Raw genomic sequence first — 72,089 nt, 5'->3', positions numbered from 1 at the left:
CGCACAACGTCCAGCCTGCCAACACCCATCTACCAATATCCATACGAGGCCAACACATGTAGGAGTTTACTCACATCTTACACAAATGCTGGCTTAAGGTATCTCACGTACCATGTGTAACTGAAGAGGTGGGCATCGAGTCGAGTCGGACCGGATTGGGTCCAACTCAACTCGGTCTGAAATTTTCAATGCACTGACCTGAACTCAATCCAATCCGCGATCGAGTCCGGGTCTTCCGACTCCATCCGATCCGTTACACTGCTGACCTGACTCAAACCGAGTTTGATTCGGTTAGGGAAACCAAGTCGGATTGGGTTGGGTATGGTTCGGATCAGATCTTCGATTTTTTTAATTTTTTTCTGAAAATTTAAAAAAAAATGATTTTCACCGTTATAAAGGCCCACCATAATGTTTATTTTCCATCAAATCTGTTAATAAGGTTACAACTACATGGATGAAGAGGAAAAACAAATTTCACATTGATCTGAAACTTCTATGACCTCTAAAAGAGTTTCAATGGTAGACGTTCAACCCCCACTGCTTTTTCCAGTGTGGTCCACTTGTTCTTTAGATCTGTCTTATTTTTCGGCTCAAGCCTTAAGACGAGCCCGCCAAATGGATGGATGGTTTGGGTATAACACATACCTCATGATGGGACCCACGAAACTTGCTGGTGTATTGTGGCCTGGTGCGTGGTACACCTGTCAATTCGCGTCCTTTAGGCTTTATCTTCTTTCTTTTATTGGGACGTGGATATCCTGCGAAAGCCTTCCGTAGGAAGTTCCTGTGTGAGGATGCTATGTGGGGCCCAATTCATTGTATATGAGAAATCCATTCCGTCCATCTGATTTGCGAGTTCAGTTTAGGATGTGCCACCAAAAACGAGATGGATACAAAACTCGACTAGGCCACACAAGAAGAAATAGTGGAAATTTAGCTAGCACCACTGAAGCATTCCTATGACCATAAAAGATTTATATCAGGCTATCTTTCTGGTTTTTTTCACTTCATCCCATCGGGAATGACCTTATAAATGGATTGGATAGCATATAAACAACAAGGTGGAGCCCGGGAAAGTTTCAACGGTAGGAATTTCTTTCCCCAATTTTCCCTCTCGTGTGACCCACTTTAGTTTTGCATCCTTCTCATTTTTGGTGGCACGTCCTTAAATGCGCTTGCAAAACAGATGGACGGAATGGATTTCTCACATACATTGAAGTGGGCCCCACATAGCATCCTTGCGCAGGAACTTGTCTTTCACAGGAAAATCACGTCCCTTTTCTTGGTCAGAGCTCAATGCTCGTTGCACCTCAAGCCGTGAGCGGGAGACTGAGAGGACAGATTGGCTACTCCCCCTGCCACCGGCCAATGGCTGGTGGTCAGTGCTTTGTGGATCCCACCATGATGTATTTATTTCATCCATGTCGTCCATATATTTTTCTAAATCATTTTATGGTATTAAATAAAAAATGAGGTATATCCCAATCTCAAGTGGACAACATTACAGGAAACAATGTTGAATGAACATTATGCGGATCGGATCGGTTCAGATTAGCTACTGATCCGAACTCAACTTAATGTACAGTTGGATCTGAGTGGGCCTACTCAATCTGACCTGATCCTGGCCTTTGGTTCGATTCGGATCGAGTCAGATTCTGCCCAGCTCTATGTAACTGCATAGCCTAGCAATGAGTGGACCACTCTAGAGCTAGCTAAACTCCTTCCACAGCCTCGACCATAGTCTAAGGAGGAGGCCCTATTAATACCAACTAGAGTTCCATTGGGAACTTTGCCTGTGAATTTAAGGGATAACTCAATCCCCGAGTTGTCTGGTGTTCTCAGAATGATATATTAAATACAATGTAGTTGGATACTTAAACAGATATTAACAAATTATAAGAGTTAAAAGCAACTGTAACCATATAATGTTATGCAATACATGCAGAAAAAATTCATCCATGATAGTGACTACCTACTTAAAACATCTATTCTTTATTCGTTCATGGATCTGATGACTGCACTCGGGTCTACGATCCATAGAAAATTTCCTTTTTTTAGTCATGGTTATAATACAAGCGTCAAGTTAATTTATTCCGTAGTGTTCGTTTTCTTAAAACAGTTGCAAAAATGAATAAGATCCTAAGATTGTTATATTAGTCCATTAAATCGGTCGATCAAGTCCCTAATGTCTTATATTTGAGTTGTAAATAGTTCATTTACCATTTACTATCTTTGTTTCAGATTAAGATCTACCTTAAAGACAATTGGATTTTTAGATCCATCCGATCCAACCATTCATTTCTTTATGTTTCACGATTTTAGTCTAATGGTCGTGATTGATCTTTGATTAGATGATCCGATCTAACATTAGATCAATTAGATTTTTAAATTTCTTAAATCTAATATCTTAATTAGTTTATTAAACCTTTGATTAACAGTTGGATTGGACCCAATCATCGATTTAATGGCCTAGATCATTATTAATATTTTTCCTAATTTTAACAATCTGGTTTATAGATTATAAGGTTCTCAATCCATATTTACACTTAATAAATAGACTTTCTAGAGGTACAATTAATTTTATGTGAGGCCCACTTCACACTAAATGTCTATAATGGATTTTCCGCTTACAGGATTATAACACTATTTAAGATATGAAAAACATAAATAATTTAATATGATAGACACGATCTTGTGGTGTGGCTAACTCTATGAGTACGATCTCTATGTGGGGTCCACCGGAGATCATGATCATGCAGAATCATCACATATACTCTAAATGTAAACATTCTAAAACATTTGTTCCAAAAATCAGGATTGAATCCATCACATCAATCATAGTTGTGTGATGGAGCCCACTTTAAAGGGTATTCTTGACATGTGCAGCCCAGCACATGATCATGTGATGATATTATATATTTCACATGAAATGTCTAAAGTTAGATTCTAAAATACATATATTCACTTTTAGGACCAATCCTGTAACGCTCCGAGTTTTCGAGGGTCGTGTAAGAACTCGGCTCTCGAATTCCCAGGTGTCATGGATGCCCTAATGGGCTTCATATTTTGATTACATTTACATGATTCATAAACAATGGAGGATTTAGTAAAGCATTAAGCATAAGTACGTCATAAAACAGTATCGATTGCTATTAAATATAAAAAATATCTAGACAATGAATTTAAAATCATCTAAATAGGGAACTAGTCCCACTCATACGTGACCCAAAGCAACTAGGGCCCTGGTCCATACCTCGCGGTAGCCCGAACTCAACTAAAAGTATCTGTTGAAAGTCTGGAAGCAGGGAACTCCTCTTCCCTATCCTTGCTCACCTCCCTTGGCTCTTCGAGCTCCACCTCACCTGTATCTAGTAAAATGTCTGGTTGGTGTTTTAAAACACCGTCTCAGAGTGGGAGTGAGTGATCAACTCAGTGGGTGCTATTAATCTTAAGTTGTAACAGGCATCAATTACATTATGAACTTAATGAAAAACAAACATTCATAAATACTTAACTAATCTTGTTAATGCAAGTGCATGATGGATGATATGATGCATGCCCTCGCCACAACACTCCCTCGAGCGACTCCATCTAACGATCGCGTATGACCAACACTCCCTCAAAGCGACCTCGACTGCCGAGTCATCACTCTAACTAGTGCAATGCAATGCGATCGTGTTAGCCGAGTTCTTAGTTAAGTTCATTCATACATCAGGTTGGGAAATCTGATACACCCCACGTATCAATGCCTTACACTGGTTGCGAGGCCAAGGCCCCCCAACGTATGAGGCCGAGACCCCGCGATCCTTGATCCCGTCGGGTTTTCTATCCCCGACTTCAAGCAGATGGGAAGTGCCAAGAAATAAAGGGATCGCTCGCGGTTACTACAGGGAGGCGCATCACCCCAGTGTAGGCCGATAGCTCGGACACAGTATCTCATTCCACCATGCTCGGCTTACGAGGCGGTGGATCAATTTCAATTTGGTTATCGATAGGCTACAACGGTTATAGGGTGTTCCAGGTTCCATACATAGGTAAACAATCAAGGTTAACAAGCAAGGTTGGTCAGTAACAGGCTATACCGCACAAGTCCAGGTAAACACGGGACAGACGACATCGGGTACAAACGACCCATGTAGTCTAACTACTGTCGTCCTTCCATACTCGCCCAAATCCATGGGTTTAGCCCAGGGTAGTCCTACCAACGGGACTACCTTCACTTTCCTCATTTTCCTAACCAACTAAAAAGGTTGATAAACGTCCATAACATGTTAAAAATCGGCATTATCAACTAGCATATGAGATGTCGTGCATGCATATTTCTCACATACAATTCAAAACTTCCACAAGCAAGCTAACAATATTATGAAACAGAGGTGCATGTGTGGTGTGTGGGTTAGTGAGGATGTTAAACATCCCATATATCTCATAAAATCAATTTGCACAAGAATTAATAAGGCACACATGCCATAGGCAATAACATATGGAGGAAACCAAACAAGACATAAATGTGAGATCATCAATTCATATCAAATCATATGAGAAGCAAGAACAACATCATATGAGAAAATCAAAAAGACGTACAATTCCATACAATTCCAAACAAACCAACAATTCGTAGGTTTTCTCTAGATTCTCCCAATACATCATCCAAGCATACAAAATCATTAAACTCCTAATGAAATTGGTGATAGTCCACCTAAGGATAATAGTCCGCACCTATGGATCGTTGAGATAAATGGGAAACGACCTAGGATTGCCATCTTACGGGTGGATTCGTAGAGACCCTGAGTCAAAGGAACTTTGTATGTTAGGATTACATGCAACATCTAGCTCAACACAAAGGATCTCAAGAAGATGGGTGCTTACCTCCCCAGTCGGTTGGAATTCAAATTTAGAGTGGTGGATGTGTGATCTCTAGAGGAAGAAGGAAGGAGTTGCAAGGATCGACTTCTCTTGGGCCCCACCTTGCCTATAGTCCACCTTCTCTCCCTTCTTCACTCACCCTTCCTCTCTTTACTCTCCTCTTTCTCTTCTCCCCTTTCTCTCTTCTCTCTCTTCTAGGGAAAAATCGTATGGGGAGAGGGGGTGCCCAAATGAGCCCCTTTTATAATGCCAGATTTGGTGGAAATGGCCCCAAGTGTTGGGTTTTTTCTATACTAACCCTATGGGAGGATTTTTCTAACCTCTAGGGCCCACTATAGGGTGTACAAGTCGATATACATCATAGGATGGTTAACCCTAATGATGATCTACGTATGGATATGATCGGCCCACCATTTGGATGTGCAAATCAACGGATATGATTATAAGTTTGTTTAACGGTCACCGATGGTCGATCGGGCCGCGGCTATACGGATATGAGTACGGAAATATCCTTAGTCCACGTGTGAAGTTTGGTTGTAAACCGACGGTCCGAAATCCTCAACTTTACATAAGAGTGGATAACCCAATTCACTTAAGTTTCACCTCCTTTCTATAGGGTACTTGCATTTCTCATGCACTCGTTCTTTGGCTCAACTTGAGCGGTTCTGGGCACTACCCAGGTCCGACTCTCGCGATGGACGTCGAGCCCAGTAAGACAGACATTACTTTATAATTTTGGGACTAGTGGCCCACCTACGAGTGGTTTAGAGCTTGTTTGGAAAATCGGGGTATTTCTGGAATGAATTAAGTATTGAGATTTCTCGTGGGTGATGATTAGGGTTTGGATTAACTATGTTCATAGTGTTACCTATTTATAACTAGTAAAAGTTGAGATTTGGTCATGATTACTTTACCGTCAGTTTTAGGCTAAAAGAGTAACGGGGTTGATTTGGTTTATTAGTCAAGATCCGGGCCTTATCTAACTTGGCCACGGTTAAATCTTTAATTTAGTCATGATTGTCTTGATTAGTTAGAGATGGGTCGGTTAAATTTAGGTCCTATGTGAGTAAATCATGGGGTTACACCTGATGTTCAAGTGATCGGGCAGATTTGGTGGCTTCCTACAGTTGATTAATCGGACTTGTGCGATTCTTTACTGGTACCACCCCTGTATAGACTAACATTGAGTGTTAATGGTCATTTAAGTGATATTATAAGTTAATTAATAAAAAAATTCAAGGATTTTTGGAAATCCAAAACAGTGAAAATCCAGGATTTTACAAATCCATGTCATACATCAAGATTGATGGTGGGGTCCACTTGATGTATGTAAGATCGTTCCGTAAAAAAAATGGTAAGGGACATATTTTAACTGTAACATCCTGGATTTTCACTGTTTTGGATTTCCAAAAATCCTTGAAATTTTTTTAATTTAATTAACTTATAACATTACTTAATAACCATTAGCATTCAATGTCAGTGTATACAGGGGTGGTACCAGTAAAGAGCCGCACCAGTCCGATTAATTAGCCGTAGGAAGCCAATGAATCCGCCCGATCACTTGAACATCAGGTGTAGTATAACGTCCCGCCCAACCAGAACAGTGTCGTGGGGCGTCCACGTAGGATTGCCACTAGACCGTTCGTTTAAGCCACTCGTAGTGAGGTATCATAAATAAATTAGACTAAGATTAGCCTAATTGAATAGATCAGACGGGTCCTGATAAAACCTGGTGCGGGCCTCCAAGCCAGATGGCCGTTAACACCTAGCGACAGCCCGTGCAGGCTATACTGCGACACGGGAAGGTCAGAAAATTATAAAAATTTAGGGGAGCATAGATCTCACTGGGCTTGGGGACCATCGCGGACCACGGACCCAGTGGACACCCAGAAGTGAAATCTGGCACTTGCCAGATGCGCCCCATCAATGCCAGAATTGGAATCTGACGCAGGTAAATAAAGCTGAGATTTCAGGCATTTCAGCTGCCGGATTTCTTCCAGATTTACGGTAAAGGTCTAATGTATTTTTCTACGCCCGCTCACAAAATCTGGGTCCCGATCGTAGCATGGTGACCGTTGATCGCGAATCAGACCCATACGACCAAACCCCATATCTGATCATCCCCAAATTTTGCATGGCCCTTCATCGGGCCATGGAGCACCTATCCTAAAGGTTTCATGGTCAGAGGGCCACCGAAACTACCCTGGTTATCCAAACAAGCTCTAGACCGCTCGTTGGTGGACCACTAGTTTCAAAACTATAGAATAATGTCCGTCTCATTGGGCTTGACGTCCATCGGGGGAATCAGACCTGGGTACGGTCCAGCGCCGGTCAACTTGAGCTGAAGGACGAGTGCATGAGAAGTGCAAATACCCTAAAGGAAGGAGTTGGAACTTAAGTGAATTGAGTCGTCCACTCTTATACAAAGTTGAGGATTTCGGACCGTCGGTTTGCGACCAAACTTTACCCGTGGAGTAAGGATATTTTCCTGCTCATATCCATATAGTCATGGCCCCGATCGACCATCGGTGACCGTTGAACAGATTTATAATCATATCTGTCGATCGGCGCATCCAAATGGCGGGCCGATCATGTCCATACGTAGATCATCATTAAGCCTAACTATTTTGCGGTGTATATCGACTTGTACACCCCATAGTGGGCCCTAGAGGCTAAAAAGACCCTCTCATAGGTCTAGTATAGTAAAAACCTAACACTTGGGGCCATTTTCATCAAACCTAGCACTATATAAAGGCCTTACTTGGGGCACCCCTCTCCCCATACGAATTTGCCCTAAGGAGAGAAAAAGAGAAAGAAGAGAAAAGAGGAGAAAGAGAGAGGGAGAGTGAAGAAGGGAGTGAAGGTGGACCCTAGATCGAGGTGGGGCCCAAAGAATCAAACCCCACAACTCCCTACCTCTTCTCCAAGAAGAATCCTTCCTCTACGACCGCCCATTCATCCCATTGATCGTCTAGGTAAGACCCATCACCCTTTTTTTTTCCTTAAAACCCTTGTGATGAGAAGGGATTTCATGAATTTCTAACATGCAAATGGTTGTTTTAGGGAATCCGGCCGTCCGACCCCAAAAGCCCTCATTCCTAGGTCGTTTCCAAGATCTCAACGATCCATAGGTGCGGACTATTACTCTTAGGTGACCTAGCACCAATTTTAATACGAGATTAATGATTTTGATTGCTTGGATGTTATTTTTGAAAGCTTAGGAAATCCTAGGAATTGTATGTTGGTTGAAATGGTATGGATTTATATGTTTGACTCTCTCTCTCATGATGTCGTTTATGTTTCTCACATGATTTGATGTATGGATGATCATATGCTCATGCCGTGTTGATTTTTATACGTTGTTGCTTCATATTTCGTATGATTTCATTACTCTTGTGTATATGATTTCTCAACATGGAGGAAGTGTTAACTTCCTCAATAACCCACACCACACACATACACTTTATTTATAATATTAATGATTTGCTTGTAGGGAAATTTGAATTGTATGTTGAGCAACATGAGAACATGGTGTTGAATATGCTTGATGTTACATTGATAGTTGGCATGCTATGAGTCACTATTCCTACCCTTAGGTTGGTCAGGAACATGAGGAGAGCGAAGGTGGTTCCGTTGGTAGGACCACTTTGAGGCTGAACCCATGGGTTTGGGCAAGTGCGTGTGGGCGACAGTAGTTAGACTACATGGGTCGCTTGTACCCGATGTCGTTCCGCCACATACTTGTCTGGGCTTGTGCGGTTTAGTCCACTGGCTGACCCACCTAGTTTGTTAACCTTGTTTGCTCACATATGTATGAAAACTGGAACACCCCACCACCGTTGTAGCTCATCGATATCGGATGGAATATTGATCTACAGTCTCGTGAGCCGGGCATGGTGGAATGGGACACTATGTCCGAGCTGTCGGCCTACGCTGGGGTGAGCGCCTCCCCGTAGTGACCGCAAGCGACCCCACATTCAGCACCCCCCATGTGCTTGAAGTCGGGGATGGGAAAAACCCGACGGGATCAAGGATCGCGGGGTCTCGGCCTCACACATTGGGGGGTCTTGCCCTCACAACTAGCTTAGGGCATTTGATACGTGGGGTGTATCAGATTCCCAAATCTGCTGGATGAATGGACTTAACTAAGAACCCGGTTAACATCATCATTGCATGGCATTAGCTAGGTTGGCGACTCGGCAGTCGAGGTCGCACTGAGGGAGTGTTGGCATTGGCGATCGTTAGATGTTGTCGCACGAGGGAGCGTTGTGGTGAGGGCATACATCATATCATCCTGCATGCATGCACATTAACAAGACTAGATAGATGTTTATGATTGATTGCTTTTCATTAAATTCTTATTATAATTGATGCTTGTTGCAACTTAAGACTAATAGCACCCACTGAGTTGATCACTCACTCCCACTCTGGGACGGTATTTTAAAACACCAACCAGACCCGTTCATAGATGCAGGTGATACAGATTTCGTGGAGCCTGGTGACGCGAGCCTCGAGGAGGAGGACGAGTTCCCTTACTTCCAGTTGATGAGCGGGACCCCGTCGGATCAGTAGATGGGTCGTTGGATCGCCGAGCAGCGGCTCAGCTTTATTCTTTTGGTCATGCCATTCTTTTTGTGATTTTGTTGGGCGTCACCTTGTGCGCCCTTTTGTACTCTTTTGGTCATGTATATATAGGTATAGTTGTTTTTTTTCCATTTCAGTAGACTTATGTGGTTGTGCTTCATATTCCAGGAAATTTTAGAATGCGCATTTAGACTAGATTAATCGCATATTAATGAAAACCGGTTATAAGTGACCCCGGGAACTCGGGAGTCGAGCGTATGCACGACCCCCGATTTTCAGGGTGTTACATTAACGCTTGAAGCAGATGGACAATGAGGATCATCGATCACACCTCTCTCTTTCTCTCCTGCTTGAGAGTGGGATGTCACTTACGTCTCCCCCTTCTCTTTTATATTATAAGGTGGGTCCCACTTTATGTTAATGCATGAGATGCATGAATTTTTATCTTCGCGCATTTTTTATTCTTTTTCTTTGCTTGAGAAAACGTAAGTGATTTTTGGATTTCATATACTTTGAAAATTATTCAAGGTTTGGTATGGACCACATATTTGATATAACATATGACCCCTCACGATTTTGAAAGTTGTATAATGTGTACCGTTGGTTCGATGATCGATTGAATAGATAAGCTGATCTATGGTAATTGCAAAAAATGAATGATGAGTGGTTGAATGATTTTGTAAATGAGAAGTGTATGGTCCACTAGGTTCCTTGACAAGTGACGAAGTTTGTGTACAGACAGTTTCATGAATAGTTTGAAGTATAAGATGTTGTTGTGTGATGTATAGGGTGAAATCATATATATAAGTGTACACACATTCTTAAAAATAAAAAATCAGAACTAACTTTTCAAGCCTTAGATCACCATTGATTTGTGGGTCTCATTGTCTTGTAAGAGATCTTTTCTCAGAATCCGACCAATAAGAGTGTTAGGTATAACAAGATCTTCATGATGAACCATTATTTTTAGTTTTTAGATTGACCACTTGAGAGTTATGATCCATATTTGCAATGGATGGTGAGATAATGGATCTAAGTGTGGAAATTAAGGGATTTTGGTTTAATTTAGATAAATAGCTCTTGGTACAAGTTCGGATATAAATGGGCATGTGCAAACAAGGTTTTAAGAATAGTTTATGTGCATGGGCATCCGTATTGAGACTCAAATATTGCATAATTTTTCCCATTTATATCTTGGTTTTTAGAGAGTTTTATAGTTTTAATTTGTTTTTCTTTACAAGCTTTTAGATATTTATTATTTATTGTTGCTTTCTTTTTCTATTTTACTTATGTTTTTATAGTTTCCTCTAGCCCAAGCTAGAAGGGAAGCACATAGGTCTAATAATTCTTTAAGTTTTGATGATTTATTCTTTTTAATGATGAGATGAATGGTGTATGCATGTCATCAATTGTTCAGGTTTAGTTTTTTTATCATTATGTGAGATACATACCATCATATGAGATCTACATTGATGGATAGGCTTACCCTGAATCAATTAGATTTCTTAGATATGAGAGGTTCTCAACCTGTTACATTTCTTTGATATTCATTATCTTATACATATGAATTCATAAAATTACTAACCTTTGAGAATATACATCAATGGTGCAAATCTATGATTTTCTAATCTTTTATATCATTTATTTAAAATGTTTAAATTATTTTATTTTCCGATTAGGCAGACCATAGTGCTCGGATCCTAGTTGTGTTATCCAAGTCATCATGATTTTGGAACATTAACCTATGTGTGTAACTTTGAAGCTTGGGTGTTGTTTTAATTCAGTTAAATTATATCTATTCAAAACTCTCAAAATCAAATCATCAGTTTAGTTTTTATTACTTAATTTGTTTTGCATTTGATTTTCTCCTTCTCGCAATTCATCTTACTGTGGGATCGACCTCGTATTCACAGGAAATTACTTACAAACCTCTGCACTTGGAGGCAAGCAATCAATCCACACCCTTGGATATTTTGGATTCATGATGGACTTCACATTTTGAAGAATTAATTTAAATGAACAAGTACCCAGGCTTTCTAAGCGCTACGTAGTGATAAACTCAGTTTTGTAATTTGGTCACCAATCATGGGTGATCTCTACCGTCAGATTTCGATAAGGACCCACTAGATGGACCTTTTTGGGAGAAAAAAAAAAGATGATTAGAAGTCTTATATAGCCATTTACAAAATGTCCAGACATTTTTCGATAGGACCTCTAGGAAGTAGTTTTTTTTTTAAAGAAAGGTTTGTACATGTGCGTATTTATACTGGGATTACTTGGACCCAAATTGATCGAGTTGTAGTTGTTAGACTCTTAATTTACTGATATGGTTTTTATAGAAAAATATAAGAATCATAATAATCATGTCATACTATTGGTTCGGGCCCCAAAAATGGGTGGATCTAATTATACGACGTTTGGTTTAGTATGACAGAGATGTCCAAAAATCCTATAGACGGAATGTAATATATATCTAGTGATTTCAAGGTAAATGTACGGTAGGTTTTACGATTGGGCAAAAAGTTTAAAAGATATATGTCATTTTTAACATATACCATTTAAATCATAATAACGGAATTTTAAGTTGGTCTTGTGATGTGTATGATCATGTTTAATGAAATCTAACCTGATAGCAATCTTAGTTATTATGAAAATTATATCATAATCAGAAAGTTAGGAATTCGGGTAAGTTGACTTATGCAATCATGGCCCTTGATTCATAAAAAAATATCTATTTAGACTTTAAGATTGGAAAAAGTAAACGGGTACTTAGGTTCCTTAAATGATAAATAAGTAAGTGTACGGGTAGTTTTTCAATTGAATGAGTGGTTAAAAGGTTATAAGGGATGTATGACAATATGATGTAGGGTTCATCCAAGGAAAGTGTTCTCCTATCATAGTTACAAGTATCAAGTTTTAATATTTATAGGAGAAGTTTTTAATTTAACAAAAAAAAAACAATGAACAACCAAAAAAATTTATACCACCAAAATTTGTTGTGTTTTTTAGAATAAAAATAAATTTCAAAAATAAAAGTTATTTTTAGAAAGTAAATAAATATATTAATTATTTAAACTTTCCATAACTAATGTGTATAGCCAGTCGGTAAGAGAAGGGATTTTTGCTTATGCAGTTCAAATCTCTTCGAGCGCATGCACGCGCGTCGCGTGGGCTGTAGGGCTACTTGGGCGCTTTATTAGGCGCACTTAGCACGTTCGCATCGTCATAAGGAGCAATAAGAGCCTTAGTCTTTTTAGCACACGGTTCAATTTTTTGGGCCATGGTACCCTGATGTTTTATTACCTTTTTCGCTAATTGAGAGTAATTGTGACATGATTGTACATGTGGCACCTATGCCATGTGTCGCTTATGTGGATACAGTTTTTCCTGTTGGATAACTGCTTCTGTCTAAATGGGTACTGAAATAACTGTCATAGGATAAAGAGTCATGTCCTTTCATGGAAGGCAATTATTTGTTGTGAATGAGTATGGATTTCTTGAAAAGGCACTTTAGCACCTCTTCAGAAAGAAATCCATAACCTTTCAATTAATATAAATCCTGGATACTATAATCCAGAAGATAATACTCTTAATCCTTGAGATTATATCATCTTCTGTGCAATTACTCCCGATCTGATCTCTTGCTGAATTTTTTCTGAACATTTTAAGGTATATCGGTGTTAAAACTAGAGATCTATTCAACACTTAAATGTGCAAATTTTCGTGTTGAAAATCGGATTGAGAGTTCATTGTATCCTAAAGACAATTTGCAGATTTCCTTCGTTTGCACTTGCTGAAAATTTCAGAAAAAGGGCAGCAAATTTGTCTTGAGAAATTGACTGTTCAAGTCGAGCCTTGAACCCGATAGATCTGATCGTTTTGTTATCGTTTTCTTCTATCCTCCGTTGTATACAAGAAACTCTTATATTTCTAAAATTCTAACATTCAAGATAAATTTATTATCTTTTCACAATGGAGGCAATTCATTCCATTCAAGTTATGAACCAAGACTTTGTACGACTAGATCGTTTCGACGGTTAATTCTTCTCAAGATGGTAGTAGAAGATGTTTTTCTTTCTGACTACTCTCAAGTTATCCTACATTCTCGATGATAATCTGTCTTCTCTACCCGAGCCAAAAGAAGACGATTCAGATTAAGTGAAGGAAGAATAGAAGAAAAGGAAGGATGATGATTTTCTAAGCAAAGGTCATATCCTAAACGCCCTCTCTATTCTATCTATAATTCGTACCGTAAAATATTCTCTGCTAAAGTTCTGTGGACAAAATTGGATCAAAAATATAAAATTGAAGAGATCAGTACTCAGAAATTTCCGATCGACAATTATGTCTACTTCAAGTTTAAATATGATCAGCCAATTCTCTCCCAAGTAACCAAACTACAGAACTTGGTTGATGAATTGAAGATTGGTGGGATAGATCTTCCTGAAGAATTCCTGGTCGGTGTAGTAATTGCAAAATTACCCTCATCATGGTTTGATTATAAAAAGAAACTGAAACATGATGAAAGGAAGTACACTCTTGAAGGGCTTCAACGACATCTTCATATAGAAGAAGAGTCCAGAAACCGAGACAAGAAAGAAAGTGCTTTGGAAAATCATTCCAAAGCAAATATAGTAGAAAATGACAAGCCAAAATCTCAAAACTCCAAATCTATTCCCCCAAAGAAAAATATAGAGTTTAAGAAAAAGGGAAAGAAAAAATGGCAAGTGTCACTTTTGCAATAAGCCTGGACACTATATAAAGAAATGTCGACACGGGAAAAAACAACTGAAAGCTCAGGCTAACATGGTAGAAGACCAACTTGTAGCAATGGTCACTGAAGCTAACACAGTAATATCCGATGGTGGATGGTGGCTAGATACTGGTGCAACCATTCATATATCGAAGGACTGAAACATCTTCAAGACCTATAAAGGTATAACAACTGGACAAGAAGTGAAGATAGGTAATAACATTCGTGCGAATGTTGTTGGAAAGGGAACATTAGAGCTTCAGTTTACATCAGGCAAAAGACTGACACTAACAAATGTATTGCATGTACCTGACATGTTTAAAAAGCTAATGTCAGGTGATCTTCTCAATAAGAGAGGATTCAAAATAGTGATTGAGTCTGATAAGTTGGTTATCACCAAGAATGGTATGTTTGTAGGCAAAGGATATTCATGTAATGGTATGATTAAACTGAATATTAATAATAATAATGATGTTTCCATTTATATAGTGGATTTTGTATCTTTATGGCATGCTAGACTAGGTCATGTTAATTATCATTCAATGAAAAGAATGATGATCCTAGAGGCCTTATACCAAATCATGAAATTCAACAAGAAGGGAAATGTGATGTGTGTGCCCATTCTAAAATAATCAGAAAATCATTTGAGAATGGCATGAGAAAATCACAACCCTTAGAGTTAATTCATTCCGATATCTGTGATTTAAATAATACCTTAAATCGTAGAGGAAAAATATATTTTATCACATTTATCGATGACTTCACTAGATTTTTCTATGTATATTTGATAAAATCTAAAGATGAAGCCTTTGAAAAGTTTAAGCTTTATAAGGCCGAAGTGGAAAATCAGTTGAATGTAAAAATTAAAGCCCTCAGAAGTGATAGAGGGGGTGAGTATTCTTCTAATGAATTCAACGACTTCTGTGAATCAAATGGTATAATCCATGAATTTACGGTACCTTACATACCTCAGTAAAATAGACTAGCGGAACGCAAAAATAGGACATTAGTTGAGATGATCAACTGTATGATATTAAATTCTGGATTGAGAAGCATTGTTAACAGCAAACCGTATTCTAAATACTATCCCACACAAAAAATTGGATATCTCTTCATATGAATTATGGAAAAAGAAGAAATCATATCTTCATTACTTCAAAGTGTGGGGAAGTATAGTAGAAGTCAAGATTATTGATTCTAAGAGAGTAAAGTTAGGTCCTAGAGGAATCAGGTGTGCGATTCATAGTCCCTTATATAGATTCCTGGTTCTAAAACAAACTTCTTTTGCTGACAAAAACATGATTATAGAGTCTATGGATGCTATATTTTTTGAAAATACAGTATACAAAGACTATATGAATAATCATATAAAAAGACAGGTTGATGAAAATATAATAGAACCAATGAACGAAGAGCCTAACAACTTTCATGATAAATCCAACACTCATCCAGAAGGAAATGAACCAAGAAAATCGAAAAGAGCAAGAAAAGAAACATTTTTTGGCCTAGATTTCTATATGTTCCTTATAAAAGGGGATATAAATGAAATACGAAAGGAAATTATTCTACCACTAACTATTGAAAGTGATCCATCAACGCTTAGTGAAGCTCTCTCATCTTCTGATGCACAGTTTTGGAGGGAAGCCATAGACGATGAAATGGATTCCATAATCTCAAATAACACTTGGTGTTTGGCCGATCTTCCACCAAGTTCAAAGCCTATAGGATATAAGTGGATTTTTAAAAGAAAGTTCAATCCTGATGGAACCATAAATAAGTTTAAAACTTGATTGGTAGCCAAAGAATTTAGACAAAAGGAAATTATCAATTTTTTCGATACATATGCTCCTGCTGCTCGTATATCTACCATTAGGACTTTAATTGCTCTTACAGCAATTCACCACCTAGTAATCCATCAAATGAATGTCAAAACGGCATTCTTAAATGGTGATCTAGATGAAGAAGTTTATATGGAACAACCTGAAGGGTTTGTTCAACCCGGGCAAGAGAAGAAAGTGTGTAAATTGGTCAAATCTCTCTATGGGCTCAAGCAAGCTCCTAAGCAATGGCATGAGAAGTTTGATCAAGTAGTACAATCTAATGATTTTAGAGTAAACCAAGCAGATAAGTCCATATATATTAAAGGTCAATTCATTATATGCATATACGTAGATGATATGCTAATATTTGGACCAAATGAGGACTATGTGAGAGAAACTAAAAAGTTTTTAAGTACCGACTTCGACATGAAGGATATAGGTAAAGCCAATGTAATATTAGGTATTAAGATTTATAATCTTAATAATGGAATAGCCTTAACACAATCTCATTACTTAGAGAAAGTGTTAAAAAAAATTTAATCATTATAACAATAAACTGGTTTCAACCCCATTTGATCCAAGTATTAAATTGGTTAAAAATACTAGTAGATGTAAAGCACAACAAGAATATATGAGTTATTGGGAGTTTAATATATATATAATGAATTGCACTAGACCCGATATAGCATTCACAGTATGAATGCTAAACAGGTATACCAGTAATCCAGGACAAGTACACTGGAATGCGATTTCGAGAATTTTAAAGTATCTAAGAGGAACCATAGACTATGGACTGTATTATAAATCATATCCCGCTGTACTTGAAGAGTACAGCGATGCAAGCTGGAATGCAGATAGCATATAATCTAAATCTATAAGTGGCTGGATATTCACTCTTGGAGGAGGAGTAATATCATGTGCATCTAAGAAACAAACGTGCATATCTCACTCTATAATGGAAAGTGAGTTTATTGCACTTGATGCTGCTTGTAAAGAATGTGAATGGCTAAGATACTTACTGTTGGAAATCTCGTATTGGCCAAAACCTACTCCTGCCATATCTATCTTTTGTGATAGTCAGGCTACTCTTTGTCGTGCTATGAGTAAGACTTATAATGGTATGTCTAGAAATGTAGGTCTAAGGCATAACTTTGTTAAAGGATAACTAAAAACCGGAGTAATCATAGTGGAATATGTTAAATCCATCCTGAACTTAGCAGATCCCTTGACAAAAGGTTTATCAAGAGATCAAATAAGAAGAACCACTAAAGGAATGAGACTAAGATCCATAAAGATGTAACTTTCACTCTTGATGGTAACCCTACCTATGTTTTGAAATATAAGCTAGGTTCAAAGGGACAAACAAGTCAAGTATGTGACTGAAATATACACTAGAAAAAGAAAATTTGAGTCTCATTCCTAAAAAGTCTAGTGTTTGGTTTCTGCATTTCATAAGAGGCTGAGTACTAACTCTTAATAGATCTATAAGCAGACTTTGCTGAGATGAAGTAGAATCATCTTTGATAGATTTATCTATATGAGTAGAGAAGTGAGACCGCTTTTAAAGAGATTGGGATCGTCTCTAGAATACTCATGAAATAAGGTTACGTACAAGGCCAGAAATGTGCGAACTTTTAGATCTCCCGTTATATATGAATAGATGTGTGTTATATGTTCGGTGAGTCATATAAGGTCCTTAGTTCAAGACTAATGAGTCACTGAGTACCTGGCATAACTTTGATACATATACACTAAAGTAAAGGTTCAAATCTAAAAGATACATTTACTTATGCACCTATTTATACTGATATGTCATTCGTTCTAGAATTTGATTTTATTTTTGAAATTGTGGGGGATTGTTGTGTTTTTTAGAATAAAAATAAATTTCAAAAATAAAAGTTATTTTTAGAAAGTAAATAAATATATTAATTATTTAAACTTTCTATAAATAGTGTGTATAGCCAGTTGGTAAGAGAAGGGGTTTTTGCTTATGCAACCAGGGTTCAAATCTCCTCGAGCACGCGCGCGCGTGGCGTGGACTGTAGGGTTGCTTGGGCGCTTTATTAGGCGTACTTAGCACGTTCACATCGTCGCAAGGAGCAATAAGAGCCTTAGTCTTTTTGGCACACGGTTCAATTTTTTGGGTCATAATACTCTGATGTTTTATTACATTTTTTGCTAATTGAGAATAATTGTGACATGATTGTACATGTGGCACCTATGCCATGTGTCGCTTATGTGGATACAGTTTTTCCTGTTGGATAATTGCTTGTCTGAATGGGTACTGAAATAACTGTCATAGGACAAAGAGTCATGTCCTTTCATGGAAGACAATTATTTGCTGTAAATGGGTATGGATTTCTTGAAGAGACACTTTAGCACCTCTTCAGGAAGAAATCCATAACCTTTCAATTAATATAAATCCTGGATACTATAATCCAGAAGATAATACTCTTAATCCTTAAGATTATATCATTTTCTGTGCAATTACTCTCGATTTGATCTCTTGCTGAATTTTTTCTGAACGTCTTAAGGCATATCGGTGTCAAAACTAGAGATCTGTTCAACACTTAAATGTACAAATTTTCGTGTTGAAAATCAGAATGAGAGTTCATTGTATCCTGAAGACAATTTGCAGATTTCCTTCGTTTGCACTTGCTGGAAATTCCAGAAAAAGGGCAGCAAACTTGTCTTGAGAAATTGACTGTTCAAGTCGAGCCTTGAACCCAATAGATCTGATCGTTTTGTTATCATTTTCTTCTATCCTCCGTTGTGTACAAGAAACTCTTATATTTCTAAAATTTTAACAAAATTTACTCAGGATATTATATTAAGATTCCGCTAATGTCCCCCAATTTCACCTAGCAATACCTCCAAACCTTTCAAATGATTTGAAAGACATGCATTCATTAACAATTGGTACTATAAGAAACCAACCATGGTGTTAGAATTATGCTGATCAGTTGAAGTGAGTTGGAACTGTAATCAAATGCATCTTGAGTTTTTGAGAACCATTTAAAGCAAGTAGTAATTTAAATGGTTCTAAAAAACTTACACAAACCTTCATTATGCATAGAACATTTATGTATTTTAGCTTATTTCTTCAATTAATGTTAATGTAAATGAACCATAACTATGCAATCCCATTACTAATAGATTAACCCCAAAAAAGCATATTCAAATTATAAGATATCTCATGAAAACCACAATTGCCAAATTTACACCTTATTCATTCTAGTACGTAAATAAATTATAAATATGAATCAAGTAATAAATGCCCTAGTTTTACTGGGGTCCCAATTCCAATAAGATCTCCATGCTACTTTGGAAAGAATACCTATGGTTGAAAAGGCAAACCCTAGACTAATGACAAGATAGCTCTAATGATCCAATCACTGAGTCAATTGATACTTGTGATAATTTTGAAATGGAAAAAAAAAAAAAATGTTTTGTAAAACAATCCGTTTTTTTTAATTATTCATTCAAGTGGTGGATCTAATCAAAGGAAAATGACCCAATTTTAACCATGTAAATAGGGTGAATTTGTTACAACCCAATGTTGTTATGAGCCATAAACCATAGATCAAATGTTTAGAATCATCTAATGAAATTGATACTTTGGAGTCATAAGAAATACAAAATGGAATCTATTAAATAGGAGTTTCAGGATGATGCTTGGACCTATTTTGTTTCTCTTAACTTGTGGTGCTGATCATAAGCAATATGAATTGGATCTATCCAATAGATGTTTCATACATTTAAGATCTGGTGTCTTCGACTAACTCAGTATGATCCAATCACTGAGTCAATTGATTCTGGTGATAATTTCTAAATAAAAAAGAGATATTTAGTAAAACAATCATTTTCTTTCATTCAAGTAATGAATCTTATCAAAGGAAAATGACCCAATTCTAACCCCGTAAATACGATGAATTTGTTACAATCATAAGTTGTTACGAGCTAAATAAGCCAATCATCGAATGGAATTGCTCCTTTAGAGTCATAAGAAACACAAAATGGAATTTATTAAATGAGAGTTTCAAGATGATGATTGGACCTATTTTGTTTTTCTTAACTTGTGGCGTAGATCACAAGTAATATGAAGATCTTCTCCAATGACAAAAACAGATGAATTGAAAATCAATAGCACCTAACCTATTGATGGAACATAGATGTATCTTCTCCCATGACAAACACAGATGAATTCAAAACAAACAAAAGCCCATCAATTCCAACCGAACCTTTATTTCTAAAATCATTTTCTCCAAAATGAGAGTAAAACCCAATTCATATTGCAAATCAGTCATGAACACAGTCACCTACATAACCTCGAGGGTGCGGGTTCTGTCAGGTCAGCGTAATACCGAGTTTGGTCAGTCTAGGACTGTGGGCCACCTCGATGTATGCAATGTATATCCAAGCCGTCTATCTGTTTTGCCGGATCATTTTCGGCATTAGCCCAAAAATGAATTATAGATCTAAATCTCAGATGTACCAGATCATTTTATGCATTAGCCCAAAAATGAAGTAGATCCAAATCTCAATTTTCCCTGCTACGGGAAGAATTAAGTGAATGAACTCCCACCGTTATAAACTTCCTAGGACCCACCTTAATATTTATTTTTACAATCTAACCGATGAAGGGAAAAAACAAATATCACTTGGATCCAAAACTTTTGTGACCCACAGGAAGTATTTAATGGCCAATCGCCACAGTTTCTTCTGGTGTGGTCCACCTGAGATTTTTATATGCGTCATTTTTTGGCATATGACCTAAAATGAGCTGGGAAAACGGATGGACGGCGTGGATATACATAAAATAATCAAGGTGGGCCCATATTTGTGGAATCCTCTCTTCAAGGAAGCCGATTGTGTCTGACTCCGCCTGAACAACAATCCATCCGACCAAGGGCTCATGTGGGTCCCACCATGATGTATCTGTTTATCCACGCCGTCCATCCATTTTCTCAGATCATTTTAAGGTACGACCTGAAAAATGAGGCAGATTCACCTATCAGTAGACCACACCAGAGATGACTCTTGCATTAATGCATTGTGCGGCTCATACATTAACATGATCTGAAAAAAAGATGGAAGGTATGTATAAACAGATACATCATGGTGGGCCCCACATGAGCCTGGTCGGATGGATTATTGTCTGGGCGGGGTCGGACGCAATCAGCTTCCTCTCTTCAAAGGACACGTGGCAGGGTGATGCATGCATCCATAGCGCCCATATATTTTCACCAGGAATGATGGCTTATGTTTTTCAAAGAAAATCCACGCGCGATCCTATTCGATGCTTTTCGTTTCTCCCGTTCATACCATTGCATACTTGACTTACGTTTTCTTCTAATCCACCGTTAATTTAGTGTCCACATATTTAATGGACAGGATTATTCAATAGTAATGATTTTTTATATATAAACCGTCCATGCTAGTAACCTACATACGGACAGACCTGATTTTTATATAACTCTTCCACGTGTCCTTTTGGCTAGATGGGTCTACCATATTACTGTTCTTCTGTCTCCACCTTATCATATAAAGCAATCTCTGACACTTTTTTCGTCGTGGGGAATTTTTTAAAAAACTACCTACCCAGCGTGAAATTTACACCCGGTATCTTTTCCAGGTTTTCAATAACCTGCTTTATTAATTTAAGTAATTATTAATAGATTAGCTTAATTAGGTTTCTTAATAGAGGTTGTGTAGAGCAAATGATCTCAGTGACTCAAGTGGGCCCCACCAAGATGTTTACGTTAAATCCATCCCAACCATCAGGTGCATCAGTACTCAATCTTAGCCTCACGGTTCAAAAATCAATCTAACTTTTTTTTTTTTTACACACACTCACGTTTGTGGAATTTCACCACCTATGGGTACTCGAACCTAGGGCTAGGCATCGGACCGGATTGGGTCCAACCCGAATTGATCTGAAATGATACTAGTCTAACCCAAACCTAATCCGATCCGGTATTGAGTCTAGGTCACCTAACCCGGACCGATTCGAAAACTTGCTGTATAGATCTGATCCGAGTCCGAATCGGTCAAGAAAACCGAGTCGGATTGGATCGGACACGATTCCGACCATTAAAAAATTTAAAAAGCTTTTAAAAATAGTAAAAAATATTTTTTAAAAAATTACTAAATATATCTGGATCAGATCGGATCAAATCCAATCGGATCGGATTACAGATCGGATCGGATCGAGTCATATCCAACCCGAACCCAATCCAAAAAGGATTCGGATTTGGATGGAACTACCCGATCCGCACCGATCCACCCCGTTGGATCGGTTCGAATCGGGTCGGATCGGATCAGACCCAATTTGCCTAGCTCTACGCGAACCCTTGACCGGGAGTTGAAACTCCTGAGAGTCTACCACCCGAGCAAGAGTAAGGACCCAAAAAAATCAACCTAATTAGTGATTCATGTGAACCACATAGGTACAAAAGGTACAAAGGATAATCCTCACCATCTAAATTATTTCACTTGGTATGGCCTACCTGAATCATAAATGGTCAATTTTGAGCCATAGGCATAAATTTTGACGTGGCATCTAATAGATGGAGTGGATTTATATAACCATTACAATGGGCTTGTGAAAATAAAGGTGGATGTCTCTCTCCGTCCTGTATCTTTTGATGTAGCGCATCTAAATTAGATATCATTTAATTTTTAGTCCTAAATCTAACATGAGATCATACATATACAAATCAAGGTAGGTCTAAAAATAAAAAAAATAAAAAATTAATCATCCCTCTCATATCTATGTTGGAAAATGAGAATATTAAGGGATGCCTACCCTTGTTTTTTAAGGGGCTCACCTTAAAGTGACACCTACTCATCACTAGATGTGTCATCTAATGTTAGGCTCAAAGGAAAAAAAAAAAAAAAAACAAAACCAAACTTACTTACAATTTAAACGGGCCACAATAATAGAAAATAATTTAGAAAGATACATCCACCTTTTTTTAGAGAGCTCGCCATGATATTTATATAAAATCCACTCAAACCATTAGATGTCACACCAAAATTTGGACCTAAGGCTTATACATCAGTCTCATTAATTATTCAGGTGGGCCACACAAAGGAAAATAGTTTAGAAGATGAAGGTTGTCATGTACATTTTCTCCAATCATGTGGTCCACCCAAATCACGGATGGTGTTGATTTTTAGACCCTGGGTTAGACATGTGGTGATGCGCTTGGTTGTCGGAGTAGATTTTATGTAAACATAATAGTAGGGCCCACCCAAGCTGCTGACTCCTTTGCTCCACGCAAAACCAACTTCAGTCTTACAGAGTTTACAAATAATAGCGTAGGTTATTGATTTTTTTTTATTTATTTATTGAAAATAGCACTGGAATGCAAATTCTAAAATAACTAGCTATTTTTTTGTAAAGTTCCTTTTATATTGCTTTTGAGAAAGGATTTCCTACTACGGCAGTGTGATGGATGATGATATGCAGGCACTTAAATATTATACACGTGGCATACTATAATTCAAATCAAACCGTCCAAATTATGTCTCATACCTTAGATGCATTATGAACCAATAACTATTCTTATTTGATTATCTGACTTTTAGATTGGTTGGAATTTTATTGGACGATTAAAAGTGAAAATATCCAACGGTCTTATTTTAAGAAGCAAGTGTCCACGAATCAAATCAGAGGTTATGATTGTTCAACCAATCTTATTTTTGACATGTAACTTAGAAAAAATCAAGTTAATAGATGCCACGTATACCATTTCCCAAGTGCCTGCGTATCAAGTGTCATCCGCAGCCAGAGTATATCAAATGACGCTCCATCTCTTTTTCTTTTTTGTCTCTTCAAATGGCCGTTCTCTCCCTTTTCCGGAATTGAGAGAATGTGAAAAAATCTTCAGAGGTAAGGATTCCCTATTCTATTGGAACTGTATATTCTTTTGTAATGGAATTTTGCATTTCCTGTTTGCAATTCCATCTCTGTTTACTGCTTTCAATTGTATCTCTGCATTTTCTCTTTCGTTGTAGAACTCTTTCTTGGATTTGCAATATCCCCAGCTTTTTTTCTTTTCTTTCTTTCTTTCTTTCTTTTTTTTTTCCTGCTTTTGTGAATTGAAATTCCAAATATTTTGTATATTTCTAGAGGTTTCTGGAATTGGGTCTTGGGAATTTCGATGCTTACATGCTTTTCGGACCAATCGGAGGTGATTACGAGCTTCTTCTCTTTTTTTTTTGTAAAATCACTTGATGGGTGCTTTCGGGTTTTGTCGATCATGTGTATGGAATCATGCAGACATCGCGCTGTTTGAATTGTTGAATTAAATCAAATTCAATTCTTTTCATGAGGGAACTGACAATTTTTCCTGGGCAAGCATTTCTTACAGGCAAGCTCCATCATTCAATGATCCACGTCGTTCATCTAGCAGGTCCTACCATTGATCGGCAATGGATCAAAAATCTCCTGCTTCGATCACGCACAGAGGAACGATCGGTGGACTTAGTTTAGCAGCATATGGACTGCTGGCTGTATATTCTTTGTAACCATCCATTTATAGGACAATTATTGTATGAATGGATTCTGTAATCAAGTGTCCATTTGTTGCATCCAATCCATGGTGTGTCCCATCAGATGAAGAGACTGGATTGTGAAGGTGGGTCCCACCTATATGGAATGCTGACCCTAATGAAAACCCAGTTGTTTTGTGCTAGAACTCTCATCATAGTTGAAAGTTGACGATGGGTGGATGAAAGGGAAAGCTATGTCATTGGCGCAGATTCTTCAAGGCAATGTTCGTTATAATGTGAACAATGTAAATGAGTTGGCTTAGCAGTGCCTGAGTAAATGAAGTTCTTGAAAAGTACACTTTGACACATGGACTCTTCCGAATTATAGAGTCAGGATGCATTTAGTAGGGTATTTTGGATTTTTTTTTTTTTTAATGAAAGGAACAATCTGATTTTCCATCAAAGCACTGATGGATGTGATTATTGGGAAAATCAAGGACCCCAATTAGTTGGGCCATAGTCAATCAGGAGTTCCATGAGATGTCCATTTCAGAGATGTGGGGAGAATGGAATGTTATTGCTGATAGTGTCCCATTTGTCTCCCATGGAAGTGAAGTTGGAAGAGTTTGGTGGTTGGGTATTGGAAGCTCAGTATTGATTGCTTGTTGAGAGGAATTCCATAGTTGTTTGGAGATGGGAATTGGATTCATTAGGGAAGTGAATGGAACGAAAACGTTCTCTGGTCCAGCTGGATGGGGGAATTCGAATGTTGTGGAGGCAATAACTGTAAAAGGAAGGCTTATGGATTTTTAATTTTATTTTTAATTCACCTTTCTAGTCATTTTATTAGCAAATGTGAGGTGAGGAACATGATTGTGTGGGCAAAAGAATTGGAGATGAAACAGAGGAAGCTCATTTTCATATTTGACAACATCTACAATATCTTTTCTCATTAAATATTCCATTTAATCATGTTTCTTTAGTGCCGGATGATAGTGTGGATGTTCTCACAAAGGAGGGTGTCTTGAGTGATTCTCTCTCATGGCCCCTGTTATGATTTCTTCTTGTTCTTCCTCATTTTCCTTCTAATATCATTCTTTAGGAGTTCTCCATCAAAGAAAAAGGATAGATTTAAGAAGTTTTGTAGAAGGATTGAAAGATTGGGAACTGGAAATGTTCCCTTGTCGGATGGGGGTTGGTGTTGGTTTACACTCTTACATTTGAACTGGAAATGTTCCCTTGTCGGATGGGGGTTGGTGTTGGTTTACACTCTTACATTTGAGTATTTTCTCATGTTCGCCTTTCCTTCTGATTAGGCAGTATGCTTATTCCCAACAACAAATGGGGGATGGGATGTGGTATCACTGCCAATCGTAGGTGCAACACCACCACACATTAAATGCTTGCCATGTTGGATGTGGTGCATTGTTTTGAACCTGCATCAACATGAAAGCCCACACTTTATCTGTTTCTTCTTGGGACTATTTGGGTGGTGATAGTTTTTTTTTTTTTTTTGAAAGGTGAGGATTTATTAGGCCTCAGCTGAAAAAAGAAAGCAGAGAAACAAGAGACAAAACACTAAAGAATAACAAAAAGAAAGAGAAACCTAGGAAAAACTAAGGTACAACAACAGAACCAGCCCCGAAGTTAGACAAAGATCCCAACCGCTGATGGAATCAAGGATCCCAGTCCTTGAAGAGCATCAGAACCCTATTAAAATCCCCAGCCACCAAGATTCTCTTGTTGCGAAAGCAATGACATTTCTCTCCCCAAATAACCCAAAGTGCAGCAAGTGGTGATAACCTCCACTTCTTCCTGCCCAAGCTTCCACCATCCGTGGCGTGCCAAGAAGAGAGAAGGCCTCTATTGATACAGGCATAACCCAAAGAGTATTGGCTAAAGAGAGGGTCCCCATCTAGATTTCCACTAAGGAGCAATGCAGGAACATGTGATCGACCATTTCAGCATCTTGCATGCACAGGAGGCATACACTGGGGAGAGACATTCCCCTTTTCAAAGGTTGTCAATCGTGAGAACCCAGCTCCTTCCTATGAGCCAAGCTAAAGTCACAACTTTAGGGGGAGCTCTGTAGAACCGAACTTCGCTCGTTGGATGACAACTTTCTAGGGGGGCTGTCTCGACAGGGAATCTATGGAAGGATCTGACAGAGAAATTTCCTGAGGAACTTGACCTCTAAAATAGATTATCTTCCGAATCTGGGGAGTGCGAAATGCCCTGCAAACAAGATAGCAACAAAGCTAAGCTAACATTCTCCCTGTTCTGCAGGTTCCTCCTAAAAGGAGCCCAAGAACCTCCCTCACCACTTATAGAGAAACAAGAAGCTACTGAGATATTGGTATCTATGCTGAGGGAAGTAAGCTCCAGAAAATCCAAGATGAAGGGGTGATCACCCATCCAGGAATCAGCCCAAAATCTGACCCTCAATCCATTACCAACAGAGAATCCCGTATTTGCAAAAAAAGGAGTTATTTTAGCTATTCCTTTCCAGATGTAGGAGGAACGATAAAGGGTAGATTTCTTTGTCCACCAGCCCATCAAAGAGGACCCATATTTAGCTGAGATTATGGACCTCCAAAGACTACCCTCTTTAGCAAAATGCCAAACCCATTTAATCAAAAGCACAGAATTAACTATATCAAGGCGTTTGATGCCCTCTCCCCCTTGAGAGTGGGGAGAACCGATCTCATCCCACTTCAAAAGAGGGAATTTCCTAGCCACATAATCCCCCTGCCACAAGAAGTTAGTCTTAGGGGAGTTGCAAACCTCAGGAGTACTCAGTGTTGAACAAATATTTTGTTTGTTTGGCATCAAGGATTGGGAATCATAAATCCTTAAATTTGTTGTTTGGTTGATAGATTCAAAAAGAAAGAGGAATAATAAAAAAATTAAAAAATTAAAAAAAATTAATTAAATAGAAACCAAAGTTGATGGGTGATGTCTTGGGGACAAGTGAAAAAACACCGGATATCAAGGAGTGCTATTTGTGGGGTGGGGTGTGTGTGTGTGTCTAGGTGGGATGTTGTGGGAGCTTACCATCCATGGAGTTGCAATAACACCTTCTTGGGAGTTGTCAATCCCTACTTTTGGGAAATGAGGTGGTCTTGAAACAAATGCCAGTGCTGGCTAATCTGGGGGTGATGAATGCAAGGATCCAAATGGCCTCACAGTCTGTTATTGTACTTGTATTCTTTATGGGAGCTGATCCAATGCCTCTGGAGGCATGGGAGGTACTGTTCCTCCATGACATTGCCTCACATGTGCATTTGTGGATGAGGTTGAGATTGGATATTTAATAGGTCCAATACTCAATGGGCTGTAGACCAAAAATCACATGGTTTTGATTATTATAACCCTTTAGTTTGTGGAGCACAAATGTGCACTAAAAGTAATAAGGAGCGGCTCCCATTCAGTGACAAAAACATCCATTTATTAGAAAAATCCAATTGAGACAATTTTTGTTTAGTGGCCAATTAATGGCAAAGTTTGTGGAATGCATGGTTTGGATCATCATACATGACATGTTGCATGGAATTCTGTCTGTTGGTTAAATACTAAATAAAGAAATCCGAAAACAACTACTGGTGTGTGCTGGGGTTGGAGAAGGTTCTTTCCTGCTATCAATGATATAAGGCCAGCTTTGAGAGTCTTAAAAAGTATACAACCAAGGCCATGGCAGATAGAGGCCTAGAGATCAGTGGTTGGCGAAATTCAAAAGCTACAGTGTAGCACCAAGGCCAGTGTTGATTAGTTAATGGGGAGTGATTTGATACTTTGGCGGCATATGGCACTCGATATGCATGCAGGCAGTTAGAAATGGTATACTTGGAATATATTAGCTCAAATTAAGCTGGCTACATTGTGGTACCCACTGTCGCTAAGTTCCAGCCCAAAATTTAAATTGGTTGAACAATCCTAACCTTCAATTCGTTGACACATTTGTTGAAATAAGACCCTTGGCTATTTTTCATTTATATACATCCAATAAATGTTGATTATCAAAGCAACCCTAACTTGGGCAGTTTACTTGTATTCCATCTATGAAATTTCCTAGTAGTGTATATGTGCCCGTGCATCATCCATCACACACTGCCAGAGTATCAAAGTTCTTCTCATAACTAATAAATCAATTCGGTCACAACCAACTCTCACCTAAAAAGTCCCAACATTCCCAGACCCTCTGACAATCTTTCCACTTCCTCCTCATAAACCATGCAACAGGGCTTTTTCTATGCACAATCGTATGAGCATTGTAGAGGCCATCCAATTTTACGTAAATGGCTCCAAGCTTGATTTGATTTTATATACACAACTGATTGTAACTTTACACAGCTGTATGGCTTTGGAAAGCGATAAGGTTTGTATATTTCCTATAAAACAATTGCATGCACAAGTTGGTATGTGTGTGTTGATTGAAACTTTTCTGTTTAGTTTTTCTTTTCAGGTGTGTGTGTGTGTGTGTGTGTGTGTGTGTGTGTTGATTGAAACTTTTCTTTTTGGTTTTTCTTTTCAGGAGAACAAATCCATCAGATCATGGCCATCATCAATGATGATTCTGCTGATCATATTCATGCCAGTGATCCACAAGCAGAATTGGAATGCTCACCTAGTGAAAGCATAATAAGGAGACTTGGCAGCTCTGGAGAAGTCTTGAAAAGGGTGGATCTTGATTTAGCGTATTCTTCCGAGAAGCTATTGAACTTAAAAATACTTTTGATGCATGTTGAAGCTAGGGCAAGTGATTACGAAGCGTTGGTCATAGAGAGTGAAGATGTCTCAGCTGACTCCATCGAGAAGGCGTTGGAATTTGATATCTTATCTGGGATCTTAGATTCGGAGGTGAAAGAGCTGGACAATTTCATGATTTCTCTCCAGGAAGAGATCATGGATGCCCGTGACAAGATATCTTTATGTGAAAACTTCAAAGAAACTTCTACAGAAGTGGAAGGAAATTTGCATGATTCTGAAGAATCTTTGAAACAGTTGCAACAACAGGTTTCTGGTATGAGAATGCTATCAGCCAAGTTCCAAAGCACCATCTCCTTTGGTGGGGAGGATTATTGTAAGTCGTGAAATTCCATCTCTGGACCACTAGTTTCATCCTTGGGTCAGTTGGTAGTTCATGGAACTCTTAAAAATAATAATAATAATAATAAAATAATAAAATAAAATTAAAAAAATTGAAAGGATGCTGTTCACTTGTATGCATGGTGGGTCCAAATGACCCATACATAAACAAAGATACATGACGCATGTTATTTAATGAGGATGAGAACAATAAACCAATAAAGAGAAAGACTCTCTCTCTCTCTCTCTCTCTCTCTCTCTCTCTCTCTCTCTCTCTCTCTCTCTCTCTCTCTCTCTCTCTCTCTGTCTCATACCATCTGCAACATAGTTCTAAAACTGGGCGAACAACTCAAAATTCAACCAAGTCAACTTGACTTTGCGAGATTTCGAGCCCAGTCGCTTGGAAACTCAGTCCTAGGTCTGACTCAATGCCGACTCATGAATACTCGTTGGGTAACTCAATGACCAAGTTGAAGCGACTCGCAGTGCCTTGAACTGAGTCACCCAGTGAGTCATGATTTTATTTTTAATAAAGAAAATTTAACAGTTATAAGGGAAAATGATGTAACACCCTCTGATAGAGGAGAGGCTCACTAAACCAGGGTGTCATCAAGTAGTTTGATGCTTTGAGTTTCTATTTTATAATTCTTTATACAATACTAACTTTAGATCAACTGGCAATCCTAATATTTTTAATTTATAAATTTTAAATATTGAGTCAAGTCAGGTCTCATCTATGAGTCCACTAGACCCAATTGAACATCAAGTCAAGTCGAGTTTTCGGGTTTTCAAACTATGATCTGCACAAACGGGTTAAATGTTTTGGTCATCCAGACGGTAGGTCTGATGGGCCCCTCCAGAAAATAGAATCCTCGATCTCCCCGATGACATAATTCTAACCCTTGGATTGTTGGCATGAGGATAGATGGCTAACAGAAAGATACAATAGTTGTCGACAGTCAATGGAAGAAAGGCCACAGATTGGATGGTTATGATCTTCCAATCTGGGAGATTCTTAAGACATGAACCAATAGGGCCTATCAGATTAATAGTCTGGACCACTGAACAGTCAGCTCTCTTGCACAGATGCAGAACCTGAACTGGCTATACTTATCTTTGGGCGATGATTCAGAGGAATTCCTCAGCCTGCAGTTACACATAGATATGTAGTTTCTAGGGTCCCGGCGTCAATACAAGTGTTCTTATTGCTCTTTGATCTGTGGGGCCCCATTGTGGATGGTCTTTACTCTAAAGTCCCCCTGATGGGACAATCTTAATCCATGTTTGAAGGGGGGAAAAAAAAAGCTGCAACAAACGTCCACATTCAACAGAAAGATGGCAAGATCTTGTGATCGACCACTGTGGGAACACCTGATCAGTGGTCTGGATCACCGAACCATTGACTCCTCTTTTGGGGTCTGAGGATAATATCTTTCTCCTTGTAATGATAGGTGGAAAACTCTGGATAAAAGATGCATGTAGTCAATTAACTGCCACATTTTCACTCATGTGAGCATATTAGCAGGGAATAGTGGTGTTGCAGAGTTTCCGGAAATCAGTCAATTTTCGTCTGTGAATACCAAGGTGAAGATGCAGACCACCGAACAACAAAGACATATCCTGAAAATGTTGGAGAAATCGTTGGCCAGGGAGTTGGACCTTGAGAAGTGGCTCTCGGAATCAAGTCACAATGAAGAAGAGCTCAAAGTGAAACTGCATTGTGCAGAAGAAACAGTGGATCTTGTTTCGGAGCGGTTATTCGAGTCAGAAAATACAGCTGAGATCCTGATGGGCATTTCAAAAGAACTGATGGGAAAGCTCCAGATTGTCCAGTTGAATTTGAATGGCTCAATGCAACGAGAAGAAAGTGCTTTAAGGAAGCTCATGGAAATCGATAATTCAAAGCCCAGTCTCAAGGAGGCTGAAGATAGATACAGTGTCGCTGGCTCTGAAGCTGGATCTTTCAGATATAGACTAGCGTCGCTTGAGGGGCAGCCGATGGAATCTGATGTACGTTCAAGGGATGGGAGGGTCTCAGTCGAATCAAGCCTTGAGTTGTGGAGTACGTTGGAGTCTCAAATCTGTGGTTTTGAAAATACGATTGCAGATTTGAGAGCGAAACTCTCAGAAGAGAAAATGAGGGTGGAGATTGCAGAAGCCAAGCGCTTGGAACTTACTGAATTAATGTCTCTTCAACGTAGTAATTTAATGGAAAAGGTGAACCTGCTTGAGAAGCAGCTGAGGCAAACCGAGACCAAGTTACAGCATGCCAAGGCATCTGATGAAGCCAGTCAAGAACGGCAGAATATGTTAGCGTCTGCATTCAGTGATATGGAGAAGTTGATTGAGGATCTGAAGGCGAAGGCCTCGAAAGCTGAAAGCAGGGCGGAGAGTGCGGAAGCTAAGTGCATTCAGCTAACTGAGACTAACTTGGAAGTTAACAAAGAGGTGGGTTTTCTCAGAGGTAGGATCGAATGTTTGGAAGTATCTTTGCATGAAGCTGACAATGTGAAAATCACCACGGCAAAGGATATTGGTGTAAGGACCAAAGTAATTACTGATCTTGTCATGCAACTGGCAATGGAAAGAGAACGGCTCCAGACACAGGTCTCTGCTTATTACCTTGTTTTTTTCCTGCTTTTTCATGTTCTTGATTCAGATCAGGCCAACAACATGTGTATGATAGTTACTCAGAGAAAACTTTCATTTAACCATTCAGTGACTCACCTTTTCGCATATGGCAGACATTAGCAAGATCCGAACTGCTCGTCAAGGAGAAAATCTTGAATGTTGGTCACTATCTTTCATTTAACTTTGCTTTTTTAATATGTAGCAAACATGAAAAAGATCTGAACCAGTTATCAGGACATGTACACCCTACCTTGGATGGGCCATGTTTCAAAATTCATGCTGATTGGACAATCCTAATCCTTTGTTGGAGGATTTTTTTTAGGAAAGAATATATTGGTCGAAGGATCTTATATTTATTTATTTTTTATGACCATCCATTTTCTTCCCCAGAAATCCTTCAATAGAACTGTCAGATCACAATTAATTTGTAGGGTTATGGCTCATCCAACGAATAGCTTACTTGAGGATTGGTTCAGATCTCATATATGTTTTTGATGTGTACAAAAGACAAATCACTGATAATTTTAGACAAAGAAGTGACAATCACCATAGTCCGTTATCAAGACTAGCTAGCAGTCGTGTTTGGGGCAGTGCGTATTGATTAGTAAAACTGTTATTTGTTGTTCCCTGTACACTGCCATGGATATATGGTTTCCACAGCAGTTCATGCATGTGCTTTTTTCATAAATGTGCTCATTGGTTAGACTAAATGGCACTGAATTCAGGATTCAAAAGTAACAAGGAGATGGTAATCCTTATTTTGATCTGATTTGAGGTCTAAATTTATATATTCATCTAGATCTAGATCCATGTAGAGATCTGTGTCTTAATTCAAAATCATTGAATATGGGGTTTCTGATTTTGGGGTTCTTTTCTAGAGTTGAACAAGGAACTATGTAAAGTTTTCTACTTCCCCTTCTATATGTGAAGAAGTTTAGCAAATTAGGAAGTCGGGGTTCGCGCAGGTTTTGAGATCCATAGAAAGAAAGTTCAAGGATGAGGGTTCCATGTAGACGTTGGTTTTGGGTCCACACAGTTTCATAGAAAGGTGAACTCCAGATTTGTAAGTGTTTCAGCTTTGGTTAGTTTTTCAAGTGGTGTGAAGCCCAGTAAAATCTCTCTTTAAATCAAGGTGTGGCCAAGAGACCATTAAACCTATTGTAGAAACCCAACTGTTAAGAAGTAACTTTGGCTAGGATGTGGAGATACAAATTGGAAGGTGGGTCACAAACAAGTCTCTCCACCATTCCATTGGACAACTTGAAGGTTATCTTGGGCTTGGATTTCCCGAATGAGGTGATTGATTCCAATGCCCTTCCTTGGGTGATGTGCATTATGGACGATAGACATCTCTACATGATAAATATGGTGAGGAAAGGGAAGGCCAAGGTTGGAACAATCTCAGCCTTGTAGTTGTTAATCAAGGGTTACAAGCAAGGTGTTCCGTATCTGTTACGATACACCCGTAAAGGCTGATACGTATAAATAATGACTATGACTGTTATGTGATACGAGGGGAATGGGGTAGTTGGTTTTTTTGGGACCATATTGGCCGTTACGGTGGCCGTAAAGGCCGTTATTGGGCATCACGACTGTTACTCCCATAACGATTGAAAAATGGCTCTTTTTTTTCTATTTAAAGCCATTTTTCTCCTCATTTTTTCACCTTTCTCATTCCAAAGACTCTCCTAAATCATTTTACAATAGATTTCGACCACTCTTACTATAATTTTTAAACTTAAAACCATAGATTGAAGTGATTTGAGCGAATAGAAGCTCCGAGGGCCTTTTTTTTTTTTCAAAAAATTGAAAATGTAGTATTTATGTCTTTTTTCTGATTTCTCATGATTGTGATGTATAAACATTAGAGACATATAATCATATTCACAAATTCACTAGACAGCTCGATTCAACACTCTCACCAAAGAATGGACCGTTACACTACCATAAACATGTTCAAAACAAAAAAATGACTACATATTTGGGTACATTATTATGAATTTTCTAGATATTTTCTCAGAATTTTTAGGGCAAAGAAAATTTCAACCGTTACAGGGGTCATAATGGTCATTACACCCCCGTATTAGCCATGGCGGCCGAAATACCGATACTCGTATCGGTAATGGTGGTGACCGTTACAGTCACCGTTACCGATACGAAATACCTTGGTTACAAGGAAGTTGAGATGACATTTTGTGACTTGTGAGCTGTGACAATTCAAGAAACTAACATGGAAGGTTATTGACAAGAAGTCAAAGATAGCATTGGAATAATAAGCAGGGGAAATGGTCTCGGACCCGACATTTGTAAGAGATTAAATCAAGGACTTAGCCAAGCTGTGCTCTTCCTGTACCTTAGCCAAGCTGTGCTCTTCCTGTACATTAGAGGCCCTGTACGTTGTCTATAGAGTATTATAGAGAATTCTAGGGAGGGCCAGAATTGTGCAGAGAAGTGTAGAAATCTCTAGAATGTTCTAGAATTCTCTAGTGGGGTTTCATAGAGAGAAGTAGCGTAGTCTAAAAGGTTTCTACAGTGTTCCTAGCCATTGGGCAATTGCTATATAGCCTCATGCTACTAGCCATCCATGTAAAGTAGGTAGGAGGTTCTTAGTCTAAGAAGTGATCCTCATTTCTAAGTTCTAACCAATCTTATGAAGTTGAAAGCTTTGGAGCTCTTGAGTACAGGGTGTTCCATGGTCTATGCTTGGGGAGCACCTCAGACCATGACAACTAGCCCTAGCACTCAGGTAGGTTCAAACTAGGAATTCCTTGATATTGGACTCCGCATGTGAGGTAACCAATGATGTTACCTGAATCACAGATGCCTAGATAGTGACCAATAGACCTGTGAGTCACCTAACTATCATTGCCATGGGACAAGCACAAGGAGTCTTGTCCCCTTGATTTTGGATGAAGCTGCATAGAGTATGACACTTATGGTGATACTGCCATTATCACATATAGAGCAGGCCCACCCATTGACACCAACATTCCATGCAGGGAGCTCTCAACAGCTAATCCATGTAGTCGAGAAAAGCATGACTTACATTCATGGTTCTTTTATGAAAAAGGTACTTGCAGTAAAAATACTTTCGTTGGAAGCTAGCAAGTACAGCCATGCTAGTTGATAAAAACATTTCAAAGGCATCATGCTGCTCAAAGAAAAAAAAAAAAGTAAAAGCATTTTAAAAGTTTCAGTTTTCATTTCTAGTGTAAAACACTGTCGTGTATCTGGTGTTTGTAAAACATCTATCTTCTGCGAATTGGAGAATGGGAGGTCAATATATGTAAGCTATGATATCCTGTAGCCCCATTAACTTAGATGCATTTGCTTTTCTTTCTTTTGAGGATATATTGACAAATGTGTATGATCAACTATCATAATTTACTTGCGAGTTGCATGATGACATGGAGATTTGCATACATGATGCATTTCAAATGCAGGTAGGTCATCTTGGGATCTTTCTAGAACTCATGATTGAAATATAAAACTCAGATAATTCGAACTAAAATATGGTAGCATCTTCTCTATGCAGATATCTTCATTGATGAAAGAGAACAGCCTATTGGTGGAGAAGTTACAGAAAAATAACAAGGCTGCTTCTATTATTTTGAGTAGTAAAGGAAAGGAAAATGGGAAGGAATCCATCCTATTCAAGAATGATTGGGCTGCTGCTCAATGTTTGAGATCATTAGAAGAAGTAACAGAGTCTTCTACTACAACTTCTCAGGTTGGTTCTGTTGTTTATCTCTTACACCCAATTTGGATGACAACCAAAAATCAATTTTTTGTTCAGTAACCTACTTTATGATGAATATAGATTTTTCTTTTACTTTGTGTTTGGATGTCAGTACTAGCAAAATCATTTCCTGATAAATGGCTATTGGACCAAAAAATCATTTCCTAGGAAAGGGGCAAAACTTTTTTTTTTCCTAGCGACAGACAATTCTTTCATCGGGCTCCTTGCCTTGTTGTGCATGTTCCAAATGAAAGCTGAAACCATTTTGTACTGCAATATTACATCAAGAAAACTGAAGTCGATCAACTTCTCCCTACTACCTAAAACACTTATAATCTACTTCTTCCTAGTCCCTACTACCTAAAACACTTATAATCTTTACTAAGGAAAAACCTATAGATTAGGGGTGCAACTTGGGCAGTTTGGCTTGGGTCGAGGGTCAACCTGAGCCCAACCCAACATCAAGAGGACCCAACCTGACATGAATTCCAACCTGAATTCCTCCATACCCAACCTAACTCTACCCAACCCAACCTCAAACTGGCTCAGATACATTTGATTATTCCCAACCTGACCTAACCTGACCCAAATTTGCTCAGCCCAAACCCAACCCAAATTCAAATCAAGTTGCCATTTTCCAACCTGAACCCAAACCCGAGGACCATGACAACTTGACCCGATCCCAGGTTGGGACAACTGGGTTTGGGTTGACTCGAACCCTATGTTGCTACCCTACTACGGATGGGATTTTTTTAATCTTCTTTTTGCTTTTAATTTCTTGGTAAATTTCCCATGAAATTCAGTGATAACCCAAGAATAATGAAAGGATGGACTTCCTCCTAAAAATATTTAAAAAATTTTGATAGGCTCTCCTAGTTTTAAGAGCATAGTTTTCCTTGGTTAGTGGGTCGAAGGTAGCTTTTAAGAGTTTTGTTGTGGACAACCTGGTCTTGTAGCTTTGTTGCAACTTGCAAGAACCTTCTGCTCAAGGTGGCGCACATGCTTCCCCGTTGGGATCACGCTCTTGCTCCTGTCACCCAGTTATCTCAATTCCTAACGTTTTGAAATAGCTGCTTCCTCTCTCTAGTATTGGAATCCAAATTCAAACTTGCTTCCCCTCACACTTTATGCAACTTAAGTTTTAAAGATTTTAATGAGCTTGAGGTCCATTGACTTTGCACAGGCTGCAAAATGATATCTGTAATGAGATTTGATGTGATTAACAACAACCAGCCAAGTGCTAGGCAGTTGGTTTTGGAGGTTCAATTAAAAAAGATGTGGAAAACCTTCAATATTTGCAAATGAGCAGGAAAATGATTGGTTGAAGGGTTCTGGGGTTGCTCAACTCCATCGTAGGTTCCAGATAGGTAGTATCTCATAGCATCCCAAATGCATGGCTTTACATGCATTTTTTAACTTCTTGTAGAAAATGTAGAAAACTTTACTATTCAAGCTCTTAGTCTAAGTCCTAATGCAAATAGCTTGCAAAACAAGTGGACTAAAAGGAAACTACCAATTGCTAATTAGGACACCAACAGTGCTCATCATGCTCAACCATGCGTGCAAGACCACAGGGGTCTATACTGATGAACAATTCACATGTGTGAATACTGCACATGTATAGATAATCAGCTCATGTGGAAAAATGCACACATATGGGGTCCACAATTCCAGTGGACCCCCCCACCAATCTGATCGGACTGACTGCATGTGCATCTGAGCCCACTTTTGTAATATGTACAGATCATGGATCCCATCTCTTGACTTGAAATGTGATGGTAAAGCTGATTGCATCAGTTCCCCATGGCTTGGAAAAGAACTCACCATCTAGTTATGCCTTTTCCATGAGCGTACTTTGTTCTAGGGGCCATTTGGTTGCAAGCAATGTTCTGTCCCAAATAGGCTGACTTGGTGGTCATCTTGTTCCTAGCATGTCAACCCAGTTTTTGCATGGGAAGCAAGAGAAAGATGGATAGATTGTTCTGAACTTTGGCATGCCTTAGGCGATAGTTTCTCCCGACAAAGGTGGTGTAGAAGTTGTGCTCTTTTTGGGTGTCTGTTGGAACATGATATGTGAACACGTACACCACATGTGGAATATGTAGCACGTGCCGCATGTGCCACCTTCCATGTTCAAACACTCCACATATGCCATTTGCCACTGTCAATCTTGAAGCACTTCACATCTGCCAATGTGCATATATGCCGCTTTTTTTTTTTTGTTAGCTTGTTAGTACACCCACTGTCGGTTCACACTTCACTGTTAGCCACCCCCTCTAGGGAATCGATACCAAGACCTCAGTGTTGAAGCGAGGTATCTTTCACTCAGTCTACCACTTGAGCTATGGATCTGGGTGTGCATATATGCCGCTTTGGCTACATGTTACAATGCCCATCTTCAAACTCCATACTTGTGCCACTGTCCATTATGTGTCCCAGGAGATGTCTGGGTGAGAGAGTCTGGGATTAGCCTATCTGGGACAGAACAATTGTAGTGTCCAAACAGGCCCTTAGTGTCTTCTTCTATGCCAGAAGGAGTTGGTGATGTGGACCACCTGATTGAACTCTTGGAGAAATTTTTGGACTCATTTCCACTTCACACTTTTGTTACTCTTTCGTGCAATCATTTTCCTCTGTAGGATCGATCTTCTTCCCCTTCTCCAAGCTGCATTGTTTATTCCTACCTTTGTACGAAAAACTTTCGATGTGGACTTTGCTTTCTCTATCTTCCATGTGGACTCATGTTCATAGGCTTCACAGTGATCTTCTCCCCATTACGTATGAGTGTAGAAGTGTTGGCAAAACCTAGAGCTGTACACGAGTAGAGTTAGCTCGGTAGCTCACTCGACTCAACTCGACTCGGAACGAAGTTGAGTTCGAACCAAGTTGAGCTGATTTTTAGAGCTCGAAACGAGTTCGAGCCGAATTCGATCTTGCCCCAGCTCGACTCGAATACTTGAATACTGCTCGAACTCGGCTCGACTCGGCTCGACTCAGTAATCTCTAAGTGCTTGTGTATCGAGCGTCATACACTGCCAGAGTATCAGTAACTCTCCTGGTGGCACATCCAAAAACCTCTAATGTCCCTGTCCTTGGTTCCTGTCTACGAGCGTTTTCCATAAAACCCCTCAAAAGCTCTTCTTCTTCACTTCTTTCTTTCAGCTTTCTTCTCCAATCAGTCGTGATGGATTTGCAAGTGGTAGTCCTCGCTGATGGCACATCCAAAAACCTACACCCCATTGTTTCAAAGGTCCTCCTTTTCTCATTTCCCCCCTTTTTAATTTTTTTTTCAATTTCTCTAAATAAATTAGAATAAAATCCTTTTTTTAAAAGTAATTTCTTCTATTTTTAATTAGTATTATTTATTATTAAAAAAAAAAAACAAGAAGTTCTAAATGCCCTTCTTCCCGTCGCAAACAGGCCGGTTCTCTCTTACGTCCTCGAGCTCTTGGAATCCAGCAATCTCAAAGATCTCATCGTTGTACGCTTCTGCTCTCCCTCTCCCTCTCTCTCTTAAATTATCTGTGCGAACTCGAACTCTGCTCAAACTCGGCCGAGCTGAGCACGAGTTGTTGTTTCGAGTTCGAAGGCCGAGCCGAGCCAAGCACGAGCCGAGACTCGAGCAGTCCAAGTCGAGCACGAGCTGGGCAAAGCTCGACTCGGCTCGACTCGTGTACACCTCTAACAAAACCACTGTGTTGTAATTTGCACTCATGCATCCACAAGCATCCAAACAGAATGTGTCTGAGCTTCATGGTCATGCCATGACACCCAATAGTTGGCATGATGTTCCCCTATCAAATAGTTAACCAGACGATACTTGTATCCCTTCTATAATAAAAAAAATTAAAAAAAAAAACACGCACACACACACTCATGCCATAGTGGGATTTCACCACCTATGGGTACTCGAACCCTTGACCAGGTGTTGAAACTCCTAAGAGTCTACCACTGGAGCAAGAGCAAGGACCCATGCAACCAAAAGATACTTGCATACCTAAACCCATGCAATCTAGTATGGGTTTTGGTGTTTTTCCACCTCAAATTGAAGCTCGTTAATGTTCACAACCCCAAGTGTAAGGTCGTGATGTAGTAATAATCTCGGTGAGACCGAGGTCGAATCCACAAGGACTAATCTCATGTGAATTCTGAAAGCAACTAGAAGTAGAACTAGAAAAAGATATGGATCTAAATCTGTAATTAAAGGGAGTAATTGTAAAGTGTGTAATTAGAAACTTATGAATTCGAAGGTGGGAACTAGGGTTTCCAAGGATCCACTTGTAGAGATCAAGGAAATCTATGCTTGACTCAAGGACACAACTGGAATCAGAGTCTCATCTTATCCAATTGGAAGATATCTCAGTAAAACCAAATCTGAACTTCCTTTGACCTAATTCTCAATGGATGAGAGGTGTGAGAATTGAAAGTGATTCCATCACAAAACCATGCCCAAGAAACAATAGCTCACAATAGGATATACCAATCTCATAGCCAAACATAAAAGAATCATGAAGATTAGAAAGGATTCCGCCACCCAACCATGCCCATGAGATGATGGTGAACAACAAGATTTTCTAATTTCACAATCTCAATACACGAAAAGAAGATACTCAAAGCTATTGCAGATCTACTATAATTTGAGTCACAATAAACTATTAAAAACTGAAAGTATTCCTTAAGACGAGAATAAAAAAGAGTTCAACATAAACATGAATCAAAATAATAGAAAACATTCCATCAAGGTACAAGCTTCACCTCTTAGCCCTAAATAAGAGGTTTAGCCAATCATAGACATGATTGAACTAAAATCTCTTAAGAAAAGCATAAAAACAACTAAGGAAAGGGAAGAAAAACTCTCGGCGACGGCTTCTCCACACTTTTGCTGCACTCCTTAAACCTTATAAGATGCCTAGGAACATCCTAGGGAGTCCTATTTATAATTGTGGAACTCCAACTTTTGCGCCTAGTTGGAAAACTCTAGAAACCGCCTCAAATTTATGCAGTTTTCCAAAATAGACTTTATTCTGCGCAATTTCACGGAATGACCCAAAGTTTCAGAATATGCTTCTTCAGGACAATTTCAGAAATATGTTCATTTTCAGGACAATTTCAGGATTCCTTTTCTTCACTTCAAATATTTTATTCTCTTCATTTCTCACTTCGTTTTTTTGGATCTTTGGCATGTGAATTCTTCAATCTTGGTCTCCTAAGATCCATCCCTTGCCTTGGTGATTCTTAAGCATCAAATCCATGCTTTTAGCACCCTTTTTAATCCAAGCTCTTAAATTCACCTTGCAACACAAACATGAGTAAAATAGAACATTAAGCATTATCACGTTCATAAAACCAAGATATAAATGGGGGATAATATGCAATATTTGACCCTCAACAGTTAACCAATTTTTGTGAGGCGACATTCATACTATTGTTATTGAACATAGTGGCATCTCGTTCTCGGCATGGGATTTTCTCAGGAGATTTTCAGATTTTGATGTTTTTCTCAAGATATATTCGGAAAAATCTCACTGAAAAAAATTAAAAAGTATTTATTATAAATTAGTAAGTGTTTTTAAAAATTCATATATTTAGGTAGAAATGAATTTCTTAACTCTTAAATAAGTTTTACGTTAAAATGGCAAGAATTTCATGATTAAATCATGATAAATTCAAAACAGCTGAGATTTTGAAAATCTTAGTGATATTTGTGAGGCATCCACACTGAGTATGAAAAATGTGCACTCCTAGCCATTAGGCTAGCATTATTGGAAGGCATTTGGATTTTCCTTCCTTTTGATGGCTGGTATGTGGTTGAGAATTTTTTAATATTATAAAATTTTGGTTTGCCATGGTGTCAAAATCCTATGGAATGCTGTAAGCTGCAAGAAAAATTCCCTTTCACCATGTCTATAAAGAAGACAATGAGATTGTTGACTAGCTAAGAATGGTGTCCTCTATATCATTTAATTCCAACACCAGAACAGAGCACTTCTTGGGATTACTTTGTTAGATAGATCACCCGTTAACTGGTTGCTTATGTGAAATTGAACCCAATATGATTGGCTTAAAGATTGCTGTAATTCAACTATCATGAAATAAATGGACCCCATGCTTAATGTTAGGGTATTTTCATCCATCTTTGACTATCTTTTATTCTGCTTCAAGTCAGTGATGTAACACAATAATACTTGGGAATAATGTTTGTGTTATTAATAGGAAAGTTACTACATCTCATATTCATTAGTGAGTTGAAGATTCCGCTGTCTCAACTAACAATAGAATCTTATCTATTGCAAGATTGTTTGATAGACGTCGTTCATAGATATCTTCATACTTTTTATATGAACATGTGTGTATGTATTGTTTATCTACATGCAATATACTTATGTATGAATATGTATTGTTCGTCTACATGTAACATACATATATATGTACGAGGACAATCCATCGATCCATCTCTAGATATATAGGATATCCTAATAAGGTGGTGGAACTACTAGGGGTAGAATCATGTGGGTAAATCCAATACAAACAATAGGTATATACAAATGCAATATAGTTTATACAAACTAATGTTGTAATTTAGATAGAAAATGATGAATACTATTAGATCCCACATGCATGCGCGCGCACTCACACACGTCGTTGTGTACATCAAAGTATAATTGTATAAATCTCTATATTGTGAAAGTTACGTTGATATTATAAGTTCATGCTAGGAGGATGAACCATAATTTTCGGATCACCAAAAAATTGTGATCCAGATTGCAAATGGCCCATAACCATGGATCAGATCGAAAACATTGGGGGGTTGGTGAGTTACGTAACATTGAATTGGACCCAAACCTATCTAAATTGAGTTGGGTCCCTCCGATACTCATGGATCCGAGGACACATTGACAGCCTTGGATAGAGCTATAAGCTGCAACGAATTAAAACTACAAAGAAATAGGAAAGCGAAAACCCCTCAAAAACTGGCATGCGAAGACCAGAAGAACTACGGCTAGGGAAGCACAACATGAATCCCTGGCGCGTTCTCCTGTTTCAGTAAAAAAACTCCACTTTCAGAACTCTATGGGATTCCAATCTCATTATAAACCCAACAAGCTATAGTTGCACCTTTTTTCCTTTTGATGGTCTCAATGGAGGATTCTTTGCTTTCAAAAGTTCTCACATTCCTTCCTCCCCATGCATTGCAGATGATGGCGAAAGGTCGGGTTCCAGTCCTTGCCCGAGTGGTAGACTCTGAGGAGTTTCAACACGAGGTCTTGGGTTCGAAACCCATAGGTGGTGAAATCCCACTATCGCGTGTGCGGGTGTGTGGTGAGTGCATGTGTAAAAATCAAAAAATAAAATAAAATAAAATAAAATAAAAAAAAAAAATAAAAAAATAAAAAGAAGAAGAAGAAGATGGCAAAAGGTGACATTTTCCGAAAAGAATGTTTGCCTTACGAGAGAATGGTCCACATGATCACCCTTTATTATGGTCCTTTACCTACCTTAAGCACCCAAGCCACTCCAAAATGTTGGGAACATGGGCCTACACCTAGAAACAAGCATGCAATAGATTCCTCATACTTCCATTCCAACACACGAAGCAGAACAAACTTTTCCCCCCTATCCAAGCAATAAGCACTGCCACCTCTTATAATTCCTTTCTTTTCACCTTCTTTGTACTCCCTTCTCAACCAATGGCTACTAGTGTGGCCCATAAAAGTTTCCCATTTAAAACAAGAGTCTTAAGCTCCACCTCCTCTCTCCTCTCATAATTCCTAACTTTCGCCTTCTTTGGACTCCCTCACCTACCTGGTCATGAAAGCTGCAGATTGCAAACAAACCTGCTAAACACTTGTGTAATAAACCTTTTAGTCTTCCTAGTTTCATGCATGTCGAAGTGGGGCCCATTTAGTAGCCAAGGGTTCTAAACATATGGATCTTTAATGTGTGGGCTGGGTCCCACCCTAGACTACATCAGATTCTTATTGTTTTTAGAAGACTATTGTCGACAAGAATTTTCTAACTTATGATAGGTTTTGATATTATTAATTCTGTAAAGATATGCTCCCAAACGTGGCCTATCAAGATGCTTTCATTAATTTGGGAACAAAATACAATCTGGTTTATGGTCCTATACAGGCCCTTAATTACACTCCCTGGGGATAATCCTTGATTAAAAGATAAAAATCAGGGAAAACTAATATGTTACATGGTATAGACTAGTTGATGCAAATGATGCGTGAAGTCCTAATCTATAGTCCTTCATCTTCAGAGATTCCAGATCATCGAGCAGGCTAAGGTACTGGTGGCCTTGGCAATTAGGTGTCTCATATAGCTAGTTGGGCATCAAATACTAACAAATGATGTGTATCGTGTGTCCTGAGAGGAATTTTCTTTGGATAGCCATGTAGCCTTGCGAGTTGCGACATACACAAGCATGATCATTCTAGCATTGTCAGGGGTCTCATATGCCAAAATGATGAAGAGAATGCATTAGAACTGCATATTAAGTAGGGAGTGCAACTCCTTTAAGGGGGAGCGCGACCCCTCGGTGTAGTTTGAGACTGGCCTTATCTAGCTCAGAGGGTGGTATGAACCATGGTGTGTGACTAGTAGTAACAAGGTTGTTATCTGCAATGCCTTAGCACTGGAGCAATCAGAGGCTGGCCTAAGCTAGTTTAGGGGGCAGGTGCAAAGCCTACTGCTGGATTGCACTTTCACAGCCATAAGGCCTCTCTGAAGGAGCTAGGAACAGTGTGCTACCTCTCTAGAGACATCTTGATCAAGAGCATGGACTATCTTGAAGGGCCCTGGAGAAGGTGCACACCCCTTGGGTATATTCAGGTAGGTGCTCGAGGTGCCTTCTAGGAAAAAGATTTGAGTCCCTGGACTCTTCCATACTTGTCTTGATCGCATTGGGTGAGGAGAAGGAAACAGAAATTCTCAAACTACGACCAACAATTCCCCGGAAAGATTCAAATGTGAGTGTATGCGTGTTGTAAATGAGGACCCAACAGGGTATTTACATTCTTTGGGGGTATGTTTCCCTCCAAAAGTTTGTTATTTCCCGCCTAAAAGGCTGTTAGGCCGTTCCCACTCAAATGATGGTTTTGCCCACATGTTGAAAGCTAGTTGGACAACTTGTAACTTCCCATCAGTTGAAAGCCAATGGATATTGCACTCTCTGGAGAGCATTCACCTCCTCAAAGCACACCTCGCTCCCCACTGGCTGGGTGCGTGTGAGTGGATGGTTGCTGAAGTATTCTAGACAGGTCATGCTCCCTCTTGGAAGGGTGTGCGAGTTGACATTTTCACATAGAAACATAGCAACTTCTTCCACACAGGTGCGCGGCATAGCATAGTGGCGTGCAGCCTGCAAGCCTGGTGTGCGAGGACTTCCCAAATTTCAATCTTAACAACTATATAAGTGTTTTTTGAAAGAGAATTAAGAGATGGACTATTAATGGATTTTTTTTAAATAATTTGATTTTTCTTCATTGCTCGTCGATTCAAACCTTGAGAAATGGATTCGAATTGTTTATCCCTTTGTTGTTTTTATGCTCTCACAACTTTATCCAAAGATCTCATGATTGTTTATTCCCACAATCTTCACTTCGTGTCAATTTGTGCATTCAAATGTTGATATAATTGAAAAAGGTTTTAGATTTTCGCAACAAAAATATTAACCTTTTGCAAATGGAGGGAGGGAGGGAGAGGCAATAACATGATCTTAGGTCATGTTTGGATTTTAGCAATTAGAAAGTATATTTGGGAAGGAAAACAAATGGTCATTTGTTTTAGTTTCCATGATTTGTGAGGAAATATGGAATGGTCAAAATGTGAAATCTCTCTCAGAAAGTAGAAATGAAGATAATCAAGTTTTTTGGAGGAAAAGAAAAACACTCACTTTTTGAGTAAAACCATGCATATGAAAATAATTTTCCACAGGTTCCTTCATTGTAGCAATCAGCAGAAAATGTTTTCTTTTCTATGGTTACATTTTGGATTCCACCAATCCAAACAGGCCCAAAGACCAGAAGAGCCTTTGCCAATGCCAGCTCCAATGAACGGGTCCAACAGCATTGCTATCTACAATGGTTGGGTTTCGTTGTAACTATAATGCTTTCCTCAAAAACAGACCAAGTTGATTTCCTCACCGAAAAGCTAATCCATGGGGATTTCCACGGTTATGAAAGACAGATCTCACGGTTTGACTGTTAACCTTCTAAATTTTCATGGAAAATTCACTTGCAAAACAAAGTGGACTCTAGTTTCTTTTCTGCCGTTCAACATTATTAGTTTTCCATCTGCATCTTGGTATCTTCCTACTACGAAATTTCGTTACACTCAAATAAAATCGGATTGGAGTCACCCAATCTATTTCGTTTCAAGCAGGAGAGGAGATAATGCTGATTGAAGAGTGGCATCCTTCTAAGCCAAAACATCTTACTTTTTTGAATTCAGATTCTTTCATATAAAATCAAAACCCGAATAACCCATCTTGATTGATGCTGAGATCTGCTCCCATTTTATGTGTTGTTATCAGGTAGACAAGTTTGCAAAAGATGCACCACCGCATGTAACTGAAGTGGGGCCCACCATTTCAACAGTGGATACTCCAGGCTTGGGATCCAAGCAAGAGACAGTAAGGACAATAGAGGTGCGGCAGCTTAATTCAAAGTACGTTTTTATCGCACTTCTCGTTGTATTAGTTTCAGTGCTTGCTGTATATCTGTTTCAACAAGAAACATGGCCCATTTGACAGTTGAGATGAGTTCTCATCACCCAACTGCAGGGAATGTACCTGCGGATTCACACACCTTTGCTGGCTTGGGATGTGATTTCTGTACATATTATAGGCTTCTTTGATGAGTTTCTTGATTTTTGTTGTAAAATTTCATTCTTTTCCCATGACGACTTGGAATATCTGGTTTGAGGAATTTTATGATGTGTGGCCCGCATCTTTGCACAGTGTCTGGGGTCATCATTTCTGACTAGGGGGGCCCATGGTCCCTTAATCAGGACCATTGATCCCTTCAGTCCCACCGTGGATGGAGACTGCCAATTTAGAGCTGTACACGAGCCGAACTGAGTCAAGCTTGGTCCAGCTCGGCTTGGCTTGGCCAACAAACTAACCCAGCTCGAACTAGGCTTGACTCGGTCTTTGAGCCTGATTGGCCAGCTTGGCTCGGCTCAGTCAACAGCTCGGGCTAGCTCGAGCCGAGCTGGAGCTCACTCTTTCGAGCCGAGTTTGAGTTGGAGCCTTCAAGCTGAGTTCGAGTTTAGGTTTTAAGGTTTTTAATATATAATATATATTATAATATATATAATTTATAATTTATTTAAATATATAAATATTTACAAAATATTTATAGTAAGTGAACTTGATCCGAGTTGAATCGATTCAAACCAAGTCAAGTTTGAGTAAAGTTTTGAGCTCAAAAAATCAGCTCAACACGGCACTTCTTTTTTTTTTTTTTTTTACACGCACCAGCCACACACCCACACACGCTGTAGTGGGATTTCACCACCTATGGGTTTCGAACCCAAGACTTCGTGTTAAAACTCCTCATGGTCTACCACTCGGGCAAGGACCGGAACCCACGGCTCGAAAATTAAGCTAACTAGGTTCATGTACAGCTCTAATTGCCATATCCCAGAGTGGAAGATTCCAGTTTGAATGAGGGCCCTTGTCGTCTTTAATTTCTTTAACTGTTTATCTATAGGCCACAAATTGAGGCCACCTGCATCTGCGGTGGGACACGAACACCAATGGTCTGGATTATTGAACCATGGGCCCACATGCGCAATGGGTCATATGCTTTCTCACTTACTGCTGCTTGAAGGTCACAAGATGAAGGGTGATTTTGGATAGTACTGCTTGTGGTCCATGGTTTTGGACAGTTTTGTAGATGGATTGCCAGAACCCAGAAAGATGAATTATATGGTGTGGCACACATCTTTGCATGGTATACAGTCAGTTTACAATTCTGATAAGTGGGGCCCATCCTTACTTAATCCAGACCATTGATTTGTTGAGTTCCATTGTGGATGGGGCATGAACCAAATGTGTAGCTGGTGGGAAGATCCCAGAAACCAATGTCAGGATGCTTTCAGATGAATGTGGATCATTTGTACTTAGATCCCGACCGTCTCTACTGGCATGGCCGCAAATAGAAGGGTGAAGATTGTGCTAGCAGGGAGATCTTCGAGGCGTGGATCCACATATCGGAATTGAAAACCCATGTATACTGTGCAAAGATGCTGGCTAGAAGAAAACCCATGCGTAAGGGCTCATCAATGGTTTGGACTGAACCATATGCCCTGTTATAAATGGAAAAAAAAAAAGAAGAAAAGGCAGGAGATGTGTCAATCGGGACCGTTCATCCCATGGGACTCATGGATGGCCCATGTTTCAAAATTCTCACCTGCCAGGCGATTGTATCCGTTGGATGGAATGCAATTGGCAGTTGGTCATCTGTAAACTCCAAGCAAAGGTGCTTCGCACGTCTTTGTGTTGAATGTGGGCTATCGTTTTTATCTACTCCTATCCATATGTTCAATTGGCTACGGATACACGAGTTAGGATTCTCGATTCCAGGAGATTTTCGGGGTATGCCACATCCATAGTGGGGCCCATCCGAACAACAGTCTGGATCACCAAACCTGAGATCAACCTGTAAAGAATCCTGTGCAGCAGCAAACTATTCATTTTCTCTTGAACCGAATCATATAATTCCTCAGTATGCATCGAAAAAATTAGCACTGTTGACGCTTACCTTTTATGCATTTTTTTTTATGAACGGCCGAAAACTTATGTTACGAAAGTATATTTTTAGGGTACAGGAAGAGGTTCGAAATTACTCCTGGTTTTCAAATAAAAGCAGCTGAAAAAGTAAAGGTATTTTCGTCTTTATTGGTTTGTTCGTACAAGTAGAGGTCTTGATTGGTAAGGTAAGTTTTGTTTGGGTCGAAAAAAAAAAGATGAATGGAAGGTCGTGTTTATAGTAAAAAATTACCTGTATGCATGTCTATAAAACTTGAAGCATGGCAAGTAACGCATACTAGAAAGCTCAAGAAAAAGTTTAATTGATGCACTGAATTTTCAGCCCTATTACATGTAATAATCAAAGCAGTCGAGAACTTTGAGATACCAAATCTGTCATGCCCCGAAAACAGAACATAGCCCCAGCTGTAATTTTGGGACTAAACCATTATATATAACAAGCAAAGCAATTAGAGAATTTTGAAATACTAAATTTGTCACACTTCAAAAACGGAGCTTAGGCTATGACTCTACCTTTGGGATGTGATAGGTGGAATGTTAATTTTTTTAAAAAAAATGGTTGGTAGTGTTTATAATAGAGCAACTCAAAAAAAATTATTCCATTATGTATTATTTACAATTACATCAAATATACAAGTTTCAAATACAAATATACATTATAGGATTTTAAAAGAATAAAACATCAAAGTGCAGCTACTATCTTACATACTATGTTACTTCTCATATGTCAGAGAATCCTAATTATGAATTAAAAAGCACGGAGTGGTTGAGTTAGCTTCGCCACAACAAATGTATTTGAGGAATCCGAGTCGTATGGAGTTTGTCGACAGTGGTTAGGCCACACGGAGTGCTTACACACTTCATGTTGATCATCTCGACGTATGCTCGTACTAGTCGAGCTCGTCAAGTAACCCGATTGACCCGATGTATGTTCACCATGTATGGACGCTATTGCTTGAACCTAAGGTACCAAACTCACCAGTGTAAACTTCGTTAACCTTGGTACCTCGATTCACTAAGACTCATGAGCCGGACATGGTGGTATGGGACACCGCGATCGAGTTGTCGGCTTACACTGGGGCGACGAGCCTCCCCGTAGTGACCAGTGAGCAACACCGCCTTGTGAGCCGAATACAGTAGTATGGGACACTGTATTCAAGCTATCGGCCTACACTGATCAGGTGACGAGCCATTTGTAGTAACTTCGAGCATAGTCTGAGACTGCGTTGAGGTGACGAGCCTTTCCGTAGCAACTAGAGTATAAACTAAGCCTACATTGATCAAGTGACGAGCCCTTTGTAGCGACCTAGAACCGCAACATCGTATGAGACTAGCTAGGACTGACGACCCTAGAATGGATCATTGTTTGGGAAATGATACAAGGGAGATACCTTAGCTTCCCAAAATTGTTGTATGAATAAATCTAATTAAGTACTAGCTAACATGAGCATGCACCGCATTGCATGTGCTTTGGCGAGGAAGAGCACTTTCGGGTGGTTGCCATGCGCGCCGTAAGATGAAGACGCTGAGGGAGTGCAGACGAGAGCATGCATCATTATCGTATATCATTCTTGCATTAACAAGAGTATCTAGGACATGTTTGCTGTACTACTATATCATTACTGCTTAATTGAATTGATAACATGTTAACCTTTGCTTTATAATTTCACTGAGTTGATCACCCACTCCCACATTCCGGGACGGTGTTTTAAACATCAACCAGACTCTGTCTTAGCTGCAGGTGATGGCAATGCCTACGAGACGGAGCCAGACTTCGAGGATGACAAAGAGGCGTTCTCCTACATGCAATTATCGGGCAGGTTCAAGTTGTGTGTTTCTAGATACTATTAGGACTTGATTTTTGATGTAGTAGTCAAGTCCAGCAAGGTGGTCATAATCGTATAGTTTCGTCGTAATCGGACTTTCGACGCGCGGTTCAGGTCCGATACAGAGTTTCGGTGTGCTCTCGAGAGCAACTGGGATTAGAGATTGATCCTGAGTTTTACGGTAATGTAGCGGTAATGATTCTACACGTTTTGGGTCTTGCAGATCATATTTAAAGTGATTAGTGCTAATTTCACAGGTACTCTAGTTTAGCATTAGCTAATTCTCGCCTAATTTCTAAAGAATTTGGTCCTGAGTGATTTCTGCCTGATGTGAAACTCGGGTCTTTGTACAGATTTTTCCGAGACGTTACAGTATTTAGAGCTTGTTTGATTTTTCAATTCGATGGTAAATACAGTGTAAATGCATAATGATTATTTCCTTATGTATTTACCACACTCTTCATTTAATTTGACCGCTTACTTTTTGGATGTAAAAATCGAAAAGGCTGCAAAATAGTTGTGGGTCCCACTGTGATGCATGTTGCTTATCCACACCGTTCATCCATTATGCCAGCTGAATTTATGGCATGAGCAAAAAAATGAGGCATATCCAAAGCTCTAGTGGGCCACGCCACAAAAAAAAAAAAAGTGAATCAAACACTTACCGTTAAAAACTTCTCAGGGCACTGCTTCTTTTTGTGTAGGCCACTCGAGTGTTGGATCTACATAATTTTTCGGCTCATGTCTCAAAATGTTGTGGTAAAAAAAATGGACTGAACAGATATGTCATGTACGTCACCATGAGGTCCAAAAATTTTAGCTAGCACTTTTGAACCAATTCCCAAAGGCAGGAATTCCAAAATTTTCCAAACCAGTGGAAGGGTCATAATTATCCATTTACCGGATATTTACACTTGCATTGAAAAATCACTTACAGGTTATCTTGTTTGGATGTAAGCCGCAATCACTTATATGTAAATTGATTTTTGTGTTTGGGTAACCTGTAAGTTACTTACAGATAAGAAGTTGTATATTTACAGCGTGGAGTAGGAAATCATTTCAAGATATTATAATCACATAAAAAATCCTGACACGAGGAATATTTAAGCCAGTTCTTATGTTATTCCATGGTGGGCCATTTTTGATATTTTACTTGTACAAGGTGTAGTGCATTAAAATAATTAAATAAAAAATTTAAAAATAAATATAAATGGTCCACCTCGATAGATCGGACGGTGAGGAGCTTTAATGGTGGATATTCAATCACCAATGTTTATTGTGGTGTGACCCACCTAAGATTTGGATATACTTCATGTTTGGGCTTGGGCCCTAAAATGAGATGGCAAAACTGATGGATGGCATAAGTATACCAAAATAAAACACAAATTATGGTGGGCCCCACTATCACAGCCTAACTGAATCCGTCGATTCCAATAAAAGAAAAAAGAAAACGGCAACCCTAACTGCATGCAAAGAATGAGAGAGGGGAAGAGAGATGGGTGCACAACAATACTATTTGTAGAGAGGGAGAGAGGGAGGCGCACAACGCCATTGCAGAGAGAGAGAGAGAGAGAGAGAGAGAGGGAGAGAGAGCTTAGTGGAGCTTCTTCAATAACCAGGGCTTTTCGGTAATGGAGGTACATTTTCCCCATCTTCTCTTTGTTTAAAAAATCAGACCATTGGCCTGTAAGTCACTTACAGGGAAGTGACTTCTCACCTCCAGCCCCTGGAAGTTTCCTGGCAGTTTTGCCCGTAAGGGACTTACAGGTGAATTTATTCCCCCAAACAGCACCTGAAAGCGACTTCCCTATAAGTCACTTCCCACTAACCCAACTTACAGGCATCCAAATAGGCCCTTAGTGTTCATAATATAGTATCATTACATGTATCACTTACGCTTACTAAGGATATGGAAACATATATTCTACAATAATATTACCGTGCTTACTGAGGATATGGAAACATATGTTGATATTGCCTGCTAAATGAGGGAAACATGGGTAATGGTGGAAATTTTTACTGAGATTTTAGAAGCTAAAATAAACATAATTACAATTTAAGAATAAAAAATTGCAAAAAAAACTATATATAATAAGTTTTCACTTAATAAGGGCTTAAAGCATTTCTTCTCGTGCAAAATCAATGCAATAGTAACCAAAATCATTAGGAACACAATAATTACTTAAAGTTGTTTCTAAAATTTTTTTCCTTTTTTTTTAAAGTCCAACATCCATCCACCCAGGTAGGCAGGCATACATCCACATACATATATTAATAAATCCTTCCATATACACATACATTAATACATCCATCCATACATACAAACATACATCTTTCTACCCAGGCATACTCTTTTCTTTTTTCTTCTCTTTCTAGCGGTCACCTGATTAACCACTGAAATCGGTGAACGCCTCTCTCTCTCTCTCTCTCTCTCTCTGAAAAATCCTCAGTGTGATGGCTGGTAAATTGTATAGTTTGCAGAAACACAACTCAAATTAAATGGTCCACATTATGGTTCCTATGCCACAAAGACAAAATTAGATTTATTGAATGATCATATATGCTGATTATTGGACCTTTGAAAAGTTTCATTTAACCATCCATTAGCAACAGATCACTTCGGTGGGAGTTTTAATTGAGTCCTTCACGCCACATGTACAGATTTTGAGTGCATGAGTATGATGCCACAACTGCAAGGTTAATATGGGAAGAAAAGGAAAGAGTTTTCCATAGGCATTGTGAGCCAACGTCTACAAATTTTGAATGCATGAGTATAACGACATATTTCTATTGTGAGGCACGGAAAACCCAATTTTCTCGTTATTGTTGTTACACCAGCTTGAATCAGTGAACCATGCATCTAGTTCTACGATGACCTTGTTGCAGTGGATGCCAGGGGATTTTGACTGTACTAGCGTCATTATATGGTCAAATTCCATAAAGGGATTCAACCTTTCAAATATGTTGAGGGTGGCCTTATGACAAGTTTGGAAAAGTTTTCAAACCAAAATGCCAGTCCATGGATGAGTAGTTGTACCGTTTAGAGTGTGGAAGAAGTTATATGTTATTTCAATTCCGATAAAAGTAAGGTGGGCAGAAGCCTTTTTTAGCATGAGAAAGGCCCAGCTCATGGGGCCCACATTGATGTATGTGTATAATCCATGCCGCCCATCCTTTTTGCCGTGTCATTTTAGGGCTAGGGTCTAAATATCGGCTTTATCCAGAGCTCATGTGAGCCACATAATAGAAAATAATGGTGACAATGGCACCCACTATTGAAACTTTTCAAGCTCACTGTGATGTTTGTTAGAAGTGGACACTACCCAAGTCAGGACTTTTTGGGTCCACGGCAAGTTGGCCGACAAGGTGGATGGAACAGATCACCCCATTGTGGGCCTTAGGCTATGGTACCAATGACTATCCTTTCATTTGGTAGTAATCCATAAAATATGACAATCAGGACTCATATAACATGACAACCACTATATAATCACGACCTCGAACCTTACTACATTACAACCACGACCTTAATCCGTAGTCTTTGATCCATTTTTGGCAGTATAGGCAGTAAACAAGTCCCTCATGTGTATAAAAGGTCAAAGGTCAACCATATGATCTTTAGGACCATGACCCATGGCCCACTCAAAAGCTTTCACCATGAATCTTTAGGCCCACAATCACCTGGTGAGTGTGAACAGTTGGACTCCAGTGTAGGAGATATTGTCCATCAGTCCTCCCATGGCCCACCCAGAATCGTCGATGAGAAGAAAATCTATGGAACCCATTTGAACTTCCATGGAAGTAAGGCCCACAGCAACAATGTCAAAGCCAAGACTTCAAGGACCAAGGTAATGAAATTGGGAACCATTGCTATGGTGGGCCAAATTTTCCATGGTATCACACCAATGACCATCAAGTAGAGTATGGCCGTCTTGATTATGAGAAACAAGCCAAAGGATGTTGAATGCCCATCAAATGGAGTAGCTGGGATGTGGTTTTCATATTTACCATTGGTGAGATGATTGAGGCCCAAAAGTCCTAAAATGATCTCTAATGCCATGATGATGATGGTAAAGAAATTTTCTGAGAACAGATGGCAACGATGATTGGGTAATGTTCACTCTGTAATTTGTGTCCCTTGTTTCCTGTTACTTGAAGGCCCTCACCACATTCTCCTCTAAATCTAGTTCATATATTATGTAAGCGATGCCCATCTAAAGACGAGAGGGAAATGGGAATAGAGAAATCAATCATCTTCTCATCTGATAGAATCCTCCTTAAAGGAGGAACCCAGACTCTGCTTACTCTGCAACAAAGATGTCAGAGAAAGGGCACAAAATAGCCCAGGAATGGAACACAACTGTAAGAGGGACCTCTCTGCACCAACGATCCTCCTAGAGCCAAACTCTCATGCCATTGTGTAACGCTACGAATTTTCATTGCTCAAGTACAATACTCACGTTCGAAAATCCTGGATGTTATCTAAACCACACAATTATACATTTTATGGATTCAATTACACTTACATCCATTTCATATAGTAAGACAACCTGAAATTTGTGAACATAAGTCCAAGCAATCACATCAATCAACGTAGGTCCACTCAAATGGGAACATTATTACAATCACATTACATGAATTGATTAATTGTTCAATGTTAACAAAGTAAAGCTATCTACTAGTTCAATTCAAATAGTTCAGCAGCACTAAAGTATGGTCTCTTTATATGGTTCCTCACACTAAAGTATGGGCTCTTCTAGTCCACCATCATCTGTTAGTATACATGTACATATATATAAAGACTGAATGGCCATCTCAGTGAAGAATTTTCCCTCAAGATTACACATCCATCATCGTAGACAAATATAGTGTACGAAAACAAACAAAACAATCACAACAATTATATTAAGATATAATCTAGATTGAGTGCATGGTTGCATGAATGCACATCGGCTGGGGATTCACATCTATCTGGAACTTGTGAGTAAACCCACTATGCAAGACTACCATGACATGATCTAAAAATCACAAAGTAATATAATTTGACCTCATGCAAGAGCTATGAAATAATTATGCAAGTCGCATGGGACATTTATCGACCCCACTAACCAGGAATCACTAAGGACATGCAGTGGCCTCATGGTCCGAAAATTCGAAGTAACCGTGCAACGAAATCAAAGGTGCTATGGATGCATGATTAGATTATACATTTATTGATCCAGTTTACAAACAACCAATTATGAATCTCCAATTTCCCAATGATCCATGTAATGATAGTTAGAGAGGGATACCACATAAAAGACTAACCCATGACATATATAAACTACCCGACATGATCTGAAAATCACGAAGTGATGTACATCAACCTTATGCCAATCTCACCAAAACCTTTAAGCAACACTCAGAACATTTTGAAAGTTTTCAAAAAAGTAAAAATAAACATAACTTAATTGATGCCATATAACAAATTCCTTCATATGACAAGTTTCTGAAGAACCTTTGTACTGTTAAAAGAATGCATAATGTGCAACAAAAGGCTTTTTTGAATAAACGAGTGCCGTCATAAACCAAAAAGCACTCCCAAATTATAAGGATCCGAGTAGCCCTATAATCTCTTGCTTGATAAGGAACTACCAAATCGAACAAACGCTTCTAGATTTATGGGCGAGAGTGAACCTCATGCCCTACTCAGTGTACCAGAAGCTAAAGCTTAGTGAATTAAATAGATGGAGAATCATCCAAAGAAAATTCTTAGATTGAACTATTTCATATATTTGATCATTTGATTCTTTTTTTATTACCTGGCTACCCCTGGCCCACCAAGCTACAGGGAGCTAGGGCTTAGCCTGGAAACCACTTCTACATAAGCCTAAATTAATGTGTTTTGCTACTGTCCCAAAAGTAGATTGTACATTCATTCCTTTCCACTAGCAGCATGCAATGACGCAAAATCACACCAATCAGATGATCCCAACCCTTTGAAAGTTGGCCACACATGCTATATATCAGATGATTAGCATCATTCAACAAAGGTGTTTCAAAATCACAAACAACTCATCGTTGTTCCTATTCCATGTTCCAAGATGATGATGGGACCTACTTTGTATATCCACTCCACCTTGACGATGATTTTAAGACTCATCCAGTCAATCAGACTCTTAGATCCCAAGTCTAGTCAGGGGACTAAGTCATCTTTCTAGCTGAGTTAAGCCAGCCCTTCCCTGATACGCCCCACTCATCATAGTTGGGGTAACTAGGTTGAGTCGGACCAAGTCATCCCCTATTTTGACTTCTGCATCATAGTGTCAAACAGAACCTGGTCCAACAAGGTTTGAGTCAACTCCAACAAGTCACACAATGCTTGCCTGGATCTCAAAACACCTTGATCTTGACTGCCCAATTTTCATGCTATTGAATCGGATGGTTGGGATCATCAGCTCAGTTCAATCCTTGCATCGTGGCTAGCCAATGATTTGACAATTTCCTGTCCCCCATGTTACTTAAATACTCTAGGGTCTGTTACTCATGCCTCAATGGTAGACTCGCAAGAGTTTCAGCACAAGGCCATGGGTTTGAGTAACCATTGTGGTGAAATGCCACTGTGTGAGTATATATATATATATATATATATATATATATATATATATAACTTAAAAGCTCTCTGGGAACATTGCTAATCCCCACCAGCATTTTCCTTTGTTATTTATCTATCATTTCATTACACGAGCTGCACCCATACAAGTAAATCTAACACTATATTTGTAGCCATACAATGAGGAATAGCCAACAAGTGCTGATAAATATAGCTAAATTCCAGCATTCTACCAGATGATCTGCACCATGGCTCATTGGGGAGCATCTAACAGCAGCAATGCAGCCAATCACATCATCACCATCAAAATTGCTGCCATCATTCATGCTGATTATCCCAATCATATCACGATTTTGTTACTTCAGGGCAATAACAGAAACTCACCAATCACAAGCTGGAGTGCGATGAGCAATGCAAGGCACCTGTTCTTTCTTGGGCCCAGTTCGTTTGTGGTGGAAGTTGCCAAACTGAACTGCCCCTATTTTCCTCCCTTGTTTTTCCCTACATCATCAACCTTCTTCATCTTCTTAAGAGAATCAAAAAGAGATGACTTCTCCTGGTTGTTAGATGCCTTTACAAACGGATTTATTGGCCGTTGAAACTGTATCCGGTTGCCATCTTCCTTAGCACACCCCTCACTGGCAGTTGTATTCGATTCCGTCTTCTCTCCTCCCACCTTTGCCTTCTCTTTCAACTTCCCATCGTTGTTAGAAGCCTTTGAGAACAGATTCATCGGCTGCTGAAACTGGACCTGACTGCTCACTTCCGTTGCATTTCCATGACCAGAGTTTTTGTTGGTTTCCATCCCTCCAATCTTAACCTTCTCTTCTGATTTCTCTTGTTTTGAGAATTGAGGTGAGGAAAACCTTGGTGGAGGTAATGAGATTGGTGGTTCTGATGCTCTATGGTTTTCGGCTACGGGCAAGCAACCATGTGTTTTATCTCCAATGAATGCATTAGAAGCTGAAGTTGGACATGCCACTGCCCCTGACAATCTTTCCTGTAAGAAAATGCATCACAGAATTACATATCAATGGCAGGAGTTGGTTTGCAAACAAAATCTTAGCATTTCAAAAATAAATAGCAGAAATGAGAATTAAATACATAAAGCTCCACTTTCAACAAATATTGTGAAGTAAAATTATTCAAAATAGTAGATATGGCATGTGCAATGCATGCCAGCTGTATGATTGATACCATAAAGGAAAAAATGTATCAACCCCAGATCGGCCCTTTGCAGGCCTTTTTTTTTTTAAGATTGGGCATTGCAGCACTGCATTACATAATGGATCCCACCATCACTGTCACATAACGGTTTTTTAATACCTCGAAATGGATTATTTTTTTTATTTCACAGGATGTGTGGCTGGGGAGGGTTGAGTGGTGCAAGAAAAGTGGAAAATGGGTGGAGGGGCAGTTTTAAAACAGCAGTTCGATACTCTGGCCAAGTGGGATGTTTGATACTTAGGTATGCAATAAAAAGAGGGAGTGGCTTGTGAGAAAAGCGGGAAATGGATGGAGGGGCAGTTGGGTAGAGGTGGGGGATAATTTGATACAATGGCAGACTGATGTTTAATATACTCGGGTAAAAATGGAATACATTAACTCACTGTCCACGACCTCCAAGCTGGATCTACTTTAAATAGCTCGCCATAAACGTCTATTTCTTGAATTTGTACCATTAATTGTTTTTATTTCGACTGTTCATTTAGTGTCCACCAATCAGTCAGTTAAAAAATCAAATCTATGCAATTGTCAGTTTAAGAGATTCAAATTAGCCCCCATGATTGGTTTGGTTTATCTCTTAGAGTACATCATATGCCACTGGTACAAATTTATTACTGCATGTGTATCAACCATCATACTCTGAAAGATTATCAAAACTTTTCTCATTGTAAAGTGAAAGGCAGCATCGTCTAACAGCAATACAGCGTCTCCAAATTACCTACATACCTATCATTTCAGTCTAGAACCTTTTCATGTCCTTAAGCAACATAAGGTTTTCACCATTCTGGAAACTAAATGCTGAAATTTTTGCCCCCGACTACTCCCCTTATATCTAGTAGATATGACTATGACAATAGCCAGCCATGCAAAGGCTACTCTTAGGAGTATGATTTCACTCTCCTCTCCCCAACACATGCAAATGTGGCACACATGGAAGGTCTAAGCCATTCATCAGGTGAGCCCACCATGTCTAAGCCATGGCCAAATAATCAGGCTGGTCTAATCATCAGGTGTGCTACACATAAAGTCAAATATGGACTGTTAGTCCATCCTATTTAACTGTCCATTTCTTCCTGACAAAGGTGACCCACCTGATGACCACCAGCCTGATTTTCACCATCACACATACATAATGGAGCCCACCTGACACATGCATTAGATGAAATTGTCAAGTTGCAGGAGAGGTGAGGGGAAAGTTGTAAAAAGTAAGCTTTATGGTGGGGAAAGGACAATGAGTTGGCTTACCATGCAGTTTCACCATAAACTGCCAAAATACTCTTTCAGTTGCTTAATAACCCTTTATCTTCCCTTTTCATATTGCATGGTTTAACCATTCTAAATGACTAACTACAATACGTTTGCCCCTCACAGTTCTTGTTAATTGTTATAATAGATAGCAAATATGCACTGTAGCAAGCCATGCAATGGTTACTCTTGGGAGTAGGATAACGAATCTACTCTTCCCACACATGCCAATGTGAAACATGTGCAAGATCTGAGCCATTAACAGGTGAGCCCAGTACATACCAGGCTGGTCTGATCATCATGGGGGCTACCCGATTGTCAAATATGGATTGTTGGGTCCATCCTGATTAGCCATCCACTTCTTCAGGTGACCACTTGATGACCCCAGAGCCCAACAGATGAATGGCATGGACGTCAGACATGCAGTATTGGAACATATGCAGAGAGGACTCCAAATCCTCTACTCCAGGGGGCAGCCATCACATTCCTTCCATATAATGGAGATAAAATAATAACATGCAGCTCGAATCAATCATGGTTTACTCCATAACGGAGTGCTGAACGAGGGCATGCCTACCTCTAGTATCCCATTGAACCGCTCTGCTAAAATTGGAAGCTTCAAGGCAGTAACAAGCTTGATCGCACCCTTCAGCGACTTCTCCAGTGACAGTAGCCTGGCAAGTTCCATAGCCCTCACAAGCTTATCACCTGAAATAACGAACCAATCAAGAACAGCTTTTGATATCACGAGCCCAGAAACATGATCATTTTCCATTATGAAATCTTTGATCTTTAAATTCTTACCATTGCAGCAGCTGGCGATAAGCCTTAAGATGCATCTGTCAAGCGCTGCTTCCATGTTGAAAGCCTCATCATCTAGTGCCATGGTGTCTAGGCCAGCAGCTTCCATGTCTTCAATCTTTCTTTGAGTCTGCAAGGTTGTTCAAATACCCAACAGATTAATAACCAAGCTAGAGGTTTGCTACTGGCAAACAAGCATCTCCAGATGCTAAACAAGCAACCCACATGACACATGTATGTGAACTCCAAACCACACATCAGGTAGGCCCCTCGGTGAATGCACCCATGTGAGCAACACATGTACATTGAATGTAGACCATCTGTTATCCATTCTGTAATTAACTGTATTATGTTCACATAGCCCACCCAATGAGTTGACCAGCCTATCTTTGAGACAGGGCATGCTGTCCTAACGAATGGCTTGAATCTCATGCAGTTGTGACATGTCTGCAGGTAGCATTACATAGCTAGTAAAGAAGCAGACAATGAACCTGTGAGAGATGTAGGCAGTTCATTATAAACTCATTTTCAAGGTTGTCGGCTCCTAAATCAGAAGATGCAAGGGGAAATGAAAGGCTAAGTAGCGTAAGAACTGGTTTTGGCGTCACCTGCCAAAAAAAAAAAAAAAAACAAATAAATAAATAAATAATAAAATACTACATGGCTTTAACGGATGATAAATGAAGCAGAATCAAAGGAGAGAGCAGGTCATACTACCAGTGGGTACAAATCAGGGGATTTGCATACAATACAAAATAACTTGCTTGCATTCAATCCCACAATCCAATAGTTCTCATCTTCTGACTTCCTCTCTTTACTGGCACTGCACATCAGAAGCTCATTTATCTTTACAGAATTATCCCCTCTAAGAACATCTGATCGGAAAAGAATATATATATAGTAGCATGAACAACATGTGCAAGACCCAAGCCATTCATCACATGTGGACACCACGTGCTCCAGCTCAAAAATCTGGCCAGACCATTAATGAGATGAGCCACACATGTATGAGAAAATTCATGGTGAAAATGGACCAATCAAATGATCCACATTCAGCATACACATGAGGTGCACCTGATGAAAGGACCAACCTGATTTTTGGGCCGGAGCATATCCATCGGGGCACCTACATGATGAATGGCACAGCCACCCCCCCCCAACCCCCCCCCCCCCCCCCCCCCCCATGCCATGCTCGCACAACACGAAGAGGATTCTTGTTTTATTAGCTTCCTTCATAGTTTTTTTCTTACGGAAATGAGGCGATGCAAAACAATTGATTAAATCTTATTTTTTAAATACCTGAAGACTGGAAGCCAACTGCCTCCATATTGATTAGTAAACACCCTCAGCACCCCCTACACATATTGCAGATCAAATCAAGTTTCTACAATGCAGCAGCAAAAGGCAAAATTTTGACACATGTTTGAAGCTCATCGAACCTTGGAATCATATGAACTAAGCTGGCCATCTTCACTAAAACCAAACCATGTTAGACATGAACCAGGAGTCAGTGGAAGGCGACCCCTGATGGGCTGGGTTCCATTAGAAACATTGAATACTTTAAATTCTAGCATCTGCAGATCAAACAAAGGATTCAAAACATTTTCTGGAAAAGAAAAAACAAGGGCATGATCATCTTTCCATGTTTTGGTGGGCCACCGTTAACTTTCACAATCTACAATGCTCAGATCAATTTTTCTTGAGGCTGCATTCAGGTGCACTAGTGAATTGAACTGCAATGATTAGTTCAATCGAGAAGAAATAACTAACTTGTAATTACCGTCCTTGGCAATCATGATGAAGAATAGCCCTCAATTTGGCATTTAGATTCTTTTTCAATCCAATTAGGAAGTAATATGACTGAAACTTGGAGCCTAGTCATAATAAAAATACCAACATAATTGTGACTCAGCCATTTTCACTTCATTGAACTGATTATTGCATTCAATTACAACTTGTACCTAAGCACAGACTAAGTAGCCAACTAGATTGTCCAATATCAGCTTTCCAACATCAAATCAACGATTGAAAACATAGGGACAATTTTAATGTTTACAGGGATGTACCATGAGAACTGCATTGGTGAAGTAACAACAATACCTGATCTCCCGAAGAAAGACAGTCAGAAGCATGAATGACAACAGCCAGCTCATCTTTGAAGCCTGCTGCAGTCACCACTGGTCCATCAAGAGAGAGAATATACCGCTGCAATAAAATCCAACCAAAGTAAACCAATCAACGCCACTATTATGATCTATGTCAAAGATTGCATTCCAAACTGAATGGAGGAACAATAGACTAAGATAGCAACCATGATGTGAAAGCCCAAGTATCCATATTAAAGGACAATTTCCACAGAATATGCATGCAATTAAAGTGCATTCCATCATATATGTAAGATAGCATTAACTCCAAAAAAATTGTTTACATCCATTTCAAAACTGACCATGAAAAGACAGAATTTAAACAGAACATTAGCCAATTCATATTTGTGTACCGCAATCATCAAGAAATTAGGCTAATTGTAAATGCCCATAAACAATACTGGAATATCACAAGAAAAGCACACTTAAAAACAATTACAAGTGAGGCAATGAGTTGTCAAGGACATCTTATGCAATAAGCATAGAAATCTGAAAACTTTGAATGCCATTTTGTTTCCATGTCAAAATCAAAAGCATCTTACTTCATCAGCTTTCTTTGAGTTGGACTATTGTAAAGAGACGAACAAAAACAAGCAGGCACAATCACTTTGATGCCCACACAAAAGACAACCTTCAGTTAAAAGAGTCTTTCTTAGTTATTTAAAAAAAAAAAAAAAAAAAAACCACAACAAAACAAAACAAACCAAAACAAAACAAAACAAAAAAAACAAAAACCAAAAAAACAAAAAGACAGCCTTCAGTTACAAGGGCAGCCAGAGTTCAAACACCGTTATGTGTTTCCACATCAAAGCAAAGCAATCAAAGTCTTGTTGAAGTTCTCAAAGATATCCTACACAATGAGCAAAAGCAATCAGAGAACTTTGAAGGACATTGCATGCTTCCACATCAAATTCAGAAATATCGGCTCATTGTTATGATTTGCTTTCATGAAATCAGCCACTTGAAGGGCTAAGATGCATACAAAATCAGGGAACAATAACTAAGTGATATGAAGAAACGATAGATAGTAAAAAAAGTGCTACAAACACTTGGAAGGAATGCAATTGGCAGCTGGTCATCTGTAAACTCCAAACAAAGGTGCTCCACATGTCCTTATGTTGAATGTGGGCTGTCATTTTTATCTATTCTTATACATAGTTTTATTTGGCCACGGATCCACAAGTTAGGATCCTCAATTCCAGGAGATTTTTGGCATATGCCACATCCATAGTGGGGCCCATCAGAACAACAGTTTGGATCCCCAAACCTGAGACCAACCTGTAAAGAATCCTGCACAGCAGCAAACTGTACATTGTCTCCTGAACGCAACTGTATAATTCCTCATGCATGTACATAAAACATGGAGCATCACAAGCAAGGCATACCATAAAGCCCGAGAAAAAATTTAATTGATGCACTAAGTTTTCAGCCATAATATATTCAACAAGCAAAGCAATCAGAGAACTTTGAAGACCATTGTGTTTCCATTTTCCACATTGCATTCAGAGCATGTTACTTCATCATTTTGCTTTGTTTTCAAGAGAACAGACTCAATACAACACATCTGTCAATAAAACATCCATTCATCCATCCATCGATGCACACATCCACAAATACATCAATCCATACATTCAAAACTCCAAATATATATATATATATATATATATATATATATATATATATATATATATATATATATATATATATATATATATATATATATATATATATATATATATTAAAAATTACAACACATCACTCATTGACATTCATCCATAAATAGACAATATTAATATAATTTTCATGAAACAGCATTATTATTATTATTTGAATATAAAAAAATTGCATTTTTAAAATTTCAATAAATTTTGAAAATTAAAAAATAAGATAATGGAAGAGTGGTCAAAATGCACTCCCCAAGCAAATTTCATACCCATGCTCCACACCTTAAAAACAAATAAAAAAGATATTTAAAGGCAGTGTATCTTCTATTATCCTGATAATCACCGGGCCTATAAACATTACCTATGTGGGAAATGGTTCCTTAAGATAGAATTTAGGTAGAAGCAGTTTAGTCCAAGCATCTTCCATTTGCACATTATCATTTAATTGAAAAGTCGTGGTTGAAAATTAGATCACATGAGAATACCAGTACTATTAAGGGAAATTTTCATGATTCTGTTCACTGAATTGCTAATCAATTGATGTCCGCTGCCATGGAATAGAAATTTAATGCAATTTCTGTAACAAACCTGCAAACCACCCTCGGTGAAGATGCGAAGAAAATTAAGACTTGTAATGGCAGCTATCCAACCAGTACCAAGTGCCACAACCTTCACTTCCTCTGCTTCAAACCGCATAGACCACTAAATTCAAATACTGGTGTAAAGTCAGCACACAACTATATGTAACTTCAAACAATTGTAGTCTGAAGAAATGGGACGAACAGCTATGCATGCATGTAGTTGACAGTAAGTGTATGCAATGATTAGTTATGCTTCTACTATGAAAGAAATGAGCAGACCTCGCTATTATTAGCCCAGGAACTGAATGGCCGATACATGAGAGTACTCATGTTCTTCTCACCCTTACATGGATTTGCAAAGACACTACCACTCTCATTCAATGAAGCCATGGTGAAACCAAAATAGTCAGTCATGGAGGGTACCCTTGGACCTCTCCCTGTGTCATGAAAATCAACCTGCACCACACAGAGATTGATGAGTGCATAAAACAGACTCAAAGCAGCTTTTTATTTCAAATGATTTCTCTTGCTATAAATTTGGGCCATGAAAATTGAGCTACAATACCAATCACACCAACTCATCCAAAGAACTTCAGTAAAGTTCATCAAAACAAACTCCTTGTTTGACCAATATGATACATCATAAAAATAATAGTACAGATGGCCATTACCTCTATATGGGAATATCCTTCATTTTCGATCGTGGTTACACTTCCAAGCATATTGTAGCAAAGAAAGCGCCGCTTCCCAGCCTGCATGGGTGTAGACCCTGGCTGAAAAGCCTCTTGCATCTTTGATCTTCTAAACTTCACTACACTTCCAAGCTCCTCTTTTCCTTTTCCATCTTCTAAGTTTTCTTCAACTTTGCTGCGAACTTTTTTATGCGCTACAGTCTGAGGAAGCAAGCCCATGGGCCCATCACTATCTTCTTCCAAATCCTCATCAAACACAGATTGTTTCCGTAGTCTTTTCCTTGTAACTGGAGCAGATTCTCCTTGACTATCTTCACCAATATCACTTAAACTACCAGAGCTGTTAGATTCCTGAATATCTTCATCAAATAAGAGAAGCCCGTTAGTGATCCTCGATTGTAAACTAGGAGCACCATCTGTAGGAGACTTCATACATGAAGGAACAGGAGATTCCCACACACCGAATTTGCCCATAACATCAATAAGAGCTAAAGCATTTCCATTTGGTTTCCAAGCCAAACAACTTATTCTCTCATCGAATTTCTGCCTATCGATATCCTGCCTTTGATCAACGTCCCAAATTAAAACTTGCCTGTCCATGCCAGAAGTGGCCATGTATTTCCCGTTAGGCGACCAAGATAAGAAACAAACAGATTGCCCATGATCACCTCTCAACGAAAACAGCTTTTCTGCTGTATCTCTATCATACATAACTACATCATTTTTCAAACCCGGAACAGCTAGGGTTTCACCATCAGGACTCCAACTCAGTACATTCAAAACCGAGGCATCTGAACCACAATTAGGGGCTATGCCTCTAAGGGTATGAATTGGGTTTCCTGAAGATAGTTCCCAATATATGACAGTGCCAATGCCATCAATAGATGCCAAGTACTCACTGTTAGGATCAAAAGCTAAGCCAGTGACCGGTCCTTTATGGCCCTTGAGAACCCTCGAGATCGAACCATCAATGGTTGCAATTAGTTTGATGCCATCATCATCACCAGCGGCAGCCAACAAGGTACCCGATTTGTTAAAAGCAAGGGCACGGATTGGCAAGGTGAACCTGGTTACATTGGTCTGGAACTCTCCACCTGATCAAAATAGCAAGATCAATCCAAGAGTTTAAAAGCATCACACTACAAAAACAAATTTGAATTGGAGAATTTGAGGGAAAATGCACCACTATAAGCTCTTCCTTTCTACTGAAATGAACAAGATGTTGACAGAAATGGGATTGATTTAAGATGCCTATCGGTCCAGGTAAAGTTATCACCACAAGGAAGCAAAGCAAGAAGAAGAAAGGAACTTAGGTTGTTGTGTGACCCAATTAACTGAATAAAGAAAGCAGCAAGTAATTGGGCAACTATTTTCATGTTCTAAGCAAAAGTCATAGTAAAGCAAGACCAAAACCGAGATTACACTATCCAAGAACATTTAAATTTCATAAATGTGACATATTAGTATAGCAGTCTCTTAAAAACACAATTGAGTGGTGGGCGGTCATTCAACATCTAGAGAAAGAAAAGAAAAAAAAAAAATCAAGCTAGTAAAAACCTTTTATGCCAAAGACAGTTGTTTCACATCAGTTGGTAGTTTTCTGCAAAGCAGCAGCTAGCTAAACTCCAGGCTTTGCCCACAATCACTAAGGGTGTCAGTGATCAATCCAGATCGTTAGATCTTCAGGCCTGGCCCACTACAATTTGGGTTCCAGCCAAGATATTAATTACGCCCATCGGGTCGGGTCGGGTCTAAAAGTTCAGATGCGATTAGTAATAAGGGCTTGGGTCAAGCTCATTGGCCAGTCGGATCGGGTTAGGCTAAGTTAGACTCACACCATGGTTACAAATGTATGTTGGTCATGTGCATAGGTGTGGAAACGGGTCAGATTTTGGTCAGGTCAAAGTGGGGCCAGGATCAGCCCAAGCCCAACCCGTTCAGTAAATGGGCCAAGAATGTTGGCCAAAACCTAACCACAACCCATTACCCAAAGGCCCAATCCTACCAACCTAAATTCACTATGCTTGAGCTCGACCTAGCTAAACCCATTGAGTTGTAGTTGAGGCAGCTTGAAGTTGAACCGATCCACCTGACAATCCTAACTAGGAAATCCTTTTGGAGCATGGTCGTAGTCCAACATTGTAGATCCAACAAACCAACAGTTAGGATTCCTAAGCTATAAGCCCCCCTTGTCCTAATGAAAGGTGTCCTTGCATCCATCGAATAGCTCTATTCCCACAGGCAAGTGCCATACAACCAATGCACACACCATACATTTGTCATCATGCCATGTAGGTCCAAGATCCAATCCATCCATTAAAAAGGCACCGATATATTGATGCTCTAGCCCAAGAATTAGGTTGATCTGCTGATTAGGTGGGGCGCAATTTGAAAAAACAAATGTACAGCTCTAAAACAGTTGGATGAAGTTTTCTAACCCATCCACCTCTTTTGAATATTGAGGCGCACCTCCTAAGTGGACCAAATTAAGTTTAAGGAAAATGTGGTCAGGCCAACCGGTGGGTGGATTTGATCCCTACATCTCAACATGGCACATGTGGAAGTGCATGGCTCTACACTCATGTGCAATTAACAAACCTTTCAACAAGAGAGAGATCTTTGATTTTATGAATACTTTTAACAAGTTCATAGAAGCAGAAACGAATGTAAGAAACAGTGAGCTAGGAATTGTGGAAAAAAATGCAAATTTAAAATTTTGTTTCTTTTAAATTGATTAATTACATGACTAACCAAACTCAGTTAAAGCCTAAAAAATTAATTTTCAGAATCAAAAGCACAGAAAACACTTTTTTAACAAAGTGAAACAAGCCCCAACTTTAGACTCTATCTTTGTCACTGCATAAACAGAATACAGTTTTCTCATTCTACCAGATTCATTGAAAAGGTGTTCAGGATCAATCACCAACACTGCTCGTTGTAGATCAATAACAGGGAACTGGGCTTCATTATATACTAAAGTCAGATTGCCAATAACCCAGATTAGCATACTCAAATTTAATTCGTAGTGGGGGCAAATATCAACTCGAGGAAAGCAACTCTGTAATGCATCTTGAAGCCGCTTTTGTTACATTCAATTGCCAGTCAATTACCATTGCTATGTTCTCTAACATGACCTCCTATGAATTTATCATGGCCCATATGCAGCTCATAAGTCAGACCAATTGACCCATTGGCTTAAAAAGTCCAACCCATTTGGGAGCTTAGTTCCTTGATTAGGGGTGGCACTGGGTTGGATTCGGGTCAGTCCAAGCACAACCCATTTATTAAACTGACCAAGAATTTTACACTAAGCTCGTCTTGTAACCTACTACTTTTTGGGATACCCAGCCCACTTAAAATTCATCAAGCCCAAGCCCAACCCAATCACTTGTTAAATTCTAATCATGTTGGGTCGACCAACCCAACCCAATCTAGGATAACCCAACTCAAATTTAAGAATGGAATATAGGACTAAGGGCGTGTTTGGCCGGACCGATCCCATGGGATTAGGTGGGATGGAATGGTTTTTAAGGTAATGATGGTGGTGTCAGTGTTTGTCTGTTGATCCCATGGGTTTGGGATAGCCCATGGGATATCTAGCAGGGTGTTTGGATGGTCACAAATGGATGGGTTTGCATCTCCACTGCTTCTCATGGTGTGCCCCACTCACTGCTTTATAGCTGCCTCAAAACAACTTCATGGCTGAATGTAGGCAGGTGAAAATGATGGAGGGAGTAGATATCTCATTGATATTTTGGTGGGCCCTACGCAGCAGTGAAAACTTATATCTCGGGATTGGCGGAATCCAGGCGCTGTTTACGAGGGTGGGGTGGAATGGTTTTTATCCCGCCATCCCAAACAGAAAAGGGAATGGGATGTAAACAGTATAACCCTCGTAAAATGTCTTTATCCCATATCCAACACCCAGCCAAACACGCCTTAAAGGTATGCCCAACCCAGCCCAATTAGTGGATATATGAAAACCTACATCATTGCATATGCATATACTTATTATTTTGTTTTGGGCTTTAGGCCAGGTCACCTAGCCCAGCATATTGATAACCTTCATGGGTGAGACAGGTCAGGTAGGGTTCAACCTGAGCCCAACCCATTTACTTAAATGGGCAACATACTTTAGACTGACCCAATCCACTACTTAAATGGCCCGCCCAACCCATTGCCACATCTATTTGTTCTTTATATTTTAGGTTAGGATCAGGTCGACCCCTGGACCAACCCAAGGGCAAGCCCATTGATATCCATAAGTATCAACTAACACACAGGTGCGTGCTAATTAAAACAATGAAAAAAAATACAGAGATTGTTTATGGTAATTTCTCATCTGAGGGCACATGTGTCAGCCCCACTGTGTTTGTGCTCTTGCCCAAAAATCAGGCCAGTTCGCTTATCAGGTGGACCACACATGTGCGGAAAATGAACGGTTAATACAATTGGTGAGCAGGACACAATCCATGTACACATGTGGCCCACCTGATTTTTGGCTAGATCACATACAATGTAGGGGCCGCAACATGAAGAGCTCAGATTCCACACATGTCTACCACATTGGTGCATGCAAGCCGAATACAGATGCCTGAATTCCGTTCCTATTACCCTACCGTTCCAACCCAATAATCAGACATTCAAAGAGAGAAAAACACAACAGCAGCAGCAGCAACTAACAAGCAGAAACCGTGGTTACAACCGTCGATCTAGGAGTGAGGAGCCCACCTGGGAAGGTGTAGAGCTTGACAGAATGGTCGATGGAGCCGGAAGCAAGGCAGGTGGAATTAGGGCTGAGGGCGAGCGCAGAGACTCCGTCCTTGTGATGGCGGAGGATCTTGGGAGGTTTGGGAGGGTGAAGGGTGAGATCGTGGATCCAGATGGACGGATCGGATGAGGAGGACGTGATGACGTGGCGAGCTTCTAGGTCGTAGATGATGGAGCAGAAGGAGGAGGTGGATCCGTTGGTCTTGTTAGTTTCCTTGAGCTTGATGGACCGGATTTTCATAGCTGAGATCTGTTCTTCTACTCGTGGTGATTGTGATGATGATGGTGGTGGTGCTATTTGGTTCGGTTTTGGATTATGATTTAAAGGCTAGGGTTTGGAATTGGCGGGAAATGGGATTGTTTTGTTTTACCCTTTCCCGCGAGGTGGAGCGAAAAATGAGAAGCGGATTGGCTGGTGTGCCCCACACCACCTACTTCGGTGGTGTGTTGAAGTGGCAAAGTTCTGTGGCGCCACCATGATGTATGTCTTATATCCACACCTTCCATCCATTTTACAAGATCATTTTAGAAAATTATTCCACAAATGAAGCAGATCCAACCCTCAAGTGGACCACACCACAAAAAACCACTGAGGATTGAATACCTATCATTGGAAGCTTCTTAGGGCCACAAAAGTTTTGAATAAGCTGCTATTTGTTTTTTTTCCTTTTATTCTTCTGTGTGATCTTATGGCAAGATTGGATGGTAAATAAACACCATGATAAATCTCAAGAAGGTTTTAACAGTTGGCGCGCTGTCCCATTATGTGTAGTGTGGGACCACTGTGATGTTTATGAGAAATCTAACCCGTTCATCCTTTTTTTGAACTCATTTTAGCACGTAAGACTAAAAATGAAGAGGATACAAGACTCAAGTGGGCCATACGAGATGAAAAAGTGAGGAAAGGAATGCCTACCGTTGAAACCTTCCTATGCTCCACCTTTGAAGTTTATATTCCATCCCAACCGTTTACAAGGTCATTTTCACTGGGATGAAGTGAAAATACCAAAAATTAGACTGATACAAAACCTTTGTGGTCATATAAATGGCTTAACCATGGTCACTAAATCCCCATTGTTTCCTCTCGTGTGGCGCATTCGAGTTTTGAATGCACCTTATTTTTGGCCGCATGTCCTAAAATGATCTCTAAAAATGGATGGACGGAGTGGCTTTCTCAGCAGTGGACCCCACCCAAATTCCTTGCGCAGGAACATCCTGCGAAGGAAATCCGCGTCCATATAAATATGACATACATAGATTACCGTCCGGGCAGGGCTATGTGGGGCCCACCTTGATTTAAGTGTTTTATCCACACCGTTAATCGCTTTTCTAAGATCATTTTAAGGCATGGTGATAAAAATGAAGCTGGTACAGTGCTTAATGGACCACACCAAAGGAAGCTGCATTGATAATGACACTGACCCTTGAAACATTTCCCAGGGCCGCTGTGATGTTTTTTTACCATCCAACGGATGAATATGGTCATGTAGACGTGGATTAAGTGAAATAACAAATATCGTCCTGATCCGAAACTTCTCCAGCTCCCAAGAAGTTTTTAATGGTGGACATCCAATCCCCACCTTGTGGTCCACTTAAGCTCTGTACCTGCCTCATTTTTTCACTTATACCTTAAAATGATCTGATAAAAATGATTAATGGCGTGGATAATATACTTACATCACGGTGGACCCCACAGAGCTCTGTCTGAGTGGCAATCCGTCCGGGCGGGGTAGGACGCAATCCGCGTCCCATCATGGTAATGCTAATCCAACTTTGCCATCTCAACACA

General features: G+C 39.4%; 2 protein-coding genes and 2 non-coding genes across 5 annotated transcripts; 1 reads left to right on the top strand and 3 right to left on the bottom strand.

Annotated features, from left to right (window-relative positions):
• Window positions 1-23,852: 23,852 nt before the first annotated feature.
• Window positions 23,853-46,852, top strand: LOC131258048 (WPP domain-interacting tail-anchored protein 1-like). Of its 2 annotated transcripts, none has more exons than XM_058259094.1 (5): window positions 23,853-23,920; window positions 29,054-29,602; window positions 31,133-32,214; window positions 35,774-35,968; window positions 46,518-46,852. In XM_058259094.1, the coding sequence occupies exons 2-5, from the start codon at window positions 29,074-29,076 to the stop codon at window positions 46,731-46,733; spliced, it is 2,022 nt and encodes a 673-aa protein (XP_058115077.1). In that variant the 5' UTR covers window positions 23,853-23,920; window positions 29,054-29,073; the 3' UTR covers window positions 46,734-46,852. The 2 variants fall into 2 exon arrangements, with proteins under 2 accessions (XP_058115077.1, XP_058115076.1); XM_058259093.1 differs by lacking the exon at window positions 23,853-23,920 and adding an exon at window positions 24,185-24,221.
• Window positions 46,853-57,244: 10,392 nt separating this feature from the next.
• LOC131258047 (protein ENHANCER OF LHP1 1) lies at window positions 57,245-70,617 on the bottom strand. Its single transcript, XM_058259092.1, has 12 exons — window positions 70,262-70,617; window positions 65,510-66,624; window positions 65,118-65,294; window positions 64,846-64,959; window positions 62,550-62,654; window positions 61,889-62,023; window positions 61,749-61,804; window positions 61,167-61,272; window positions 60,941-61,057; window positions 60,453-60,579; window positions 60,226-60,356; window positions 57,245-58,176 (listed from the first exon to the last, which is right to left on the bottom strand). The coding sequence occupies exons 1-12, from the start codon at window positions 70,539-70,541 to the stop codon at window positions 57,655-57,657; spliced, it is 2,985 nt and encodes a 994-aa protein (XP_058115075.1). The 5' UTR covers window positions 70,542-70,617; the 3' UTR covers window positions 57,245-57,654.
• On the bottom strand, window positions 63,460-63,537 carry LOC131217975 (small nucleolar RNA R160). Its single transcript, XR_009157554.1, has one exon. It is a non-coding gene; the product is annotated as a small nucleolar RNA R160 (small nucleolar RNA).
• On the bottom strand, window positions 64,045-64,123 carry LOC131217972 (small nucleolar RNA R160). The gene has a single exon (XR_009157551.1). It is a non-coding gene; the product is annotated as a small nucleolar RNA R160 (small nucleolar RNA).
• Window positions 70,618-72,089: the final 1,472 nt, after the last annotated feature.

This window comes from Magnolia sinica, chromosome 10 (assembly GCF_029962835.1).
Source record: "Magnolia sinica isolate HGM2019 chromosome 10, MsV1, whole genome shotgun sequence".
In the NCBI taxonomy this organism is placed as follows: Eukaryota; Viridiplantae; Streptophyta; class Magnoliopsida; order Magnoliales; family Magnoliaceae; genus Magnolia; species Magnolia sinica.
Note: the sequence above shows the minus strand (reverse complement) of the source record. Positions and strands in the feature narration are given on the sequence as shown.

Coding starts and splice junctions, on each gene's coding strand:
- LOC131258048 (XM_058259093.1), top strand. CDS start 24,200: ATGCTTTTCGGACCAATCGGAG. Junction 29,603..31,132: donor CTTTGGTGGGGAGGATTATT/GTAAGTCGTGAA, acceptor GCATATTAGCAG/GGAATAGTGGTGTTGCAGAG. Junction 32,215..35,773: donor GAGAACGGCTCCAGACACAG/GTCTCTGCTTAT, acceptor TTCTCTATGCAG/ATATCTTCATTGATGAAAGA.
- LOC131258047 (XM_058259092.1), bottom strand. CDS start 70,541: ATGAAAATCCGGTCCATCAAGCTCAAGGAAACTAACAAGACCAACGGA. Junction 62,024..62,549: donor GTCTTTCTTCGGGAGATCAG/GTATTGTTGTTA, acceptor TTTGATCTGCAG/ATGCTAGAATTTAAAGTATT. Junction 61,805..61,888: donor TTAGTTCATATGATTCCAAG/GTTCGATGAGCT, acceptor CAATATGTGTAG/GGGGTGCTGAGGGTGTTTAC.